This window comes from Vulpes vulpes, chromosome 13 (genome assembly GCF_048418805.1).
Source record: "Vulpes vulpes isolate BD-2025 chromosome 13, VulVul3, whole genome shotgun sequence".
NCBI lineage: Eukaryota > Metazoa > Chordata > Mammalia > Carnivora > Canidae > Vulpes > Vulpes vulpes.
In genome coordinates this window covers 119,559,739-119,629,746 of record NC_132792.1, presented here as the reverse complement: position 1 = coordinate 119,629,746, position 70,008 = coordinate 119,559,739, and the positions used below count along the sequence as shown (strand labels likewise).

Here is a 70,008-nt window from a genome sequence, read left to right as displayed (position 1 = left end):
TGCAGGTTCCCAGCTGGCACAGATCATAATCTAGGGGGGGGGGGGGCCTCGGCTGGTCATCAGGTTCAGGGCCTCTGGGACAGAAGTTCAGGTCCCAGGGGCTGGAGCTTCAGGGGACAGGGTCACCGGGAGGGTGTATCCAGGGTCCCTCGGGCACGGACTGATAGTGTGCACTTCCTATGACTGCTGAACAGAAGCCTCACCCCTGCCTACTGTTACCAGAGGCGACCCTCACACCTCCCCATGTGGGCCTCTCCCCAGGGCAGCCCCCAACACGGCAGAGGGTTTAAGCCCAGCAAGGACACAGGGTGACAGCAAGACAGAAGTCCCCTCTGTGTGACCCGCTGTTCCTGAGGGCCGTCCACCACCTGAGCTGCTCCCTGCTTCCCAGAGGGACTCCGTGATGCAGCCCCCACCCCAGGGGAGGGCTCCAGGGCCTGTGGAAAGGAAGGGTCTCTGCACCACCTAAAGCAGCTGCCTCCAGCAGAAATGCTCTCAGTAGGGACCGAAAATGTACCATATTTGTTGGTCTGATCCCATGTACTTCATCCTCTCCCTGTTGGGGGTCAGGACCCTGGAGGTGAGCGAGGTCACATGACCTGGTCAAGGGGACGCTGCCCTGGGACAGGAGTGATTCCAGCATCGCTTCACACTCATGCACTCTCCTGCCTTCCAGGAGTCATGGAGCACACGGGAGGGATTTCATGGCAAGATGGGTTCTGGGCTTTTCTCCTTCATTCCTCCTGGAAAACCACCCTCATTTCCTGTGCCCTCTGCCCTAGGCGTCTGCAGCACTGGCACCCAGGGTTCTGCAGCCCATGGTTCTGGAGTTGAGGATTTGGGAAACCCTGTTTCTCTGAAGGGGATGCAAGGAGCTTCTGTGTTGTTTCAAGTGCTCAGAAACCCAGACTTGCCTGCAGGAGTCGAGCTGGAGAAGATGACCTGGGGGATCCTCTCCGGGGGAAACTACACAATCCTGCTGCAGGTCTCCCCTGAGGCACACGATCCAGAATGGGTCAACTTCCAGGACAAGTCCCAGAAGAGGGTCCGTGTGCTCCCTGAGGATGAACAACCTGACCCTGGAGGACACTAGGCTGTACCGGGCTCGGGGCTTCTACACGAGAGGAAGACAATATGATCAGGATTTCCACCTGACTGTGTATGGTGTGTAGGCCCCTCCCCCAGCCCCAGAGCTCACCTCCTTCCTCTGTCCCTGGAGGGTCCCCGCGCCCTGCTCACAGGGCTCCCCCAGACCCCAGCCTTCAGACTCTCTCTTCTCCCCTGGAGTCAGATGCAGGGTGTTCACCACAAATGCAGGCAGAGCTGAGAGTCACCCCAGGGATGGAATCACTTTGGTGCTTCGGGAGGGGAACCCCTGTGGGGGGAAGTGGGGATTTTGCCTTAACTCTACTGTCCCCATAGGACTCGGGGTTCTCAGGCTGTCCCTGAGCTGTCTGTGCTGCTGGGACAGGTGAGGACACCTCAGGGGCTCACCACACCCCCACCTGAGGGTCCTACTGTGCTGTTGGGCAGGAGTCAGACCCCAGAGCCTGTGCCCTGAGGTCCGGGTGTGGGCAGGGCTGTGCTCCTCTCTGGAGGCTCCGGGGAGAATCCATTTCTTTTTTTTTTTTTTTAATTTTTATTTATTTATGATAGTCACACAGAGAGAGAGACAGAGACACAGGCATAGGGAGAAGCAGGCTCCATGCACCAGGAGCTCAACGTGGGATTCGATCCCGGGTCTCCAGGATCCCGCCCTGGGCCAAAGGCAGGCACTAAACTGCTGCACCACCCAGGGTTCCTGAGAATCCATTTCTTTTCCTGTCCCCCCTCCTGGTGGCACCTGCATCCCTTGAGTCGAGGCCCCTTCCTCCACCTTCACAGACAGCACTGCTGGGATGAATACCTCTGGCACTGGGTCCCTCAGACCTCCTCTTCTGCCTCCTTCCACTTGGGAGGACCCTATGATCACATGGGGCCCATTGAGGCATCCAAACCATCTCCGGTTTTGTTTTTAGCTGGTTAGCAGCCTCAGACCTCATTCATGAAATCTAAGACACCTGCAGGTTCTGAGGGTTAGCACATGGCCATGGTTAGGGGACATTCATCACCTACCAGGATCCGGAAACCCACAGGAGAACCACACATATGGTTCTCCCGCCCCTTCTCCCAGTCCTTCTCAGCACCAGCCAGAGGCAGCACACTCGAACTCCAGTGGTCCAGCTCTAAACATCCACAGATGTAGAAGTTCACACAACAGTTTCCTGCAAGGAGGGGCCCTAGGAGCAGCCCCCAACCCCTGGACCCTGGCTCTGAGCCTGCCCCTGAGCCTGCCCAGCACCAGCCTCATCTGTGTGCTCAGCAACCAGGGGGACCAGGAAACTGCCACCTGGGACCTTGGGGACATCTGTGGCCATGGTGAGTGCATCCTGCAGAGGGGAGGGGCTCCCGGGGCTCAGGCAGCCCTGGGTAAGGGTTCTCCTGTCTCTCCCCATGTTTATGGCACCACCTGCCACCTGGTCACCCCATCCAGAGTCTGGCAGGCACATCCACCTGCTTCTGCCCTTGGGTGCCATTCCCGGGCTCCTCTCCCCTCCACCCTCACCCCTGCTGGTCCAGGCAGCACCCAGCAGGGACCTCTGCCCACCCTCACCCATCATTCCCTGTGTGTCCACAGTGGTTTTCAGGAGGGGATTTGGGGGGTGTCAGGGGTCTGTGCCAGCTGAGGGGATGTGAGCCAGTGACTCCCTCAGGATTCAGGGCCGGGGGTTCCTCTGCCCAATTCTGGGCTCACAGACAACATCACCCCATCTGTTGGCCTGGGTCCCGGATGTGTCCTGCTGTCCTCAGCCCCCAGCCTCTGGTCAGGATCCTCCCTCTGCCCTCAGCCCTTCCAGGGCAGGATCCTCACTCCCCCTACTCCCATCCAGGGACCCCTTGGCTCCAGCTGGCTCTGGGCCCTGACACCCGAGCAGTCCCCGGGGCCGCCACTGGGGGCAAGTCCAGCATGAAGAGAGTTTGACCCGGGGTCTGGGCCTCAGGGGCTCAGGCCCCACAGGAGCTGCTGCCGTCCTGCCCTCATACCTGCCTCCTTTCAGGAGCTGCCAGGGGCCCCCACACTGAGAGTGAGGCTCTGGGCCAGGATGAGCCTCCTCTGCAGCCCCAAGCCCTGGATGGCAGCGGCCACATCTGCTTCTCCTGTCAATTCCTGTCCCTGCTCGGCCCCAGGCTGTTTGCTCACAGTCCGTGTTTCCCTGAGTGAATGAGAGACCCGGTGACCTGTGTGCCCCCTCGGCCCTTCCGCCTCCTCCACCAGCTGCTGGGGCCCTATTGCCTCAGTATCCCCGATCCCAGGGGAGGTCATCACTCAGGGACCCAGTGGACCTTCTGGAAAGAGGCCCCTGCCTCCCTCTCACCCTCCTACCTGGCTCCTCCCTGCTTGGTCCCCCTCTCACCTGCCCCAGTGGGTGCTGAAGCTCCAGGGCTGGCGAGGTGCCCCCCTCCCTGTTCATGGCCCTCCTTCCTGGAAGGTGGCACCCACCCTGCCTGTCTGCTCCCTGCACTCCTCCCTCAGGTCGAGGTTTCCTATTACCTCCTCCAGGAGGGCCTCTCTGACCACGTGTGTACAGGCTGGGAGCTCCTGTGCCCTGGGATGGCTCTGGCTGGCTCCCTCTGGCACCTTCTCACCCTCCTCCCACTGAGGTGTCCTCAGGAGTGGGCACCATGTCCTGTTCCTCTCAGCACCCGGGCCTCAAGCAGGAGCTCCGGAAGTGTTGAGTGAAAGCACCTGCCATGCTGCTCCCTCCTCAGCTTCTGAGCAGGTGCCTTCAGACGTGTCCACGTACGTGCTGGGCAATGGGCATCTGTCCTTCTCTCTGTCCTTAACTTTCTCCATCTCTCTGTGGAGGGAAGCAGATCCACAGGGACAGGCTGATGCCTCCCAACTACCCAGCATCCTGGGGACTGTTGTGGTCCTGCTGCTGATCCTGGGAGCTGGACTGTTCCTCTGGAGGACACGAGTGAAGAAGAGCCTGGAGCCTGGGAGAGGCAAGTTGCACTTCTCCTCCCCGGGCCCACACACCTCCCTCCCGTGGACCCTGGGCTCCCTTCCTCCTGCATCTACTGCTCAGGGGATGTCCCTGCAGGAGGCTGGTGGGGGCGGCCATGCCCTTGGGGTCATGGAGGGGAGGGTACAGGTTTCCAGGGCTCAGACTTCAGCTCCCTCTGTGTATGACCCAGGTGCAGGGTCGCAGGAGGAACACAGGGACCCAATGGGTGTCATCCACTCTGCAGAGCTGAGCCAGCAGGGGTCTGGAGACAGCAGGGACCAGGTGAGGCTACAAGTGGGGGCAGCCTGGGTCCTCCCTCATCCCTCTGTGCCTCGGTGTGTGCTTGTCAATCCCTGTCTTAGGCAGGGTGTGACTGCAGTGCGGGGGGATACCTTTCCTGGATATCCATTATTAGGTATGATCTCATTCTTCTGTATACTTTTCTATGCTTTCTAAATTTTATCTAATTTACATGGATTAATCTCATCAGAAACCCCCTTAGTTTTCAAATTGTGTGCCTGTTGCTGACAAGACCAGAGCTGGCTGAGAATAACAAGGATATAAAGCCTGAGCTTTGGGGCGGAGAGAGGGAGGGACCAAGCTCTTATGGGCAGGGGCGGAAGGAGGGCTAGGAGGGGCGGGGCAGAAAGGGAGAAGAGGGTGTTCTCTGCTTTCTACAGTATGGAGTCCCTGTGGGGCCGATGTTTCCCCTCCCAGGCTCTAATGCTCAGGATCCCCCTGCTCCTGGGTAAGTGACAGTTCAGAGAGGCAGCTCTGGGGAGGGTGTGGGGCTGCGGGGCCAAGAGGCAGGGGTGGGGGAGGAGGGTGAGCAGGGGAGGCTTGCTGCTGCCAACATCCTGATTTCTCCAGGACCTGGAAGTGTTGAGGGAGAAGAGGGGGACTAGAACCTTTTGGAGATGCCCTCAGATTCCGCAGGCTGGAGAATCCACTGTCAACCCTCTGTTAGGACAGCAGTTATTCGGCCTCCTCTGGAGGGGCGGGGGGCAGCTTAGATCATCAGTCTCACTGTCCAGAATCCTGTTCTGTCCTCGGGGCTGTGTCTACACACTCAGGCCCTGTGTGCACCCCCCACACGTCCGCAGCCTGCTTGTGTCCCGGCTCCCAGGCTGAGGGCACACGTGTGAGTGACGGACCAGGACAGCCTCCTGTTGCCCTGGCATCAGGGACAGCTGAGCTGTCATCTTCTGCAAATGTGGGGTGGGGCAGGGAAAGGGAAGTTCCCTTCTTAACTGCCTGTGACCTTTTCCTGGGTTACAAGCTATTTCCGGCTTTTGTGGGGGTAGGGGGTGCCCTGCAGGCAGCCTCATGTGAACCAGGCTCCAACTATGTGGCCTGGACCCACCCTTTCCCCACGGCACCTCACTGGCCCACAGGGGGCTGAGTCTGCGGTCAGACCCACTGGGTCCCTCGGTCTGGTTCTGCCCCATATTGGCCAGAAGATTTTTGTTGTGATAGCAAAGTTCCCAGGCTCTCCGTGCCCCCTACCCCTCTGCCCTTCACACAGAGGTGACACTGTGGGAACTTTTAAAAAAGCTCAGGTCCCCTTGCACATCAGTGAGAGAAGAGGCACCTCCATTGCCACTACAGGAGCAGAGGGCACAAGCACAGGGGGCAGAGAAAAGAGACAGATCAGGGGCAGGAGCACGACAGTCGTCCTCACAGGAAAACACACAGATGCAAATTGAAATTCCTGGTCACCCTTCTTGCCTGTGAGATGAACATGCTTGTGTCTCTCATGTTGAGATCCCGAGTGCAGTGACAGGGGTAGGACAGGCACTCTCATGTCTCCCCAGCACCTGTGTCATGCCGAAAAGCTACTGGCGGTCCCTGTGATGTGCCAGAGACTGGGGACCATTTCCCACGTTGACTCCGTGTCCCTGGTCATTCCCTGTCTGGGCTGGAAGCCCAGGGACGACCCCATCATGCAGAAGTTCCTGCGCAGACATTCCTTTTGTTCCACTTGCAGCAGTGAGACCGTGGAAGCGTCCAGAGGGCAGGTTCCCACAGACGTGGGTCAGCATGAAAGTGGGGACGATGCCGCGCTGGTGGGGAGGTGGGCTGGTGACAGGGAACAAGGACGTGCTCAGAAGGCTGGGAAGGAAGCAGGTGGGAAGCACCTCCAGAGCTCAGGTGCAGCAGGGCTGGAGGAGCCGAGGTCTGGTCCCCCTGCCCCACTGGTGTCTGCTGTTGGCAAGAGTGAACTGTGCTCTGTCACTGTCCCTCTGCTCCACCCCAGCCTCTGGGAACGTGATGACATTTGTGTTTCTCTGCCGGGAACAGCTGCCTTCACCCCAGTTTCCTTGCCCATCTGAGTCCACTTCCTCCTCTGCCCACAGATGCTGGGGTTTCCTGATCCGGGTCAGGGAGCCTGTGGTGAGCCATCAGGGAGCCCTGCTGGGGCTCTCTGGGAGATGCAGGTACATCCAGGCTCTACCCCCGTGTCCCCAGAGCACTGCCCATGTTGTGCCAGCACAGCATCTGTCCCCAGTGTCAGAGAGCCAGGAGCGGGCCAGCGAGAGGAGGGCCCCGGGAGCCCCCTGTCCTCCAGCAGCCCCACATGTGTGCTCTGGGCTGCCCTCCACCCCGGGGGCTGGCCGTGCCCGGACCAGGAGGGCCCAGTGTCCCTGCCTCAGCCATGGGGACGGCACCTCTCCTGCCACCACAGCCAGGCTGCTGGGAGTCCCCTGAGCTGGGAGAGGACAGAGGCGCAGCTGGGGCCAGGTGGGTGTCCCAGGGATGTCCTTGCTGTCCTTCAACACTGACAGATACAAGACTCTTTCCTGGGAACAAATCTTGTTGTCAAGCAGATTTGCGCAGTGCTGCTTTCATGATGAACTCATTTTTATTAAGAATTGAAGTTGATTGAACAAATTTACCCTTGTTCTTTCTCTCAAAGAATAATTTTTAGGGCTTCTGGGTGCTGTAGTGGGTAGAGCATCTGACTCTTGATCTCAGGTTTGTGAGTTACAGCCCCACGTTGTGTAGCGAGCCTATTTAAAACATAGGCTCTGCTCATTCTGCTCCAGCCTTGGCTCTTCATCTGTCCCCATGACGACCATGATCATTGCTGCATTGGGACCTTAGCACACGCTCTTCCTATGCCTGGAGTAATTAATTCTCTCCTGTCAGCATCCGGGACTCACCTTAATTGTCACCACTCTTAAAGGCCTTTCTTTATGACACCCACACCCCACACCTCTAACCAAACCACCTGCATGGTGTCGCATTATCCCAAGTGTCACTTTGGTTCCTGGTTACCAGCACAGAGAGGAACTGATTGAATGTAATATTAGTGAGTGCAGGTGGCCCTAGATGGCTCCAGGTGACCACCACCTGCCCCTCCATCATCCACACCGGAAGTGACACCACCAGAGCTGGTCGAGTCACAGGAGGTCTGTGACTCCTGACAGAGACATCACAGCTCTCATCCCAGCATCACTGAGTCTGGACACCTGCCTGGCTGCAGGACTGCTGCCACCACTGCCTCAGGTGACAGTCATTGTCAGCGGCACTGACCCTGTGTTCCTGGCTCCCATGGCACTAGCTCCAGGTAGAAAGTCTGGAGTGGGGGCATCTGACCCCAGAGCCCAGGTCCTGTGTCATCTCAGCTGCAAAGGATGCCGGGCAGTGGGTACCCGGCATTTCCAGCTTCTCTGGGGGGATGTTGGCTCTGGCTCATGAGGAGACAATTCCCCAAATGTGAGAAGTAAGTTCAGAGGCCGAGCAACAGGTAAGGAATCTGTGCCAGCCCCTTTCTGTGTTTTTTATGGAACTTAAAATGATCTGAAATCATGTGGTGTTGGTGCTTCCCTGCCCTGGCGCCCTGACTAGGATGGGAGCTCCATGAGAGCAGGCACTGGTCCCCACTGTGTCCTCGGTCACCACTGTATCCCCAGCACCCTCAGCCATGCCAAGCTGGCCCAGCATAGATTACCCAAGGCGGGCTAAGTGTCCAACAGAGTACAGATCTGTACCAGACAAGGAGCATGCAGGAAAAAGACGATGGTCACATGTCACCTGACTGGTACGTGAGACCAGCACTGACAGTAACCACTGGGTTGCCTAATGGTAGAGGGTCATGAGTGACCTAAGGAGGAACAGTGTCACAGGACTAGTGGGCCTGAGGCCCTGCTGCCATGTGCTGAGGAACACAGGGCAGTAGCAGACATGCTGAAATGGTTTTCTTGTGTCATAGACAACCAAAGGGAAAGTTGGTTCATAATTTATCAGCTTCCATATTGCCCAGTGTTTCCCCAGATTAGAGCAAAGAGCACGTTGGGTGTCAGGTGCAGGAAAGAGTGTGTCCGAGCTGGGAGGGTGACACACATGTGCCTGACCCAACGCTGTGTGCCATAGGCAAGGCCCATGCTGAGCAAGCACCTCTGTAGCTTTGCTTCCTGGGCTCTGAAACAGGAGAGGCTCCTCCTCCTTAAGCATGCCAGTGATGTGATGGGACAGCAGGTGCTACAGCAGCGTCACTCCTGTCCGCTTCTTTCTTCCCCATCCTAGCTATTCCCTCACCAAGCTTCCAGACTGCGGCCGACCCCAGCTCCTCCCACACCCTGGAAAGGACCGTTGGGGACTCTGTCCAGCTGCACCTGACTTCCTCCTTGTCCCCTAATGTCCGAGAGGTTGAGTGGAGTTGGCAATCTGAGTCCGAGAAACAACAGTTCCTGGTGTCCTGGAAGCCTGATGACTCTGGTCCTGACTGGTATGAGCTTGAAGGAAAATTCAGGAGCAGTCTCTCCCTGACAGAGATGGCAGTTTTGAGCATCAGGAATCTCAGTACGGAAATGAGTGGATGGTATACAGCAAATGTCAAATTCCGCACAGGAAAATCCCAGAAGGAGGTCTTTAGACTCTGTGTATATGGTAAGGTGAAGCCCAGTCAGGAATTCCAATAATCACTTGATTTAAAGTATATTGGCCTAAACAGGTTTAATAAAATCAAAACTTCCTTAGGAATATTTGCATCTCTTTTGATGCCTTAACCATAAAGGCTAAATTTTAAAGATTTCCTCTTAGGAAACAGTAGCTAAAATGTCTTGAAAAGTATAGGCAGCACATGAAATGGAGTAGGGAAAAGAAGCCATCCAAAAGGATTAAAAAAAAAAAAAAAAAAACACTATCTTCCATTGCAAAGTACTGCAAAATAGTTTATTCGCAATACAAAATTGTATCAGAATCTTCTTAACAGGTTGGTCAAAAACTAATTAAAAACTCTGAAGTGACCCAAAAGTTGGGCAGAAAGAAAAAAGGAAACCTGGACATCAGAACAGTGAGGAACAACCCTAGGAGGGAGATTGAGTGTTAGAACTCGATACTGGGGGCAGCCTGGGTGGCTCAGTGGTTTAGCGCCGCCTTCAGTCCAGGGTGTGATCCTGGAGACCTGGGACCAAGTCCCACGTCGGGCTCCCTGCATGGAGCCTGCTTCTCCCTCTGTCTGTGTCTCTGCCTCTCTCTCTCTCTCTCATGAATAAATAAATAAAACCTTAAAAAAAAAAACTCGACATTGGTAAAACACTCTCCACCACTTGCCCTGCGCCCACTTCCCCAGGAGGACTGTGGGACAAAGCCTGTCCTAGAGCAAGTGGAGGACACAAGGGGACCCAGGCCTGGCCCCTGGAGCCCCAGGACCAGTGAGTACCTCACCCCCAGGAGGGGAGACCCATCACTGCCCTCCTTGTGCCCCCCTCCACCTGTGCTTCCCTTCACCACACCTGGCTGGCCCTCTCTTTCCTCCTTCATGGATACTGGGGGGTCTTGGGGGGCTGCCCATCCCTCACCCCTCCCTGCATGTGGATAGATGTTCTTGTCTCCGGTCCTTTCCTGGACCATCTTTCTCCCCCTCTCACTGGAATTACTTGGATGTGGTGGCCTCTCCACCTGGCAGCCCCGTGGCCTGCCCTGCCCTCTGTGGCACCTGCCTGAGGCTTTCCACAGCTCCCAGCAGGCACTCAGCAGGTGTCCCTTCCCTGGGGAGATGTCAGCAATGTGTAAAGGAGACCTACAGAAATGCTCCTCAAGTTTCTCGGAATTTTGATTCCTCAAGCCTGATTCACATTCCCTCATCTGTTGAAAAGAGCATGTAACATTCATATAATCCAACTGCTGAGAAAATTCATACCTAAAAGCAAAAGCTTCTATATGTCTGTGTGTGCCCCCAGCACTTGGTAACAGACATTCTGTTTGTTTGTTTGCTTGTTTTTAGATTTTATTTTTTTCATGAGAGACACAGAGAGAGAGGCAGAGACATAGGCAGAGGGAGAAGCAGGCTCCCTGCAAGGAGCACAACGTGGGACACGATCCTGGACCCAGGATCACACCCTGAGCTGAAGGCAGACGCCCAACCACTGAACCATCCAGGAGTCCCCATTTGATTTTATATTTAAATTATTACCTGTTAATTCAGCTATTTTTAGAAACTACTTTAAAGGATTAAAGTAGTTTTTTGTTGTTGTTTGTTTGTTTGTTTGTTTGTTTGTTTGTTTTTGCGTTTGGTCCTTTACCCCAGGATTTCCAGCAGCGTCTGGTTGGATTTTCTGGTTCACTTTCTAACATCTCTCCATCTCCAGGCGCTGTTGTTAGGTCCACAGGAAGAAACTCTCCGTGTGGCCTGCTTCGTGTCAGCTACCTGAATCTGTATTCTGTCCACAGTGACCACTGTCACACCTGCCAGCATGTTGTTGACCTGTCCTTGTGGACAGATTTCCGTCTCTGTCTCTTCAATCTCTCTGTGTCATTAGGTGATGCGCCGAGCACATGGCTGCAGGATCGAGGCGGGGTCTGTGTGTAATCGGGGGGCGTCCTGCCCTCAGACACAGTTCAGGCCTACACGGTGGACCTGCTCCTGACCTTTCATGGCCTCTGTTCACCATTGGTCAGCATCCTTGGCTTGCCCTTACTCGGAAGGATAGCGTTCTCGTCAATCTAATCGTCTCTGGTGTGCTGGAAGTTATAGCACCTTGTACTTTAATCCTAGTGGACACGAATCTTAAATTTTTACTGCAACATTTAAAGATAATCAGTATTTCTTCTTTCTCTAAATAAAACACGAACTTCAGCATGTTTTTCCCCTGTATCCCCAACTCCTCTCATGTGGTGTTTGTTGCATATATGAGAATAGATACAATTATTATCACCTGTATAATCACCATGTATATATATTATTATAGAATTTGGGGGGCACCTGGGTGGCTCAGTGGGTTAAGCCTCCGACTCTTGATTTCTGCTCAGGTCATGATCTCAGGTGATGAGATCGAGCCCCATGTCAGTCTCTGCTCTCAGCACATAGTCTGCTTGAGATCCTCTCCTTCGGCCTTCTCCCTGCTCGCCTAGCTCTCTCTCCCCTTCTCCCTCCAATACATAAATACAATAAACCTTTTTTTAAAAAGAATTATCACACTCATCATGATCACTGAATTCTGTTGACACAACTGAGCATGGAAGGGCCTCAGCCCTCTGCCCTGGGCTGGGAGTCAGAGCCCCTGGGCAGTGGGTCCCTTCCCCAGGGCCATAGTCAGGAACGTCCCACCGCTGAGTCACTTGGTGGACCTGCGGGTCCCCTGCCATGTCCTCCAGTGCTGAACATCGCTTTCTCTTTTGTCTCCTTCTGCCCCAGAGCCCATCCCCCACCCCCAGATTGTGATTCATTCACCAATCAACCCAGCAGGCTGGTGCCAGGTCAGCCTGGAGTGTGAGACCCCAGGATCTACAGAGAACTGGACAGTGACCTGGCTGACTGAGGGCCTCCCCAGGGAGCTGGAGCAGAGCGGGGCTCTGAGGCCAGCCCCCAGCTCCAGGAATGTAAACCTGCGCCTGCCCCTGAGCCAGGTGAATGGCTACCTCACCTGTTTGGTCAGCAACCCTGTGGAGGAGAAGAATGCCACCTTGCCCCTGCAGAGCATCTGTCTGGTCAGGGGTGAGTGGGACCTGCTGGGAAGGGCTGGCAGGGGCGGGGCGTGACCAGGGGGGCTCAGGGAATCAGTGGGACAGAACAGCCGTGGGAGGGGCTCTCTGTGGAGAACCCCAGAGACAGGTGCATGGCCACAGGGTCTTGGTGGAACCTGGACCAGTGCCTGGAGATGCTGTGTCCCCAGGACCTGCCTGTGGGGCTGGCCCATGGGCACTCCCTTTTCAGCTTCAGGGAGGCTGGGAGGCTGACTCTGACAGAGGATGCAGGCAGGGGATGGGAGGACTTGGAGGGCACCTGCCCCCAGCCCTGGGATCTCAAGTCCCCAAATCCAGATGGTCTGGATGCTAAGGTCCTTTCAGGCTAATAAATGCATTTTTTACTCATTTTAGACATGACCTTTCTGAGGGTGGTTACCACCTCTGAGTGCATAAACCACAGTTCAACGCTCCTCGGAGCAGTGTGAGCACCTGCGGTCACCGCAGCCAGCTACCACACTTCCAGGTCTGCTTCAGGGGTCCCCTTGGCCTTATAGGAAGGGAGTATACACAGTAGTACATGATAGATAAGGGAGGAGCCCTGACTGATTTCTTAAAATGCCAAGAACTGCAGAACAGGAACAGTGTACTCAAAGAAGGAGGTTAATAATCAGTGTGGCTGCCCTGTCCCACCAGGGTCCTCCTGAGCTCTGACACCCCACCTCTGTGCAAGCTCCTCCTTGCCCTGTCCTTACTCAGCCCCCTAGCATGGATCCTCACACCAGGCCAAGAGGCACTATGTACTAGGTGGAGGGAAGCCTCAGTCCGCATGAGCCCGCACTAAAGGAACTTGCAGGGCAGTGGAGGCATCACCACATCCTAGCTGTGTAACTTGGACAAGTTACTGAATTTCTGGAGCCTTTGTTTGAGATGGGTGTTAATTATATCTACTTCTTAGGGTTGTTTAAGTTATCAGTACAGTATGTGACACACAGCATGTCAATAAACATCAGGTTCATGGACAAGGAGGAGTACGTGTATAAACATGAAGCTGCGTGACAGCTGCTGAATTTGAGGCAAATACAAACTATATGGTTCAAATACAAAAGGCAGAAAACTGAGTACTTGCTGCAGGACTTGGGAAAGCATCGCAGAGAAGGGAACACCTGAGCTGGGCTCTCCAGTATGAGAAGTTTTCTTGTGGCAGTGTGGGAAAGACATCCCAAACCATGAGCAGAACGTGCGCTGGCAGCCCCAGCCCCAGAGCCTTGCATCCTCTCCCCTTCCTAGACTGGTTCTCTCCCGGGAGTCTGCCAGGGGAGAACAGGGGCAGGCTGTGGGGATGAGGGGCACATATGGCTGCTGGGAACCTCTGAGGTCTCTGGGAAGAAGCGGCACAGAAAGCCTAGCAGAAGGACCAGTGGGGTGACCTGGTAGTGTGCAGGAACTTGCCAGGGCTGCAGCAAGCAAATGCACGTGGGACACAGCCTCAGAGCCAGAGGGTCCCCCCTTCTCCATGCCCAACAGGCCTGATAGGGGCACATTTGACACCAGCCTTTTTATTTTTTTTTTAAGATTTTATTTATTTATTCATGAGAGACACAGAGAGAGAGGCGGAGACATAGGCAGAGGGAGAAGCAGACTCCCTGCGGGGAGCCCAATGTGAACTCGATCCCAGGCCCCTGGGATCATGACCTGAGCCAAAGGCAGATGCTCAACCACTAAACCACCCAGGTGCCCCTTGACACCAGCCTTTGATGGCAGGTTCTCCTGACCACAAATGGCTTTGGATAGGCGTCCTGTCCACGCTTCTAATGATGAGCCTGGCTGGTGGAGTGTACGTCTGCATGAGGAAGAAGATGCAGTCCAGGAGGGGTAGGTGACAGGGAGAGCCTGAGGGGGAGGGCAGTGGGGGAGGGCAGTGGTTGGAGGGCCTCCCCGCTCCCTGGGAGGGGGCCAGGCTGGTAGATGGGGCTTATTGACCTCTCTTGTGAACTATCCAGGTGGAAAGCTGGGACCCAGCAGTACCGAGGGTAAGGACTGTGTGCATGCCCAGAAAGATGGTGGAGGCAGGGAGGGGCAGAGGCCTGGGACCTGACCTTTCAGCCCATGGAGCAATGGCTGCCTACTCTGGGGCTGATGAGCGGTCATCTCAATCCCATGTGCTCTCGCTGTGCATGTGCTGTGTGCAGGCCGGCCCACTCTGCTGCCCACAGAGCCAGGCTCAGCCGGTGTTCCCCAGGCCCTTCCCACAGAGGAACCTGCTGGCCTGCAGACTGGTAGGGCCAACAGCCACTGCCGTCCCGACGTGGAGATGAGCCTCCTGAGACACCACAAGGTGGGTCCAAAGGAATCAAAGCACGTCAGCCAACTTATGCTCCACGGGTGTGAGTGCCAGCCAATCCAGGGCACTCTGCTTCTCATCGGGCTCTGGTCCAATCCTTGCTTTGGACAATATGGGTATTGTGTCTGGAACTGAGAGTAAAAGTTGGAAGCCAGTGACAAGGATGATTCCTCACTCATACATGCACAATCTCATCAAGTCCTCACCACCACCCAGGGAGGAAGGATGGTGGAGCAGGAGAGGGAAGGAGACAGGCTCAGTGAGGTGAGTGACTGACCCCAGGGCATATGACTTGGCAGGGGAAGGAGCAGGAGAGAGCCCAGGCTGCCCTGGAGGGATTCACCACCACCCACAAACTCAAACTCAAGCCCTGGGGGGGAGGTAGGAATGTAAGGGACTGGCTGTCAGGTCCAACTGTCATCCATGGAAGACCCAAGGCAAGTAGGAATGGGGGACTCTGGCGGGGCCTGGGGACCAGGCAGACCCAAGGTCCCAGAGAGCATCAGGGAAGCCCGTCCCCCACCTCCCCACGGCACCCACCCCTGACCTGCCTCAGATTCTGTATTAAGGCTTCCCTTTGAGGTCCTTAGAGGACATCTCAGTGCTACTGGCCCTCGGTTGGAAATGGTCACAGATAGCATGATTCATCGAGGGGAAGGCCTGGAGGCAGTAGTAGCTGGAGGAGCAGGGGCCACGCACCAGTTCTCAGACAGAGCTCACGTCAAAAATACCTGGGGGGATTGCTTCCTGCCCCCCACCCCACCCCCTTGAGCTTGTTTCAGCGGCTCTAGGGCAGACCTGGGACCTTGAGTTTCTAACACATTCCCAAGTGATGGCTCCAGCTTTTGGGAACCACTGGACTAAAATCGAGCAGAGGGAAAGCCAATAGAGCCACTGTCTGGACTCCCAGGACAGCCGTGGCTGGGTCATCTCCTCTCCCATCCTTTGACTTTGCCAGAGGGAGACAGGTCTGCATCATTGACCCACAGACCACCAGGACCTTAGAAATCCCCTGGACAGATCCCAGCAGTTTATGGTAGGGGAAAGTGGGATCCAGAGGGAATGCTAAGGAGAGCAGGAGGGAAATCATGGTGGCACCAGGTAGAACCGGCTCTCCTTGCTCCCAGGTGAGTGCGCTGTACACAGTCCCCCAACTGTCTCAGCACCTGTCACTCTGTGACTTTCCATCTCAGCCCCTTTGAGTTATGTTCCCATCTGACCCATGCCACGGGGAGCTCAGGAAGTAGACCCTAATTCCAATACCCACACAGGAGGAGCACGGGAGGGAACAATATGGGGCTTCAGGTGACCTCTCACCCAGACCTTCAGCCCTGCCCCCTCCATCTCTCTGCCCCTGGGGAGCTTCCCAGCCTGATGAAGACAATTATTTCCCTCCCAGGACACAGGGAGACAAGCACAGAAGAGAGATGGGGGTGGCGTGAGGTGCGGAGTTGGGAGAAGTGGGTGTGAGGCTCTCATGCCGACTTCGCCTTTGACCTGACAAAACTAGTGCCTGGGGTTCAGTTTCTTCTTTTACAAAATGCAGATTATAGGAATAATACCTTGATCTGCCACTTTGTGGTCTTTCAAAGCACTCTCGCAATGAGAGTGGCCAAGGTGGGTTACGGATTTGTCCGTAATGAGTGTCTACTCTATCCCAGCACTGTTCTGATCTGGGACACAGAGGTCAACAAAACAACAAAAAATCATTGGCCTCTGAGAATATACATTCTAGGTAGGGTGAGGGGAGAATAGCAAATAAAATAAATGAGCAAAATGTGAAGTGTAAGGTGGTGATACGTGCTCAGGGGAAAATATGGCAGGAAGGGGTGGGGTGTGACGTCAGCTAGGGGAAGGGAGACACCAAGGGAGCAAGGTGGGGGTCTGGGGGGAGGGGGAGGAGAGGGGTAGCACCCAGGGGAAAGGACAGAGACTGCCATGTTCAAGAGGAAGGTCTGAGCTGAGCCATGTTTTGGGGTTACCGCAGTTGAGACAGGAAGTACCTGAAGAGGAATAGCTTGAGTGACCTCTGTGCTTGATTCTTTGAAGCTGACCACAAGCACCTCTGCTTGAGTCACAGAATGACATGGAGAGGAGTGGCGGCCATCCCCTCAGCTCTGAGTGCACCCCAACAGTCTACACTATCTACGAGAAGGTCCGGCTGAGCCGAGAGCCCCAGGAAGACACCTAGGTCGACGGAGATGTCAGAGCATGAGGGGCCTTGGCAAGATCTGCCCCACCCTACACTCCACCTAAGGCCCCCCAAATCCCTCCTTAGGTGGAGCGAAGACAAGCCCCCAGGTCTTCCTGCTGTACCCCCCAAGACAATAGAGCAGCACCACATGTCCCTGGGCTCCTCACAAAGTTCTTCTCACTTCACAGGTCGTGAACGTTGACCATGCTGCCTGAGCGTCCAGCACGAGAGACTGGTCCTCGGGCGGGCAGTTGGATTTCCGACCTTGACCCACTTATTCCAGTGAGGGAATACCCATAGTCAGGCAAGACCTGCGGAGGCATTTCTGGGAACAGAGATGTTTTCCTGGAATTGGGCGGGCCTTGGATGGAGGACCGCCAGATGTCACTGCCCAGCCCACCCCATGAACAGAGGAGGGATGGCCCTGGGAAGGTCAAGTCCAGGGTCAGCTTCAGCTCTGCCAGAGGAAGGAAACAGCTCCTGAGCTCCATCACCTGCAGGCTTACTGTAAACACCAGAAACGCACTATCCCAAGGTCTCTCTTCAAAGTTCAAGCAATTTCTCGACCCTTTTTTTATTACTTAATATATGTAAATTGCAAGAAAGTCAAAGGCATGTCTCCTTGAAATTATATTTCATCAGTTTTGTTGCAAATAGGATCCTGTTCCTGTTATATCTTCTAATTAGTTGTTAAAATAACACATATTAAACACATATTGTCACATCGCTGTTTCTCTACTGCTTGAAACAGCTTTTCAGTTGATCCCTTTGAATTTCTGGGCAAAGAACCATATTATCGACAAATAATTATAATTTTTCCTTCCTTCTTTCCAATTTTTATGCTTCATTCCTCTCCTGTTGTCTCACTATGCTGGCAAATACCTCCCAGACCATGTTTAAGAGGAGTGATTCTGAAGCACATCCTTGTTTTGTTCCTAATTTATTGTAAGTGCTCCGAGGGCATCCTTGTTATTAGTAGATTTCCTCCTATTGAACTATTCTTGTGGTATTGGAATAAATCCCAGTTGATGTATTATTCTCTTAATGTGCTACTGTTTGATAATATTTTTATTTGGGATTTTGCATCATTCATAAAAAAAATTCTCCTGTACTTTTTAATGCTTTACTTTGTTTGGTATTTGAATTATGCTTACTAAAGATTCCTTTTATCTCCACTTCTTGTAATAATTCAATAAAAATTTGCTTTCTAATCTAAAAAAAAAAGATTCCTTATTTAAAAAAGAAAAGAAAAGAAAAAAGGAATTCCCAGAGCAGCTGGCTGGCTCAGTTGGCTGGCTGAGTGTCTGCTTTCTGTTCAGGTCACAATTTCAGGGTCCTGGGATGGAGCCCTGCATCAGGCTCCCTGCTCAGTGGAGAGTCTGCTTCTCCTTCTCCCTCTGCCCCTCCCCCTGCTCATGCTCGCTCACTCTCTCTCTCTCTCTCTCTCTCAAATAAATAAATAAAATCTTTTTAAAAATAAAAAAAAGAATTCCCATCACCCAGTGTTCATTTAAATTATTTTTATTGTAAATTCTTAAAGATATAGAAACCTGGAACCATGTAAAAATGTCTTGTGCTTATTGCTTTTATACTAAATTAAATATATATAAATAGATAAAAAGAAAGCAACAAAACAACAAGCAATAGTTATTCAAACTAGTATTCAAACCGCAACTTTAACATAAGGCAATGGGGGGCAGCCCTGGGTGGCTCAGCGGTTTAGCGCTGCCTTCACCCCGGGGTAGGATCCTGGAGGCCCCGGCATCGAGTCCCACGTCAGGCTCCCCGCATGGAGCCTGCTTCTCCCTCTGCCTCTGCCTCTGTCTCTCTCTCTCTCTCTCTCTCTCTCTCATGAATGAATAAATAAAATCTTGAAAAAAAAAACATAAGGCAATGTGTGTTTTTGTTTCGCTAAAATGAAATCATTAGTGTTGGGATTATAGGAAAACACTGTAGCTTCACCGCTCTTTCTATATTTAATTTTTAAAGCCTTAATGCAAACAATGCTAGTTCATATACATTTGCTATATATCAACTATAACACTTGATTAAAGTCTTTGTTTACCATCCTTAACCATAACTCTGCCAGGTGACAATCGGTAGATCTGTAAAATTGTTTCACTTATCTTAAAAAAAAATTAGCACCACAGCATTATTAAAATCCCACTCCATACATACCTATCTACTTACTGCTGGAATCATAGAATAAAAAAGTTCTTCACTGGGTATTTGTTGCCATGGTGGGTGTTTATTATATTCCTGCTAATGAACGTTTGTAAGATGGTGCCACAAAGATAGATTCCCATCGGTCCACTGGCACATCAGATGAGCAAACCCCATCCGATGGGCTGCCCCTGATGGCCACAGAGCAGGAACTTTTGAACTTGACACACCTTTTTGAGAGGTGTGGGGGGCAGAAGTGGGTCAATTCTTCAGGTGCCTATTCAGTGAATGATCAAGTCGCCAAAATGATCAAATCTATCTTTTGACCAGAAACTTCTTTCTTTTAGCTATGTATGAAGCTTAACGCAATTTGTAGTGGGTAGAACAGTTTGAACAGCTTTCAAAGATTTCTGTAGTTCTAATTGACAGGTTTGCATTACTTCTCCCTAACAACAGCCTAGGCAAAGATGGATGTTTCCTTATCTGGCTCCCTGTGGGGTGCTCAAGACGGCCTGGATTGGTGTTCCTTGAACTGGGGGATTCCGGGGATGACAGGAGGACACTGAGGGCCAGAGCCCTGGAGTCTGGCCCTCGAAGTTCTCACTGCCTCTGTTAATCCATCAGTTCAAATTGTCATAGACTTTATCAGTAATTGATCGAAATAGATATTTTGTAAGTTTAGCAAATTCAGCGACTAGCTTGTCGAGTGATTTGCTCATTTAAGAGATGGGTTCTTCTGTCAATTGTCTTTTAGCAAACTGGTTTGAACCAGTAAGTTAAAGATGAAGTAAGCTTTGGGCAGTTGATGTAAACCTTATAACTTAACGGGGAAGACATGGTTTGGGGCCGAGCTGCCTGTGTGAAGCCCTCATGCACTTCCTGGCTGTCTACTCTTGAGTAGGCACTTGGCTTTGGCGTGCCTCAGTCTTCCCATGCATAAAAGTGGAGTCATCATAGGCCTTTCTGCATAGACCTGGGGCAAGAGTCACTTGTTAGCACCCTCAAGGTGCTCAGAGAGCACTGGCATCACAATCATTGCCCCTCCCTGCCCTGCCCCCACTCACCTGTCTAAGTGAACCAGCCAGTTCCCTTCAGGACCACACTCTACATCCTCATCCGGTCCTCCAGTGGGACCTTCACATTAAAGCAAACCGGGCCCTGAGAGCACACCTTTGTTGTAAGGTAGCTGCCTGCAGGATCCAGAATATGCACATATTCATGTGCAGATTATTATCTGAGTGAAAGCATGAAATACAAATGTTCTAACAGCACTTTTGAGCCCCTGACACTACAAAACAAACCAGTTTGAGATATATCCTCCTAGGAACAACAGAGCCAGACAAGTAAGGCAGCAGGACAACAGACCAAGGGGTAGGGGAAGGGAAAGCCCATCATGCCACGTGAGTGGCCCAGGATGATAGGGAGGAGGGAGAAGGATCAGAAGCCCAAGGAGCCCTCCTCCTGGGACCTCAGGGGCGGGAATGCTCTGCTCAGTGGAGACTGCTTCTCTGTGGCTTTCTGGACAGCTGAAGCACCAGGTTCTCTAACTGCTGCTGGCCAACACAGGCTCCCCTCCTACCCTACCAGGCAGCAGTGAGCTAAACACAAACCACAGACCATCCTATCTGGTTCTCCACACTAAGAGCTCCGTGTCTAGAAGGCAACATCACAAGGAATCCCAAACACACATGTGTGCTAAGCAAAGCGAACAGAAAGTTCCCCAAAGACAGGAAAGCAAAAAAAAAAAAAAAACGGAAACAATCTAACAGGAGAGCAACACATATACAGGGGTCTTCCCAAATACAGACACAACCGTGTGCAAAAGATTAAATGAGTCCAGAGATGAAGGGTGAACTAGGTCATCAGAATGTGATGGGGAGGGGGGGGTGCTAAAAAAATAACTGGGGAGAAAAGTGATTCTCTGGCAGACTTTAAGAATGCGAAGACCAGAATCCGCGAGACAGGGAAGCATATGGTGACGTTGAAGTCGGTTGAGAGAAAAGCACTTAAGAAAAAGAGCAATTGGGGTTTGAAGTGGAGATGAACAGAAACTTGGTCCCCAAAAAGAGAGAAGGCATGACCTTGACACCACCATCTCCTCCTCCAGAGCCACCATTGTCACTAACAGAGCCTTCCTGGTGCAGTGGCTCAGTGGTCACGGTCAAGGAGAGACAGGCAGCTTGACTCCAAGGTGGGCATGTGACACCCCTCCTGGCCAGAAATACTAAGAGAAGCTCACTGGGGGTTTCGGAGAATGACTTCCACCCCAACAGGAGGAAGGAGGGAGGGGAGAAAGGAGAGAAGCCCCTGCTCCTGCTGCCCACCGGCTCTCACCTCCAAAGGGCTGTATGGCCATGTGAGGCTGGAAACCCACAGAGGCCTGTCCCAGCGAAGGGGAGGTCAGGAGGGCCCCAACACTGAGGCCAGGCACCGCTGAGTGCCGATCCAAATCCAGGGCGGTTGATCTCCCGGCTTAGAAATTACCAGGGAGCAGCAAGGGCGGTGTTAGAGCCCTGGGAAGGAGCAGTGTGTCCGCAGGCGAAGCCATAGGGAGCGGTTGCAGAGTTGGTTCCCTGGCTTGTTTCTTTTTGCTGAATGACGGAGTGTGAAGCGTGGTTGGAAAGTAAGTCGCACGTGTGCAATGAGATTAGGGTTGAAACTTTTTGTTCAAGATGTTCATAAACCATGTAAATGCAGGCATCTCCTCCCCTTCCCCAGAACCTTAAAACTACAGTAAGTTTAAGCATCTAAATCATGACATCAAAGAGACAGAGTGGCAAGTGCCCAGCAGACCAGAGGTGCCTGGAATCTCAGAGAGAGAGGAGATGGCTGCCTAGGTGGGCAGAGCCTGAGCCCAGACCAGTTACACCAAAATCTCTGGGGTCATGCCCAGGGAACAGTTAATGGCCCATCCTGGGGAGTCCATCATGCAACCGAGTCCAAGAATACCCACCAGGAATACACACGTGGGTGCAGCAGAAGTCGGAGCTGTCTACCCACAGGAACAACAGGGACCCCGAGCTCAGAGGGGCCATAGAGGAGTAGGAGGGGCTCTTGGGGCTAATACAGAGGCAATGCTAGGAGATCTGTGCATGAAACAGCTCCCAACCCACCACTCAGCTCTAGGCATGGAGCATCCTGGAGCTGGGCATTGGCTTCTCAGACATCAACAAAGGAGCACTCTTCTAAAAAAAACAAAAACAAAAACAAAATAGCACTACAGAGAACTCGGGGCAGCTTGTGTGCACACTGGAACCTTGGGCAAGCCTCTTCATTCTGACACGAAGGAGTTCATGGCATAGTAGCCAGCTCCCACCCCACCCTAAGAAAGAGCCTGGTTGCCCACAGGGCGGCTGGGTTCTTTTTAAAATATAAGCGGAAAATCAAGGATCACCACACACGCAAGAAAAGCCAGCAGCATGAAGATCCATTGCAACCATGGGTGGTGGGCCAAGGGGGAAGCATCAAGGCGTTAAAGCCCCTTAGCCTAGCAGGGAGTCGTTCGGTTATGTCTCAGCTCGAATATGCCAGAAAATCACCTTAGAAACATTACCTAGATACAAAGAAGTAACCATAAGACAACTGAGACGGGAACCAGTAAATGCGGTTGCCTCTGGAAAGAGGAATTGGGGCCCGCAGGAGACTGAGGGCTCTTAGCACATGTGTACTGGCATGTGCACCTGTGATTTGACGCGCTGTGTATCTGTGCTATCATATAACATGCATATTTGATTGTGCACATACTAAAAAGAAAAAAAATCGGGCATAAAGCAGTACTGATGCACCTTGACTGTGCACGCAACTCACTCGGTAATCCGATTCAGAAGCAGATTCTGGTTCGGGAGTTCTGGGCGTCCGGGATCAGCAGACATGGGATAGAGAGACGTGGCTACAGCAGGATCCCGGGCAGAGGACAGGATGTAAGGGCTGACGGCCAGGACTCAGGCTGTGCATTGGAGAGAGGCTGGCCTTTGGAGATCTGGGCGGGACGGGGAACCCTAGCCTGGGCCTGAGCGTGACAGCCTGTGGCTGGTAATTGCAAGAACATATTTGTATCAGTCTCTGCTCAGCCTCTCAAGACAGAGCTCCTAAGTCTCTTGGAATTTCCTGGGTGACAGGAGCGTCTTTTGTTCTAATGAGGTGACTCCGAGTGGCCTCTTGGGTGGGGGCTGGTCACCAGAAAGGCAGAGCCCTGATGAGAAGCTCAGAATTTTCAGCCCTCCCCTCCTTATTTCTCCAGAGAGGGGAGGGGTCTGGAAATGGAGTTAATGAGCCATCACGCTTATCCAAGGAGGCCTCCATAAAATCCCAAAAGTACGGGGTTCCAGAGCTGCCAGGCTGGCGGACAGGTGGAGGCGGAGGAGAGAGGGGCACCCGCCCAGGGCACAGAAGCTCAGTGCCCCTTCCCACACACTCCCCCCTACTCATCTCTTCCAGCTGGATGCTCCTCCGTATACTTTACCATTTCCTTTAATGGGCTGGTGAATAGTAACTGGTTTCTCGGTCTTGTGAGCTGTTCTAGCAAATTAACTGAACCCAAGGAAGGGGTCCTGGAAACCTCTGATTTGCAGGTGATCGGACTTCTGCACAGGAAAAGCCCTAGACTCTGGGTGGCCAGTGGAATGTGGAGGCAGTCTGGTGGGATCAAGCCCCTACCCTGCAGGATCTGCCACCGTGTCCAGGCAGATAGCATCAAAACTGGCATGAATGGGGGGACACCCAGCTGGCATCACAGAGAGTGCTTGGTACGGGAGAGAACACCCCATACCTGGTGTCAGAGCGCCGAGTGGGGCAGCAGGGAGGTGAAGATAAGGTAGGACAGCAGGCCAGCAGGTCTGAGATGCAGAAGAAACAAGGAAGTGACTCAAAGCCGTGAACCATCCTCCTCTGACGAGCAGCACAGGATGTCCTGTGCAGGGGCACGGCCCAGGCCTGCATCTGACCCGGTCCGCCTGCTGGAATCACAGTGAAGCTACCGGGGCCGCCTCTGTCCTCTGTCCTCTGTCCCTCTGCATCCTCTGCCTCCATTCTGCGGTCCCAGCTGCACACATGAGAGCCCAGGGCCTGAGGCCGAGCATGACTCTGGCCTCTCCAGAAAGGCCCCGGAAACCCTGGACATGCCTCATTCTCAGGAGGTGTGGGCTCCATTGGAGCTCAGAGCTGCCTTCCTGCGGGGCCGGACTCTGGTGAGGTAGCCCAGCAGGGGGATGAGCACAGACCCTGGCACCTTCCATCCCCTGCTCCCCATACCTGGTTACTGAGCACACAGAAAATGCTGAATTCGAGCACAGTCCCAGAATAGTCACTGAGGAGCCGTTCATATATGCACTTTTGTGTGACTTTTTACATCTCTTCTTTATAGGGAACTTTTGAAAAAATCTGTAATATAATTTGCTGTGGGTTCACAAGGAAAATAAAACAGCTGCACATCTCTGTGTGAGACTATTGAGAACTGTGTCCACTCTGAGATGCTGAGCAGCCTGGGAAAAAAATATTCTGGTAGCTGAGGGCTCTGGGCAAGGGGAGGCCCCCACCCAAGGCAGGACACTGACTTCTAGAAATTACTGGAAGAAGGTGAGGAGTAATGGTGAACATCTGGGGAAATCACTTTCCTGGCACAGGTGACAGCCCCTGTCATGGCCCTCAGGTGAGACCGTGCCTGGACTGTTCCAGGAGTCACAGGTCATGTAGCCAGAGCATTGGTGAGCCCAGGAAAGGCAGGTAGGAGACTGAGGTCAGAGAGGTAACAGAGCCAGATCAGGTCCATCCTGACCTAGATCCCAGGATGCCAGAGCCAGAAGGGCCTCAGACTCTATCCCATAACCCACCCCCTGCTGGATAAGTGAGAAAACCAGGGGACAGGTGTGAGATATGCCCTGGGGCCCCGGGATGGAACCTGGCCCCTGAACAGCCTCTCTCAGCCCTGACGGTGGCCGCAGCAGAGCTGTCCCGGGCAGGCCCGGGGCCGGGCCGTGCTGTCCTCCCTCCAAGTGTCCAGGAAACACCTGCTCCCTGAGGTGCAGGAAGGCGGGGCTGGGACCCCTGGCTGCGGGCGGCTGCCACTGCTGCTCCGTCCACCAGGGGGCGCTGCCCGCACAGCCTCCCCCGCAGGCCCGGCCCCTGCCCGGGGCTGTGGCTCCTGGGAGCCCCGGACCCCGCGCCCTGCCTGCAGCCCCGCCCATGGGCGCGGCCCGTCCCAGCCTCGCTGCCGGGTCCGGGGTGTCCCTGTGGCCTGGGCCCCGGGAAGAGCCCTGAGGGCGGCCAGCCTGGTTTGCAGGGTCTGCAGGGAGGCGGGAGGAAGGCCCCCGAGGGCCGCCTGGGCAGGTGCAGTGTGCAGTCACCGTGTCTGCCTCCCTCCCTGGGGCTGGCCCCTGCCTGTCCCTCTTGTGTTTGCTGCTCTGGGTCCCCGGGGGCTCATTTGGAAGCGCGAACTGGGCAGGGAGGTGGGGTGAGGGCAGAGCACAAGCAGGGAGGAGAGGGGGTGACTGGCCGCCCTCTCCCCACCAGAGCCACTGGGAAAGGAGACCATGCCCCACCCCCACCCCAGGGTTTGTCCCTCTCCAACAGCAACGGCCCACGGAGGGGAAACTGAGGCAGCAGAGCTCAGGCCGGCTACCAGTCACCCTCCTTTCCTGCCCCTCATTCCGGGGTGTCTCAGGATGGGACCCGATGCAGAATGCCCACCTACCTGCTCTGCTCTAGGGACACATGGGGGTTCTCAGGAGGGTGGAGGGTGGGGCTGCCATACACCCCTTATCAGCTCCCTGGGCCCTGGCCACACCCGCCTGGCACCCGAGCCTGATGAGAGGGCAGAGGCAGCCAGGACAGGGTGAGCAGGGTGGGGTCAGCATGAGTTCTCTCCAGCCAGAGCCCCTGCACCTCATGTTAGCTCCTGCCCCACAGCAGACCTTGCTCCCTGGCCTCTGAGGCCTCACCCCCAGACCTGAGAGTAGAGGTCCGTGGGAGTCCCCTGCTGACCAGGGAAACAGGTCCTGGCCTGAGCTTTGGTCTGAGTCCCTGGCCTGAGGCCAAGAATAAGGAATTTATCAGCCTCCATGTGTTCTGTATGCAAACCATTCAGGTCTGGGGACTTGAGATCCCAGGGCTGGGGGCAGGTGCCCTCCAAGTCCTCCCATCCCCTGCCTGCATCCTCTGTCAGAGTCAGCCTCCCAGCCTCCCTGAAGCTGAAAAGGGAGTGCCCATGGGCCAGCCCCACAGGCAGGTCCTGGGGACACAGCATCTCCAGGCACTGGTCCAGGTTCCACCAAGACCCTGTGGCCATGCACCTGTCTCTGGGGTTCTCCACAGAGAGCCCCTCCCACGGCTGTTCTGTCCCACTGATTCCCTGAGCCCCCCTGGTCACGCCCCGCCCCTGCCAGCCCTTCCCAGCAGGTCCCACTCACCCCTGACCAGACAGATGCTCTGCAGGGGCAAGGTGGCATTCTTCTCCTCCACAGGGTTGCTGACCAAACAGGTGAGGTAGCCATTCACCTGGCTCAGGGGCAGGCGCAGGTTTACATTCCTGGAGCTGGGGGCTGGCCTCAGAGCCCCGCTCTGCTCCAGCTCCCTGGGGAGGCCCTCAGTCAGCCAGGTCACTGTCCAGTTCTCTGTAGATCCTGGGGTCTCACACTCCAGGCTGACCTGGCACCAGCCTGCTGGGTTGATTGGTGAATGAATCACAATCTGGGGGTGGGGGATGGGCTCTGGGGCAGAAGGAGACAAAAGAGAAAGCGATGTTCAGCACTGGAGGACATGGCAGGGGACCCGCAGGTCCACCAAGTGACTCAGCGGTGGGACGTTCCTGACTATGGCCCTGGGGAAGGGACCCACTGCCCAGGGGCTCTGACTCCCAGCCCAGGGCAGAGGGCTGAGGCCCTTCCATGCTCAGTTGTGTCAACAGAATTCAGTGATCATGATGAGTGTGATAATTCTTTTTAAAAAAAGGTTTATTGTATTTATGTATTGGAGGGAGAAGGGGAGAGAGAGCTAGGCGAGCAGGGAGAAGGCCGAAGGAGAGGATCTCAAGCAGACTATGTGCTGAGAGCAGAGACCGACGTGGGGCTCGATCTCATCACCTGAGATCATGACCTGAGCAGAAATCAAGAGTCGGAGGCTTAACCCACTGAGCCACCCAGGTGCCCCCCAAATTCTATAATAATATATATACATGGTGATTATACAGGTGATAATAATTGTATCTATTCTCATATATGCAACAAACACCACATGAGAGGAGTTGGGGATACAGGGGAAAAACATGCTGAAGTTCGTGTTTTATTTAGAGAAAGAAGAAATACTGATTATCTTTAAATGTTGCAGTAAAAATTTAAGATTCGTGTCCACTAGGATTAAAGTACAAGGTGCTATAACTTCCAGCACACCAGAGACGATTAGACTGACGAGAACGCTATCCTTCCGAGTAAGGGCAAGCCAAGGATGCTGACCAATGGTGAACAGAGGCCATGAAAGGTCAGGCGCAGGTCCACCGTGTAGGCCTGAACTGTGTCTGAGGGCAGGACGCCCCCCGATTACACACAGACCCCGCCTCGATCCTGCAGCCATGTGCTCGGCGCATCACCTAATGACACAGAGAGATTGAAGAGACAGAGACGGAAATCCGTCCACAAGGACAGGTCAACAACATGCTGGCAGGGGTGACAGTGGTCACTGTGGACAGAATACAGATTCAGGTAGCTGACACGAAGCAGGCCACACGGAGAGTTTCTTCCTGTGGACCTAACAACAGCGCCTGGAGATGGAGAGATGTTAGAAAGTGAACCAGAAAATCCAACCAGACGCTGCTGGAAACCCCCGGGTAAGTGACCTAATACACGCTTCCAGCACAGGAACCGTTCTCTCTGGGGGACAAGCCAACACAGAGGAGAGGGGAGGAAGGAGCCCAGGTCACCACTGATGGGGACAGCCACTGACCAGCCTGGCAGGCGGCTCCCTGCACCCTCAGCCCCATGGCCCTCTGTCCTGGCCTTACCTGCTCAGAGAGCTCGGGCGGGGGGGGGGGGTGGGGGGGAGCAGTCTTCTTTCCAGCTGCCTGGGGTTGACCCCTGAGCTGGGAGACATTGGCCCATAAGACATGAGAGTGCCTGTCCCACCCCTGTTATGCACTCAGGACTCTCAATACAAGAGATACAAGTGTGTTAATTTGACAGGCAAATAGGGTGACCAGAATTTTCCATTTGCATCTGTGTGTTTTCCTGTGAGGACAACCATCTGTCGTGCTCATGCACCTTATCTGTCTCTTCTCTGCCACTTGTGCTCACGCCCTCTGCTCATGTAGCAACGATGGGGGTGGGGGGCAGAGGAGAGGGTGCCATCTGTCTCCCACCAGGACCCCCTCTGGCCGCAAAGGAAATTCTGTTCTAATTTTAAACCATTGGATCGTGGGCAAACTGTCAATGATGAAACAAGGAAACCACCCCAGTTTCCTTCTTTTCCTGTGACTACTGGCAGGTTTTTCCTCAGTGAGACATGTGTCACATCACACCCATGAGCGATCTGTGTCCCCATGTCAGGCTCTGGCTGGAGGGGCACTCTTTCCTTCAATCTGCAAATAACGCCTTGAGTTTCAGATTATTCTACCCATTTCACAAGTGATGGAAACAAAGCTGAGAAAGGTAAAGCCAGTTTTCCAGAACATGCACAATTTGCCCAAAATCTTCCGGCCAATATGGGACAGAACCAGAATTAGTGACCCAGTGGGTCCGACCGCAGACTCAGCTCCCTCTCCCTCCCTTCCCCCCACCATGTGCCAGTAAGGTGCTGTGGGGACAAGGGCGGGTCCAGGCCACCAAGTTGGAGCCTGGTTCACATGAGGCTGCCTGCAGGACACGCCCTCCACCCACGAGAGCCTAGAAACAGCTTGTAACCCAAGGAAAAGTCGATAAGAAGGGAACTTCCCTTTCCCTGCCCCACCCCACATTTGCAGAGGGTGACACAGCTCAGCTGTCCCTGATGTCAGGGCAATGGAAGGCTGTCCTGGTCCGTCACTCACACGCGTGCCCTCAGCCTGGGAGCCGGGATACAAGCAGGCTGGGGACGTGTAGGGGGTGCACACAGGGCCTGAGTGTGTAGACACAGCTCCGAGGACAGAACAGGACTCTGGGCAATGAGACTGTGAGCGACTGATGACTCAGCCTGGGGCCCCAGAACACATAAATAACTGCCTTTCCTGAGGGTGTTGATGGTGGTTTCCCCAGCCTGGGGAATTTGAAGGCATCCCAGAAAGGCTCTGGCCCCCTTCCTTTCTTCAACCCTTGAAGGGTCTGGAGAAATCAGGATGTTGACACCAGCAAGCCCCCGGCTACCCACCCTCCTCCCTCATACCTGCCTCCTGAGCACCCCCGCTCTGGTCACATCTACCCCAGAGCCACCCCTCTGATCTGCCCCCCACGAAGGGGGAGGCTGTCCTGGAGCGTCTGGGTCTGAAAAGGAAACACTTTGCCCCACAAGGAGTCCACAGTGTGGAACCTTGAGTTTCTCTTCCCCGTTTCATCCCTGTCGTGGGCTGGGACAAGTCTCTCCCTCTGCCTCGCCTCACCCTGCACCCCCCACAAGCCCTCCCTCCGCCCTGCACATCCCCCTCCCTCAACAGGTGGAGGTTTTGATTTACATTTCCCTGATCATCAGTGAAACTGAGCATCTTTCATGCACCTATCGGCCATCTGCGTGTCTTTAGAAAAATGTCTATTCAGGTCTCCCGCCCATGCTTTAGGCACTCACAAGCATTCACATATGGTTCCTCTGTGTATGTTTTTCTGTACATTTTAAAATAAAATGAAAACGTTATCTTTATCTTTATCTTTGTAGATAAAGTACTGGTCTCCAAAGTGTGTCAATGTGAGATGATCCACTGCGGTATACAAAGAAAATATGAATATACATCTATTTATATTTTTATTTTGATCAGGGAAAAAGCCCTCTTTGAACATGTAATAGAATTTGCCTGGCACCCTGGTTTGATCTGTTGGTCAGAGTCATGTGTGAGTGAACTACCCCTTGAGTGGCCCTGCTTTCACTGAGTCAATTCCAGATTCCTGCCGTCTAGGGAGTGTGGATGTTTCTTAACTGACCAGGTTGATTTGTTTCTCAACAAATAGTCCCAAACATTCATAGATTGAAGATAACACACATGAGACAAGAACCAAAAAAAAGATGGAGCAGGCCCTTCTTTGGCGCCTGGCAGAGTTCTTTGTCTGCTAATTATGAGGCAGAACAGATGACCTAATTAAATTAGACAAGAAGCTCACCACAGATTCCCATCTGTTGAAGTCACCAGGATGAGATCTCTCTGACTAGCCCCCACATGTATTTCTAACAGACATGGATGTTTGTGTAACATGGCTTTATATAGAGGAATGATGTAAACATTCTAAATTCCCCTAGCTTTTAGATGTCCCTGCCCTGGATTTTTTTTTAAGATTTTATTTATTTATTCATGAGAGACACAGAGAGAGAGGCAGAGAGATACAGGCAGAGGGAGAAGCAGGCTCCACGCAGGGAGCCCGATGTGGGACTCGATCCCGGGTCTCCAGGATCAGGCCCTGGGCTGAAGGCAGGCGCTAAAACGCTAAGCCACCCAGGGATCCCCCTGCCCTGGATTTTTTTATTCAAAAATTTAAACTTGTCAACTAGTCAAGAAGACTGTATGAAATACAGCTTTGCCTCTACTGCTGTGATAGAGCTCTTACTCCAAACACATTCTGAGCCTTGGAGGATGAGCTAATGTTGTATGAAGCCATCACAAACTGCCAGATATTAAAATATTGTTTGTTTCTTGGATATGGATATCTCCTATTTTTACCAGGTTTAATTTGTGGCATCTGCTTTAAAATGTGCAATTCACAAATTAATAAATATGTTATTATGTGTGAGATTGCCCACTGAAAGTATTTTAACTTATCTTTTGCCATTTTGCCATACAATTGATGGACCACTTACACAGACTTTCTTTGCCTCTCTGCCTCCCAATGATTCTGAAGGTAAACATCCTTTTTCAATTTTACTAGCAGTTTCCTGTAAATAATGAGTTTAAGCCTACTTTGTCCCTACTCAATGCTAGGACCAGATGGCTATTTCTGCTCCTAGTTCAGTGAAAATGGAGCATGTTTGCTCTCTCTCTGACTTCTCAGTTTTTGTTTATATAATTTTGGGTTTTATACACAGCTTATAATTCTTGATTCTGGTTGACTCTATGTCTTCTTTACCAAGAATTTAGAAATATTTGAATTACACATCTGATTCTCTGGCACTGTGGGAGGAATGTGTGCAAGCAGAGCTAAGCTCAAGTTTCGCTATGAGAAAGAGGTTGAGGGTCAGGGTGTTGCCTACTGAGACCAGAGCTGGGAAACCTCAAGAAAGGGGAAGCCAGGGATATTTAGACTGCTTATATTATTCTTCTATTTTAAAGCAATGTTCCAACCAGCGTTGTTAAGAATTCAGTAAGGGTCCCTTCCCTGGGAGATACATTCTTAGACCCCCGATGATGCCTGAAAGCACAGAGTACTGAACCCTATATATACTGTTTTTTCCTATACACACATATATCTGTGATAAATTTTAATCTACAAATTAAGCACAGCTACGGATTAACAGTGGTAACTAATAAAAACAGAACAATCATAACAATATGCTGTAATAAAAGCAATGTGAATGTGGTCTCTCAAAATTTTGTACTGTCCTACACTCACCCTTCTTCATATGATGTTGTGAGATGATAAAATGCCCATGTGATGAGAGGAAGAGAGAGGAATGACATAGGCACTGTGACACATCATGGGGCCACCTCCTACTGAGCTTCTGAGCATGCATCAGAATGCATGCATCATCTACTTCCTGACTGCGGTTGGCAGCCAACTGTGAAACCCTGAAGAAGAGGGGGCTCCTGCACACTTGGCTGCCCTTGAAAGAGATCTAATCATGCTGACCTAAACAAGCCATAGTTTTTCTCTGGTGTTCAGAAAAAATCTCTAGGCAAGCAATTCAGGGCAGAAATGGGGTATCGAGGTCCTACACTTCTTGCATTTTTCTGTTCCTTAGTGTGTGGCTTCCTGCCTCAAGGTCACAAAATGGCTGCTATGGCTCTAGCCATCATGTACAAGGTCTAGACACCACAAAAAAGAAAAGAGGGGAAGGGTGAGAGGGCTTTTCCTCAAGTTCCACGCAATGAATTCTTCCTTGCATTTTGTTAGCCCTCTGTCTTGCAAAGGTCTGGGAAATGTCTGTTTCATAACTGACCTAATTACCACCAAATATACAGTTAGAAAGGGAAAGAATAGACACTGGGTAGGCAACTAGTGGTTCCAGCAATAGCATCCTTAAACATGTTTCTTTGAGCATTGATAAGGCTTTGCTCCTGTTGCAATGTGTTCCTGTAAGTAGAATTTCAATGTCAAAATGGTGGCACCTGGGTGGCTCAGTTGGTGAAGCATTTGTCTTCGGCTCAGGTCATGATTTCAGGGTCCTGGGATTGAGTCCCACATCGGGCTCCCCGCTCAGTGGGGACCCTGCTTCTCCCTCTGCTCCTTACCTTGCTCATCTCTTTCACTTCCTCTCTCTCAAATAAATAAATAAATAAAATCTTTTTTTTTTAAATGTCGAGGTCAAAGTGCATCCTACATTTACAACATACTGTCAGCTCACTCCCCAGAAAGACTGTGAGTGTTTATATTCCCACCGCCATGTACACAAGTTCCCATTCTCCCAGAGCCTCGCCAATGCTGGACATTATTCTCCTGATTGTCAGTTTGATATATGAAGATGTCATCCTGTTTCGTTTACTGCCCTGATGACTACCCAGTGCATTCGAGTCCACTTGTTGGCTTTGACGAAAAGGAATTTGTCCAGGGGAAAGACTTTCCCTCTCTCCTGTCCCAATCATCCACCCTAGACTTGGCTTGTAGAGAATATTCAGAAGCAGAGATGTGTGAAACATGGCGCAAGCGGTTGCAGACAGCTTCTGTGACACAGCATCGAGGGAGAGACTGAGTTTTCTTCTGGACAGAGTACAAGTCAAACTAAAAAGAAAAGTCCAAGGGAAATGCTCGCTAGTCACGTGGGCTGGGCGAGGTGAGAGAGAGAGAAGTGGTTGTTCAGAATATTCTGGGAAGTTGTTGATTCATTTCCTTTGTAGGGTTCACAGTGAAGGGCTCTGTCTGGGGTCACGGCCGTGGTGGGGGGGGGTGGCCCTGGCTCAGAGGAGGAGGAACACCAGCTCAGTTCCTGCGAGAGGCATGACCGATTCGTGTTGCTGCGGGCTCCCTGAAAACCCAATGGCCAGGAGTTCATCTGCTCCTGCAGCTCTTGGAATGTCATCTTTATGTAACTCAGATGGGAACTTCATTAAACTTAGCCTGAACCTCACTTTTGCAGCCCATGATGAACAACCTGACCTCAGGCTTCGGTAACGTTTGAGATCTGCAGCCTCGTGGCCCCCTTTCTGCTTTCTCCATTAGGAACCCAGACGGGCTTCAGATCTGCCACTTTTGCATCCCACCTAAATGCTCCACTTGAGCGAATTGCCTGGCCAGCTTGGTGACTCCATCTGGCATCCGGAGGTGGCCCTAAGGGGGCTGATGCATGGCCTGACCGCCTTGCCGGCACCCCTCACGGTGCACCTCCTCACCAAGACAGCCTCCCCTAACAAGTAGACTTCCTTCAAAGGGGAGTACAGTCTCTCCGCTCTGAATACTTGTCCTGTGTCCTCCTTGGACCGGTCTGCCTCCCGAACTTCTGGAATCTTGGTGAATAAAGCTTTCTGTGTCTTATCACATCTTCTTGGAGGAGTACTTGTAGCTCCCTGCACATTCTGTCCCCCAGGGTGGGAAATGAGGAGACAAACCACAATAGTTAGCTGTGACACAGGGCTGTCCTGTCCTGTGGGATCTCACACATTGTCCTTTTCCTAACGAGGGGGGGAGGAATAGGTAGAACTTGGGCACTGGCTCACCAAACATGGCTTCACCTGTCCAACCCAGTCAGGCAGGGTCCCCCCTCTACCAGCAGGAGGTGCTGGGATTTCCAGCAGGACATGTGCCACCGTTATTGGATCAAAACCAGCCACATTTGGGCTTTAGAGCAGGTCTGCTCATCCAGCCTGCCCGCTGCAGGTCAGGGCCGACGCTGGAAGACTGCATCCTTCTGCCAAGGGGAGCAGAAACGTTTATCTACTCAGGTCTTTTACCTCTCCGTCTCAAACTTCCTATCACCCTGACACCTCTTCATTTCCTGGCTTTAATTCCTGGACTCCCAGGGTAGGATTTGCTTCTGGTGCTTGTGCTGATATTATACTTTCTTGCCTCAACTTGAAACAAGCCACTAGGACTTTCTGCCTTCCAGGATCCAGGCAGCACTTTGATTTGCCTGAATCTACACGACATGCATGAGGACTGCTAGGTACTAAGGGCAGGTGCTCATACCTGTGGCAACTCCTTGCTCCATCCCACGTGCACAAAGATTAATTAGTGGCCTTTGCATCTGACAGTGCTCCCTACATATCTGGGCTGAGGCTGCTTCTGAGGCTAGAGGTGGACACTCCTTGTCTCCCCAGAAGAAATCAACCAGAAGGCTGATTTGCACAAATCTAACTTTAGGGGCTTAGCATACCTGCATTTGCCTCCCAATCCCTGATCCTGACTGATGTGCCCCACCCAACAAGTTGCTGGTGAACTGCCAGCATCTCAACTTCATCCTCAAATCTGCTGTACTGTAATTTGCAGGCTGGACTACTGAAGCCCAGGCCTCACCTGTAAGACTTGCTTAAAGATTCTCCCATAATGCTCTGCAACTTTTTGTCACTCTCTAGTAAATCCCCATACATCTGCAGAGGCCTCTCCTTCCCTATGGTTGATATGTACTCACAAGCCTCACGTGCAAGTCTCACTTTTCCAAACGCTCGTGGGAATCCCACCAGGCATTGACTTCACAGAGAAAGAGCACTTGTAGCTTTAAACTCATACATGGTCTCTGATAGCAGACCTTGCAGACTTTCTCTACCTGTCACTTCCCCACCTGCTAACCACACTGTGGCCTGTCTTTCATTGTTGGCACTGTGCTTCTGCAAATGTCTGCTGCTCCTGGGACCAGGTGTCCTCCAGGAGCAGAGCCAGAACAGCCTGGTGGAAGTTCCTCTGTCAGCACCAGGCAAGCTTCAGAAGACTCTGGGCAGCCAGTGGAGCAGGGAGGAGGCCCCCATCAGCCCAGAGTTGGCCACAGGCCTCCTTCCCCACCCAGCAAAGTTTCTGAATTCTTAAGGACAGGTGGTTCCATTGGGTGAACACCAATGTCTAGCTCATAGCTTCATGAGTGACTTTTTGGAATGTACTCACTCAGTATGCTACCAGGACAAGATTTCAAGTTAGGACAATTGATTATGTTTTACTTAGGATTTAACCACGTGCAGATATAGGCTCTGTGGATCTCCATATGTCCTCTCACCCTGTCTCCACCAGCATTAGAGATGGTCTTGGCAGCAAGAGCAGACGCATCGGGATTGTAAGGGGCCCATTTGTGCAACTTCGTAGTGTCACCAGGTCCTGCTGGGGCCTAGGCTTGTATGTAACTTCCTTGTGATAATGGAAGAGAACAAGACATGATTGATTGTATGATTTTGTGGATCAGGAAATGTGCAGCTGAGGACAATTGGCAGGGGAACACAGTCATTTGGTGTGTCCCAAGGTGCACGGCTGAGTGTCTCCTAGAGCCCAACATCAAGCCTAAAACTATATGAGATAAAAATTACTTTCCAAAGAAGATGTGGTTCTGCTTAATATCAGAGGCTTCTATCAGGCCCCAAGGAGCAATTAAATAGCTCAATATCACTTCAAACACCTGTGGGGCTCCAGGACCATAAGAGTCAAAAGCAGAGCTACTTACCTTATAGCCCGCACCAGGTAGCAATCTTCTCTTACTCTTCCAAGTTGGCTGTTGTGTTGATTACTGGTAAATACAGTGACATAGCACACCCAGTTGTGATAAATGTGACTCCAGATACACAAACATGCTTAGAAAACACCATATCTCTTTCCTCATGACAGGGCATATGTGGAAGACTAATTTGTTTTTCAATTTGGAGGGATATCCTGCTATTCCCTCAAATGCTTGGACCCCTAAAAACTTCACTATGATGTCAAGACCCTTGATTTTCATGGGATTTATAATCCATTTCTGGTACCTTTCTTGGTGCCAGGACAACTAGTGTGCTGCCTACTTCTTTCTCACTTGGCCAGACTGATGTGATGGAGTCCCTTTGGAATAGCAGCATGAGGGCAGATGGAGTGAAACATGATCCTAGCAGCATATAGTGAGTCACACACTGCTGGGTTCCCCTAGCTGGATGCACACTGTGCAGATCCGTTCATGGGAGGCCCTGGAACTTCTCCAGGCAGAAACTGGTGGGCACCTCTGAGTAGGGGGTCAGCAGGGACAGTGACACTCAACTTTGTGGATCTGATATGCAGGCTTGGTTGGTCTCCCCTAGCAGTCCAGAGAGGGACAATTTATGTCTAAGCAAATGTTTCACATCTTCCAAACCACAATTGTTAACAGCTACCAGGAAGCAACTCTGTAGAAGTCATAGGTAATATGACAGAGAACAAGATGAGGCTTCTAACCTCAGGCTGCCCACAGGCTCCTGAGGGAGAAACAGCACTGAGACTAAGGCCGCCCCTGAGCGCGAGCAGCATTGGTGAGCAGCACCGGCAGCAGCTGAGAAGGGGAAGCAAGCAGAGGACAGATCCATCCTCACACACGCTCCATCTGTTCACTTTTGCAAAAGAAGTCAGGAAGCAGGAACTTTACAAGCTGGAAGAGAGTCGATTGACGAGGACCCAGCATCTGGTCCATACCACCGATGCCCACAAATGTGGAGGTTCAGAAGGGAGCGACAAGGCAGAGGGACTAGAGGTGCCCGAGGCTCCTGGGTCCCCCCACTGCACCTGGATGGGGGCGCAGTGGAAGGACTGATCCACTGAGAGATTTATGGAGCCTCAGGTCTCATCCCCTGGATTTGTCTGCATCGTGGAGCCATTGAGGTTCCCTTCCTGCAGCCCTCTAAGGTGGACGGTCAGGGCCGCAGCTCTTGGGGACCACGGGTCCTGGCCTTCCCGGGGACTCGGCTCCTCTCGTGTCCTCAAGCCTCCCTCCCCTCCCCCCAGGTGTGGGGCAAGTGAAGAGCCAGGCTGTGGCTGGACTCTGCTACAGGGCACAATTTTGTCCATGTTTGTCACCCTTTCTCTCCTTCTAGCTGGTCCTTTACTGTTGTAAACAGAATTTACTCAAACTCTTAAAGAAACTCTGCCTTTAACTGGGTGTTACACTATATATTGCCAAATTGAATTTGAATAAAATATTTAAAAAAAGAAAGAAATTCTGCTCTAGTGAGCAGCACTGATAACATGCGTTACCTTCTTCTTATCCCAAGAACCTCAGGAGCTGGAAGGACAACCATGTCCAGGCATCTCTGCCCAGTTCCTCCTTCTCACCTGTTCTTCCTCTGCATCCAGTTCTGGGGAGTGATGTTCATGCCCCGGCTGTGGTCTCATTGGACAGAACGTCTCCTGGGATCCCCATCAGGCTGGCCGGTCCCCTGTGACCACAAGGGAGCAGGACACTCACTGGGACAGTTAGTAAGAGTGGGAGAGAAGGTAGGATGAGAAGAGGGTGAGAGAGAATCTCAGGAAAATCACCCGAGGGAAAACCACTGCCCTGCACGGAGAGCAGGGTGATGTGGTTTTTGTGGGGCCATTCATTGTGGGCGCTGGGATGGGGCAGGAGCAGGACCAGGAGAGGATGGCCAGGCAGCACCTTAGGTGGAGGAGCACCCAGACAACAGGATACAGAAGGGCCCATGTCACCCTGTAACCACAGCTCCCAGTGTGGCCTGATAGCACTGGGTTAGCAGAGAAACAATGGGAAAGCTGGGCTGTGGATAGGAGTCAGGATTCTCCAGGGAAACAGAGTCATAGGATCTTGATAAGCATGGAGACATTTACTGTCAGGAGGGTCTCACATGACTAGAGAGGCTGACGGGTCTAGAGCCTGCACCAGGTGAGCCAGGCTGAGACCCAGGGAAGATCCGCTGCTGGGGTTCAAGTCCAAGGTGGTCAGGCTGGAGACAGAAGGAAGAGCCTGTGCTGCAGTGCCTGTCCCATGGCCACCTGCTGTCGAATTCTTTCTTGCTCAGGGGGGTCAGTCTTTCCTCCTGCTCAGGCCTTCCACTGATTGGATGAGGCCCACCCACACTGTGGAGGGCAGTCTGCTTTACTCAACGTTCATCCCTGTAAGTGTATTTCATCCACAATCTCCTCATATAAACATCCAGAATAATGCTTGACCGTGACTCTTAGCACTGGAATCTAGCCAAGTTGATACACATAATAAATTATCACACTACAAAATCACTAATCCAAAGAATTCTAGAAGGGCCAATTAACATTAGAGAGAGAAGACTTCAGAGCAAGGAACATTTCTGGGGATGAAGAAGAAAAGTACATAATAAGGAAAGGTCAAGTATGCAACAAGGGAGAAGAAGCCGACGTGTGAGTGCCTAACAGCAAAGCACCGAACACATGAAGCAAAGCTGACAGATCTGAAGGAGAAGCACATGGATCCACTGCCACAGTCAGAGAGCAGAGCATCCTCCCCCGAGAGTGGCCCAAGGGAATGGAAAATCACCAAGAACACACATGATAAATACGACCATGACTCAACTCAAACTCATTGATATTTAGAGAATATTCAACCCTAACACCAGACAACACATTCCTTTCAAGTGCACCTGGAGAACTCCCCAAAGTATTGTCTTATCCTGGGTACTAACACAAACCGTGAGTATTTTTAAATATTTGAAATAACATATTTCTCTGACCATAATAGAAATAGAGTAGAAATTTTTGTAAATATTTTAGTCATTAGAGAAAGAGAGCATGAGCAAGGGGAAGGGAGAAGCAGACACCTGCCAAGCAGGGATTCTGATGCAAGGCTTAATTCCAGGACCCTAGGATCATGACCTTGGTCAAGGGCAGGCATTGAACCCACTAAGCTATGCAGGTGCCTCTTGAGTAGAATTTAATAACAGGAAAATTTGAAAACATGCAGAAATTAAACAAATCACTTCTTAATAACTCATGACTCAAAGAGGAAGTCTCGAGGGAAATTTTATATATTTGAAGTGAATGGATATAAAAATACAAGTATTCAAAATGAGTGAAAACAAGCTAACCCAATGCTTTAGGGAAATATATATGATGACAGGTGGATGTTGCAAAAGAAGAAATGCTTGAAGTTAATAATTTAAGCATTTACCTTATGAATCTACAAAGATAAGAGCAAATTAAACCCAGAGCAAGTGGAAGAAAGGAAATAAGAAAGAAAAGAGCAGAGAGAGTAAAACTGATAAATCTAATAAAGCTATTGACAAAAATCCCTGAAGTTAATATCACTAATAGTGGTGAAAAACTGAAAGCTTTTCCCTTAAGATTAGGAAGGAGGCAAGGCTGTTTGCTCTCCCCACTGCTTTTCAGCATTCACCTGCAAGTCTGAGCAGTACAATAACAAGAAAAAGAAATAAAATAAAATATAGATTAAAATGGTAAAGAGAAAACTTGTGTTTATCATAGACACTATTTATATGTTTGTCTGCACAGAAAGTCCCGTGGACTCTACAGAAAAATCCCTGGACTAATACGTGAGTTCAGCAAGGCAGCAGGACAGAAGGCCCACAGGGAGAGAAGGGACCCACCCTCACACTAGTCAGGAATGGAACACAGATTTAGAAGTGTGTACTCCCAGTCGAGGGGAGTGCACCGGGGTCTTGAGTGTTCTGCAGAGATGGGGAGGCATCTAGTGGAGCTCAACAGAATGGGTGACAGGGGCAGGGCCCGGGTGCTGGGGGGGCCCCTGAGGCTCTGTGGGAGGTGCTGTGGCTTCGAGCCCTCACCTCCATCCTCACACCCTTACTGTCTGGTCTAAACTGAACACAGGAACCATGCAAACATGAAGTTGGGACACTTCTGTCACAGACTGTGTGCGGTGTGGCTACTGAGGCAGTGAGCACCCGCTGTGGTTACTACTCCCACGGACCAGAAATGGTGTTTACTGCTCCCCGCCAGCACCAAGGGGGAGCCCTAGGGATCCTGCAGGGAAGGGAGCTGAGCTCAGAAGTGTATGCAGATTCAGACACCGACCTGCTCTGCCACCTTCCAGATGTTGACAATGTCCTCAGATACTCAGAGTCCTGCTGACACTGTGATCTAGGTGTCTGTGGGACAGCCCTCGTCCTGAGGCACATGCAGCTGTGTGGCTGGAAGGTGGTGTGTGTGTGTGTGTATGTGTGTGTGTGTGTGTGTGTGTGTGTGCATGCCTGCGGGCTCCTGTGCAGAAGAGGAGGTTTGGGGATGACAAGCCTCTCTGCTTTCCTCTGTTCTCAGGGGATCTACCTGCTTCCAGTGCAATCTGAGGCTCAGCTGGGAGATGGAGAGGAAGGGACATTTGAGACTCAGTTTGTCCTGCTTGAATTACTAATTCGGGTGAATAGCAGGGAGCTGTGTCACCTGGGGGAATGGTGGAAGAGCACATAAGGAGAGAAAAGTCGTCCCATACCAAGAGGTGACTTTACCATATTTTTCTTGGGTTCAGGTGAACTGCTCCCACCTCTCCCATGAACAAAACAGGCACATTTACTGTGCGATTGTAATTACTTCTGCATTCCTTCCTGTGGGAGGGGAGCTCCTGCTCTTTCTCACCAGATCCCAGGTGTTACAGAAAGGGCAGCTGGGCTGTGACCCTGGGGGAGAGGCTGGGGGAGGACACAAGGGCAGGGATGAGGACAAGGGGCTGCAGTGCAGGGCCTGGGACTTAGCAGACGGCATCGGGTGGGGAGGCAGGCCTAGGCATCTCTGCTGGGATGGGACACTGAGCCCTGGGAGCAGGGGTCCCAGAAGTAAAGGACACAGGAGATGGGAAGGAGGCTGTCTCAAATCCTGAGGAGCACCACCAGTGAGGGAAGAGGGGCCCTGGAGGGGCAGCTGAGGAGCCTGGGAGGGTGGCAGGTGGGTGTGGGGGGGGGGGATCCAGGAGAGTGGCTAGTAGGGACCCGAGGGCACAGGGTGTGGAACATGAAAGGGTACCACCAGGGTCACCTCCTGGTGATCTAGGGGCCCTGTGAGGTGAGGCCTAGGAGCGGGCTCAGATGTTGAACCGGGGGGCAGGGAGATGGGGTGAGGGCAGGGAAGGGGCACAGGTCAGAGAGACAACCAGGGAGAGTAATGCACACAGGACACGTCCCCAGAGAAGGTCCCTACAGTGGGGGGGAAATCCTCACTGAGACCCCAGAACCTCAGCATCCTCCCGGGGCAGGAGAAGGAGGGAGGCGGGTGTCAATCCACACAGCCTGTTAAAAGCTAACTGGTAGGACCCAGAAACTTCCATTTCTTCCTGAACAGTAGGGGGCTCTGCCATTTGCAGCAGGACAGGACAGAAGGGAGCTTTGCCAGGACTTGGGACAGACAGCCAAGGGCTGGGGAGCCGCGCCCTGGAGCCCCGATCCCCGGGCTGGGTCCCGGCCCAGCGCTCCCAGCTGCGCGGCCTCCAGAGTCAGCCTCCAAGGCCTCCTTCTACTGACCCGACCCTGCGCACAAGACCCCCACGTCACGGCGTGTGCACGAGGCCCGGGAGGTCCCAGCCTGCACGAGGTCAGAGCAGTGCGGGCCACAGAGCAGCACTCGGCCGGCGCTGACCACCACGGAGGCATCGCGTCTCTGAATAGCTCTCGGCCCAGCCTGACCGCGGGCTGCTGTTCAGACTGTCCAGGTGGGAGGCTGTGAGTCACAGTGGTGCGTCCAGGGGGCGAGGGTCTGAAGGTAGTTTGCTGTCCTATAGATGAGGAGGAGAGCAGAGTCCATCCAGGGGTGTCCAGGCTGAGGCTGAGCCGACCTGGAACATGTTGGTACCAATACATTGACTCAGTTTCCCTCTTGTTATACCACTGTGTGTGTCTCATGGTGAAAGTGTGCAGAACCACTTAGCATAGACACTAACTGATGCTTGGACCATCCAGTCCCTCACCAGAGGAATCAGAGCAGGAAGAGGTGAGACCAGAGCTGCAAGCATCATGCCCATGACACAAGTGTCCCCAGAGGGCCGGATTCTCCTGCTTCTTCCAATTAAATCCACATAAGGGCCCTGCCTGGCCTGCGGACCTCACTGTAAACAGTGAGAAGCTTCTCCCCTTCTAGATGTGCTGCACCCCTACCCTAGAATGCAGACAGAGGTTCCCACAGCAGCAGATGGACAGAGAGGCCCCAGAGGGACCCCCCAGACCCAATGCTGCTGACATGACCTCCACTAATCACCCAGCACTACATGGGCCCCAAAGTGAATTTTGTAGATAATACTGTATGTCTGGGAAGGATTCCAGGGGCATCAGGGTCAGACCCTGTGGATGATGGGGATTGACAAGCACATACCCAGGCACACAGGGATGTGGGAGGACCCAGGATGCCCCCTCTCCCAGCCTCACCTGGTCCCTGCTGTCTCCAGACCCCTGCTGGCTCAGCTCTGCAGAGTGGATGCCATCATTGGGTCCCTATGCTCTTCCTGGGACCCTGCACCTGAAACATAAACAGAGGGAGCTAAAGTCTGAGCCCTGGACCTGTACCCTCCCCTCTATGACCCCAAGGACATGGCTGCCCCCACCAGCCTCCTGCAGTGACATCCCTGAGCAGTAAATGCAGGAGGAAGGGAGCCCAGGGTCCAAGGCCCGGGGAGGAGAAGTGCAACCTGCCTCTCCCAGGCTCCAGGCTCTTCTTCACTCGTGTCCTCCAGAGGAACAGTCCAACTCCCAGGATCAGCAGCAGGACCACAACAGTCCCCAGGATGCCAGGTAGATGGTCAGCATCACTCTGTCCCTGTAGATCTGCTTCCCTCGCACAGAGGGATGGAGAAGGTTAAGGACCGAGAGGAGGACAGATGCCCATTGCCCGGCATGTGGACACATCTGGAGACACCTGCTCAGAAGCTGAGGAGGGAGCAGCATGGCAGGTGCTTTCACTCAACACTTCCTGAGCTCCTGCTTGAAGCCCGGGTGCTGAGAGGAACAGGACACGGTGCCCAATCCCTTAGGACACCTCTGTGGGAGGACGGTGAGAAGGTGCCACAGGGAGCTAGCCAGAGCCATCCCAGGGCACAGGAGCTCCCAGCCTGTACTCAGGTGGTCAGGGAGGGCCTCCGGGAGGAGGTGATGGGAAACCTCATCCTGAGGGAGGAGTGCAGGGAGCAGACAGGCAGGGTGGGTGCAGCCTTCCAGGAAGGAGGGCCATGAACAGGGAGGGGGGCACCTCGCCAATCCTGGAACCAGCACCCACTGGGGCAGGTGGGAAGGGGACCAAGCAGGGAGGAGCCAGGTAGGAGGATGAGAGGGAGGCAAGGGCCTCTTTCCAGAGGGTCCAGTGGGTCCCTGAGCAATGAGCTCCCCTGGGATCAGGGATACTGAGGCAGCAGGGCCCCAGCAGCTGGTGGAGGAGGGGGAGGGCCGAGGGAGCACACGGGGCACCGGGTCACTCATTCACTCAGGGAAACACGGACTCTGAGCAAACAGCCCGGGGCCGAGCAGAGACAAGAATTCACAGGAGAAGCAGATGTGGCCGCTGCCATCCAGGGCTTGGGGCTGCAGAGGAGGCTCATCCTGGCCCAGAGCCTCACTCTCAGTGTGGGGGCCCCTGGGGGCTCCTGAGAGGAGGCAGGTGTGAGGGCAGGACTCCGCAGGTCCTGCGGGGCCTGAGCCCCGAGGCCCAGACCCCAGGGTCAAACTCTCCTCATGCTCCACCTGCCCCCAGTGGCCCCAGGGACTGCTCGGGTGTCAGGGCCGAGAGCCAGCTGGAGCCAAGGGGTCCCTGGATGGGAGTAGGGGGAGTGAGGATCCTGCCCTGGAAGGGCTGAGGGCAGAGGGAGGAGCCTGACCAGAGGCTGGAGGCTGAGGACAGCAGGGCACATCCGGGACCCAGGCCAGCAGGTGGGGCGACCTGTATCCGTGAGCCCACAATTGGGCAGAGGAGCCCCCGCCCTCAATCCTGAAGGTGTCGCTGGCTCACACCCCCTGTGGTGGCACAGACCCCTGACATCCCCCAACTCCCCTCCTGAAAACCACCCTGGACACAGGGAATGATGGGTGAGGGTGGGCAGAGGTCCCTGCTGGGTGCTTCCTGGACCAGCAGGGGTGAGGGTGGGGGTAGAGAGCCCAGGAGCAACACCCAAGAGCAAAAGAAGGTGGATGTCCCTGCCAGACTCTGGATGGGGTGCCCAGCTGGCAGGTGGTGCCATAAACAAAGGGACAGACCCGAAAACCCTCACCCAGGGCTGCCTGAGCATCAGGAGCCCCTCCCCTCTGCAGGATGCACTTACTGTGGCCACAGATGTCCCCAAGATCCAAGGTAGCAGTTTTATGTTCCACCTGGTTCCTGAACACACAGGTGAGGCTGGCGTTGGTCTGGCTCAGGGGCAGGCTCAGAGCCAGGGTCCAGGGGTTGTGGGCTGGTCCTGTGGCCTCTCGTTGTTCCAGCTCCCTGGGGAGTCCCCTGCTCTCCCAGGACAGAATCAGGTCCTCCCTGGTTCCCACGGTGTCACACTGCACAGTGACGTTGCACCAGCCTGCGGTGATGGACAGATTCGTGGTCCTGATCTGGGGAAGGGGCAGGGGCTCTGCGGCAGGAAGGACAAGAGGACGGAGGGTCATGTGAGTGGAAAATATCACACCTCAGGCTTTGTCCTGTGGAATCTCCCTGAAGCTCTGGCCTCCTCCCCCTCAGGATGGTGAAAGCATTTTATAGATGACACAGAAGTGACCAATTATACAGCAGGTGCATAAGGATGGAGCCAGTGAGTTCAGCTCTATGTGACTTCTGTAGATTGAGAAAGACTAAAACTATCACGTGAAGAAATAAATGCTGGAGCCCACTGACCCACAACTAATTAGTTAAAGAAAGTGAGGTGTCCCCTAGAAGAAAGAGAAGTCTAGGGCCTGATTTATCAGGATCTAGAGCCTGCCTGTGCTTATGCTCAGATGATGCCCAAGCCCTGAAATTGGCCCCATGTACCCACCAGGAAAGACTGTTATGGGGGGCACCTTGGTGCCCCCTAGGAAAGACCACCCTCTGTGTGGTTGGAAGATGCACTGAACTTTGGTTCCACCCATGAAGACAAGGGACAGGCTAACAGGCTAACACAGATGCTTAGAATCTGTCGGACCTGAGGCTGCCAAGGCCACTCTCTCTGGAGCAGACAGCTCCCTGGGCAGAGGGGGGTGCAGGGAGAGAGCAGGATGCTCCCTGAGATCCTGAGCAAGGACTGCCATGTGAACTCCTATATCTGTGGAGGGTTAGAGCTGGGCCAGTGGAGTCTGTGAGTGAGCTGCTCGGGCTGAGGCTGAAAGGGGATCGGGGGAAAGGGTGGAGAACCACACGTGGGCGTCTGGATCCGACTTTGCAATGAGTGACCCCAGCTATGCTGAAGTGCTGACCCTCAGAACCTGAAGGTGTCTGAGATTCCAAGTCAATGGTGGGCTGAGGCTGCTAACCAGCTGAGCCTAAACCAGAGATGGTCTGGATGTCTTGATGGGCCCCATGTGATCACAGGGTCCTCCCAAGTAGAAGGAGGCAGGAGAGGAGGTCTGAGGGACCCAGTGCCAGAGGCACTCATCCCAGCAGTGCTGGCTGTGAAGGTGGAGGAAAGGGTCACGACCCAGGGAATGCAGGTGCCACCAGGAGGGGGGACAGGAAAAGAAATGGATTCTCCCAGGAGCCTCCAGAGACCAGCACAGCCCTGCCCACACCCGGACCTCAAGGCACAGGCTCTGGGGTCTGACTCCTGCCCGACAGCACAGTAGGACCCTCAGGTGGGGTGTGGTGAGCCCCTGAGGTATCCTTGCCTGTCCCAGCAGCACAGACAGCTAAGGGACAGCCTGAGAACCCTGAGTCCTGTGGGGACAGTAGTGTTGAGGCAAAATCCCCACTTCCCCCCACAGGGGTTCCCCCCCGAAGCACCAAAGTGATTCCATCCCTGGGGTGACTGTCAGCTCTGCCTGCATTTGTGGTGAACACCCTGCATCTGATTCCAGGGGAGAAGAGAGAGTCTGAAGGCTGGGGTCTCGGGGGAGCCCTGTGAGCGGGCCGCGGGGACCCTCCAGGGACAGAGGAAGGAGGTGAGCTCTGGGGCTGGGGGAGGGGCCTACACACCATACACAGTCAGGTGGAAATCCTGGTCGTATTGTCTTCCTCTGGTGTAGGAGTCTCGAGCCCGGTATAGCCCAGTGTCTTCCAAGGTCAGGTTGTCAATCCTCAGGGTGGTTATGTTGAGTACATGGACCCTCTTCTGGAACTTGTCCTGCCAGTTGATCCATTCTGGAACATCTGCCCCAGGAAAGACCTGCAGCATGACTATGTAGTTCGATCTGAATACAATGCCCCATGATATCTTCTCCAGCTCATCTACTGGAGGCAACTCTGGATTTCTGATCACATGAAACGACACAGAAGCTCCTTGCGTCCCCTTCAGGGAAACAGCATTTCCAGAAGTCTGGGTCCCAGCGCTGCCGACACCTAGGGCATAGGACACAGAAAATGTGAATGGTTTTCCAGTAGGAATAAAGGAGAAAACCATAGAATACATCTTTAAAAAAAAAAAAAGATTTTATTTATTTATTCATGAGAGACACAAGGAAGGAGGCAGATACATAGGCAGAGGGAGAAGCAGGATCCCCGCAAGGAGACTGATGCGGGACCCAGTCCTAACCCCCGGGATCACAACCTAACCCAAAGGCAGATGCTCAACTGCTGAGCTACCCAGGTGTCCCCCCTAGAACCCATCTTGTCATGAAATCCCTCCCGTGTGCTCCCTGACTCCTGGAAGGCAGGGATGCATGAATGTGAAGTGATGCTGGAATCACTCCTGTCCCAGGGGAGTGTCCCCTTGACCAGGTCACACGAACTCGCTCACCTGCAGGGTCTTGACCCCTAAAAGCGAGAGGATGAAGTGCATGGGACTTGGACCAACAACAGCTCTAGCACATTTTCGGTCCCTACCAAGAGCATTTCTGCTGGAGGCAGCTGCTCACTGGGCTGCAGAGACCCCTCCTGCTCACAGGCCCTGGCGCCCTCCCCTGGGGTGGAGGCTGCAGCCAGGGAGTCCCCTCTGGGGAGCAGGGAGCAGCTAAGGTGGTAGACGGCCCTCAGGGACAGCGGGTCACACAGAGGGGGACTCCGTCTTGCAGTCACCCTGTATCCTGCTCTCTGGGATAAAGCCCGCTGCCATGTTGGGGGCTGACCTGGGGAGAGGCCTACATGGGGAGGGGTGAGGGCCACCTCTGTCCAACAGTCTGTGTGCTCAGCACATGTGGAAGTCTCTTACTTAACACATGTACATGGCCCCTTTTGCAGGTCTGCTTCCCTCTCATGTCCCTGAAGTTTCTCCCCGCCCCCCCCCCCCCACCCTGCAAACACTGTCACACTGAGCTGCTTTGGATGGACTCTCTGCTCAGGGACATAGATCATCCAATGGGGGAGCATCTGACCCCCATGGGTGCATATAAAGCACATGGGGCACACATGTCACATATGAGTGCATGTTTGCTAGACGTGTGGGTAAATACGTCACACACGGTTGTGTACATGTCACACATAGGTGTGGAGGTGCAGGGATAACTGACTGGGGAGTCTAATCGATCAAAGCAGGTCATGTCCCCTCCTGCCGGCCTCCGCTCATTGCCCTCCTGAGAGACCCCAGCGAACTCTTCTTGATAAATCTTAGGTTTGCCATCAACACACAGTGACCACATCTCTTCTTAAAGATTTATTGATATTAGAGAAAGAGCGTCAGAGAGCAAGTGGTGGAGAGGCAGGGGAGAGAGACTCAAGCATACGTCCTGCTGACCACGGAGCCTGACCCGGGGCACAATTAACAACCCTGAGATCCTGAACCGAGGCCAAATCAAGAGTCTGCCGCTTACCCCCTGGCCACTCGGGCCCTCCAATACCATATTAATTTTAATGAGAATCTCTCCTGTAAATGAACCTGGTGGCTCCCCCATGAATTCACTGACAGAACAGTGTCCTGTAGACCTGCGTCCCCACCCCAGTCAGCTCCCGGGCCTCATTTAATGGTGAAATGTGCACAATGTGGCACACACAGGACACTAAGCATAAATCAGAGATACAGCCCTTGTTCCCCAAGGAGCAGCAGGTCAGTCTCCGGGACGGCACCTGCCCCAGGGCGGCTCCCTGAGTCTCCTGAGCACACAGTGTCCCTCTCTGAGCCCCAGCCGGAGGGGTCAGCCCAACGGGGCAGGGAGAAAGAAGCTGGGGTACTCTGGCCAGGCTTTTAATTGGGAGCTTCTCATCGGCTCCCCTGCAGTTCCTGTCCTGAGGGTGCCCTGCACCTCCGCGTCCCCACACCAGGGAGCAGCTGGGCTCCTTCAGACAGTACTGGCACCCCCTGCTCAGGAGCAGAGGCAGGGAGGGGAGAGGGCCAGGGGATCGCCAGGGGGCCTGGAGAGAGCACCCCTCCCTTCTTGGAAGGATGAGGACATGAGACGAAAAGCCTGGCTCCTGGCTCTGAAGGTCCCCAAACAGGCTCCCTGGCTATCGGCACTTGTCAGGATCAGGACTAGGACAGGACAGGAGGTTCCACATAGAGCAGAGGCTCGGAGAAGCCCCAGGAGAGTCCAGACCAGGGGGACACACCCTGTACCAGGATGTCACAGCTGGGGGGACTTCCAGGGGACCTTTCCCAGAGGAGGGGCTCCATCGGGTGAATCTGTGCAGGTCACACAGGGCAGAGCAGACCTGGAGCTGGATTCCCTGTCCCCAGTCCCTTGCTTCCCCCACAGGGAATCCTAAACTCTCCCTCTGGCCCCTCCCCTCCCTGCCCTGCACCCCCCTCCCCTGCTCTGTCCAGGGGCTCCTCCCTCCCAGCACTGCTGTCTGGTCAGCAGGGTCTGAGGTGTTCTGTGGTTCTTTCTTTCTTTCTTTCTTTCTTTCTTTCTTTCTTTCTTTCTTTCTTTCTTTCTTTCTTCTTTCACTTCCTACCCAGAGCTTATGGAGGAAATTATAATTTACTCTATGTGTCAGATTAAAAAAATTGAAAAGTGAAAGTCCACATATTGTTGACATGAGGTTACTCCTTAAAAGGGTCTCACTGTTCTGCAAAGCTCAGTTCTTAACGTGTAAACACCCTTTTTACTGAAGCCCAGTGATGCCAGAAATTTCGTAGAATGGGAGTCGCCCTCAGAGAGTATGCTCAAATCAAACACCACAGACAATAAAAAGCTATCGCAAGTTCTTATTTACTTGTTACACAAAAGCAGATGGTCTGATGAGGTAAGACACAGAAAATAGCGCTGTTAGCACAGACCTTCTTTCAGTTCCCTTTCCGGGAACCCCTCTGCTTCCCTCCTGACCCCCCAGGGCACCCCCACCCGGAGCTGTCCTCAGTCTCCTGTTCCAGGCACAGTCTCACATGCAGCAGGGGCACAGACCCCTTGAATTCTGGAGGCCGCCTTTCCTTCCTTTGCCAACAGAATGTCACCATAATCAGGCCTCATGTCGCCCCAGGAGCCAGAGGACACCTGCTTTCTTCTCCAGCTCAGCCCTGGGCTCTGAGTCAGCCCCACCCGGGCACAGCAGCTGCAGGGGCTGCCCGGTCCCTTGAGCATCGCAGGCCAGGGGGTGTCTGTCCCTACCCTGGGTCCCCATAGCCCCTGCGTGGTCTCCCCCATCCCTCTCCCCAGGGGGCTGCGGGCTCCCCTGGCCTCACCCCTGCTGGGGGTTCCATCCTGCAGCCAGGCAGCCAGGGTCAGGGCTCCCAGCCTGGCCTCCGCCAGAAGCTCCTGTGTTCATTCCCCTCCCCCCGCCGCCGGGGCTGGAAACCAGACGCACCGCGTGTGCTCCATATCTCAGGGCTGCTTCCTCTGCTCCTCCCCAGAGACACCAGACAGCCCCGCAGCTCCTGCCTCCCTGCCCGCCCGGTGGTCCTCCCTCCCCAGGAGCCCGGGCCACTCACTGAGGAGGAGGCTGGTGAGTCCTAGGAGCCAGGAGGCCCCGCCCAGGTGGGGGTCCCCTGAGCAGGGGCCCATGGCAGGCGGCCTCCCTGCTGGGCCTCCGCTGCTGTGGGAGCGGGGGAAGGGGAAGCATCTAGAACACAGAGGAAGAGAGGAAGGCGTCACTCAAAGAGCCCTGAGCTCTAGTCCCACCCTCTAAGGGCAGGGCCTACTGCCCTAGGACCTCTCTGTCCATTGGAGATTAGCACATTCAGGTGTCTCCTGTTATCTCAGCTCCTGCAGTGGGATCAGGAGATCATTGCAGAGCAAATGTAGGAACAGCCCCCCTCTAGGAGCCCCAGTGCAGGGGAGGCCCCAACCCTGTGCTCACAAGCAGCCTGGTGGTCTCACCTCCCCAGTCTGCACCCCTAGGGCCCCTGACCTGTGTCCCTGGGCTCCCCAACAGCCCCGGACCTTGCTCGCAAGCACCAGCCGATGGCCAGGCACAGAGGCACATCCTAGAGCCAAGGACAGGGCACCTCTCCTGCTTTGGGCCTGTCCTGTCTTTACACCATTTAACCAGTCAGATTTCCTTTCTGAGTTTCTATGAGCATCACTGCCGGGTGTCTAAGGAAGAAGCTGTGAGCACGAGAACCAAGCTCTCCTGAGAAGTGTCCACCACCCTCCACCCGCAGCCCCTATGGGCGTGTCCCTCCTGTCTAGGGCCCGCCCTGTCCCCATGCATAGGGCACAGCCCCCCCAGGAGCAGCACCCCAGCCAGCACTTCCCTGGGAGGCTCTGCTCACTATGGACCTGCGCTCCGACACAGGCAGGGGTGCAGAGGGACAGGCTCCTCTGGCAACAGGAGGACAGCCTGTCCTGTCCCACCATGTGGCTGCAAGTCCCCACATCCAGTCTGGGCTCCCCCGACCCACTCTGAGCCCCGTCAGACCAGAGAGCCCTCAGCCCTGTCCTGTCCCAGCTCCCACCCACTGTTGGGAGATCCCTTCCCAGGGCGTCCCTGAGCCTTGTGGGTAAAAACCCCTGGGATGGAGTCCAGACCTAGGCAGTTCAATCCCTGGTCACTTCAGGCGGAGGGGCAGCAAGTGGCTCTGCCCCCGTCCCCATCCCCATTCCCACAGCCCTGGGTGAGCCCTCCTGGGTGAGGACTATTTTCTTGTGGAAACCACAGCTTAGGGTGGGGAGGGGGGCCCTGAGGGAGCCCCGAGGACCTGCTGGGCAAGGACCCTGGAAGGTCAGCCAGCACGCCCTCCATGCTGGCCCAGCACCAGGGACTTTTTACAGCTCTAGGCCACTGGTCTTTCCTGACCCAAGTCCCTGGCATACTGAGGGGGAGGGAGGCCAGGCCTGACCCAGGGCAGCCTCTCTCATTCTCACACCCACCAGTAGAGGATACAAGCCTGTGGTTGCAATCTCGAAGTTTCTGACGTCCAGCCCTTTGCAGATCACAGCTCCCCGCCACACTGGCTGAATCACCCACAGCTCAGTGTCTCCAGCCCCAGGCAGGCAGTCAGACCTGCAAGGCTGCTGACTGGAGCAGCTCATGTGGGCACTCCCTGCTCCCCCACTGTCTCCCCGACAAGACACCTGGGCTCAGGTTCAGGGGGGCTCCCTTCTCCCTCCCACTGGCCCCGGGCGTGTGATGGGCACAGGATAGACCAGTGTGCTGGCGGCAGAGCTTCAGGAAGGCAGGTGGGAGATGCCACTCCCACTTCCACCAGGAAGCTGAGCTACTGTGGGCAAAGCCTACCTGCCTCGTGTGTCAACAGATTGGGCCCGCCTGGCAGCTGTGCTGGGAGGAGGGTATAAATGTAGTACAACAACCCCCACCACCACCACCCAGTAGCACCAGCAGCCACAGCCCTGCTTCCCCCTCTGCGTCCTCGGGGAGCAGGGCTGAGTCCGAGGCAGAGGAGGTGGCCGTGGGACCCCCAGGCTGCAGGGGTGCTGGGTGTGAGGAGAGGGAGACTCCAGGAGGAGAGCAGGGTCCTGTGTGTGTGAGATCCCGACCCGGGGACTGTGAAGCCTCCTGTTGTTCTGAATGGACACTGGGCTCAGGCCTCAGGCCCTGGGAATCAAAATGAGCTGTGGGACCTTGGGCGAGTCACTCATCCTTCAGAAACCAGCGCCTTCATCCATCACCTGGCGACCGTGATGCCTGGGCCCTCAGATTGAACTCAATACCTGCGGGTTCCCTCCTCCTGTGTCTTCTCCCCTCTACCTTGCCCATTCCCACACCCCAAACCCCCTCCTACCTGCCTTAACCCATGGGTCCTCCGTGGCCTCACCCTCTCCTCTTCAGTTCAGGGACGTCGCCCAGGTCTTCGAAAGGCCCTGCGGCCCTGGGGGAGACTCTCAAAGTTCTGTCTTGGTCCTCAGGACACCATATCCCCATGAAGGAAATTCTACAATAGTCACTAACCTGCAGCCACTTGGGGACCTCCTGCTGACAAAATGATGTCAGAAAAAAATAAAAATAAAAAATAAATTTAAAAAAATAAAAATGATGTCAGGATTGACACACAAAGAAAAATGCTGGTTATTTGACTACAATAAAGAGGCCCCCCTGGGACATCTGGGTGGCTCAATGGTTTAGCTCCTGCCGTTAGCCCAGAACATGCTCCTGGAGTCCCGGGATCCAGTCCCACATCAGGATCCCTGTATGGAGCCTGCTTCTCCCTCTGCCTATGTCTCTGCCTCTCTCTCTCTCTCTCTCTCTCTCTCTCTGTCTGTCTGTCTCTATCTCTATCTCTATCTATCTCTTTCTTTCTCCGGGGAATAAATAAATAAAATCTTTAAAAAAAAAACAGGCCCCGTCTGGGGTCTAGTGTCAAATCAAGAGCCAAGGATCCCCCCTTGCAAATCACAGTCTCCCCACCACCACAATGAGCTGCTGGGCAGATCCTGAGAGCTCAGGATGGGGGTTTTCTCTTGACATTCAGGCTCTTCCAGACACTTCTTAACCCACCCAGAAACAGCTCCCTGGTGGGCAAAGAGCTCAGGACCCTGAATCCGAGGACAAAGACAGGGCAGCATGATTTCTGTGCTGACAGTGGCTTCAGACTAGAAACCCTCCTGGAGGAGCAGGTGCCACAGTCCGCCCCCAGGGGAGCCCGGGCTCTAGGACCAGACACAGTGAGGTTGCGTCTCACCCTCCCACCCCTTCCCTGCATGTCCCCTGGACACATGGCTGCACGGCCCTGAGCCCCCGAGCTCTCCACACAGTGGGAACGTGGAGCTGCTTCAGGACTCGCTGGGGGAGTCACGGGGCCTGTGTGGGGCCAGCGCATCCCAGGGCCCAGGAGACTCCTATTTGACCCACAGTGCCCTTGGGGAGAGCCCTCCCACCTCAGGAACCTGCTGGCTTCACTACTAGACCAGGATCCCAGGAGCCCCCTCCTGCCTCTCCATTTCCTACTGTCCCCTCAGAGAAACAGGCCTGACCTGGGGACAGGCAGCCCCAAGGGTAGAAACTCCCTCCCTCAGCCAGCTCCCCTCTGCTTTTCCCCACAGGAGCCTGAAGCCCTCGTCCAGGGAGGAGACGTCAGGGTGAATCAGAACATCCTCCCCCACAGGGGCCTTAGGTCTTCTCCCACCAGAGAGAAAGGACATGAAACCCTAGAGTGAATGATCCCTGTGAGGCCATCGGATAAGATGGGGCTGGTGGGCAGAGGCCTGCAGACTGGGGGCCCTGGGAGGTCACACAGCGGCTGCCCCTTGTCCCCACTGACTGCACCCTCCACAGCCTGTGGCACACTTCAAGGGACCCCGGTCAGGGGCTCCCAGGCCTCCAGCATTCCTGACCCTCCTGCCCTTCTGGCTGCTCCTCCTCGGGCTCCCCATCCTGACTCTGTCCATTCCTGGGCCTGGCTCCTGGGCCCCTTCCTGTCTACACTCACCTTCCCTTGAACCCCAGACTCAACCCTGCAATTGCCTGCTCAACAGGCCCATGTGGAGGCCCAGGAGTCTCCAGCCTGCCCTCAGCCCTGATCCCACCCTGCTCCTCCCCCTGAACTCCCCCTCTGAGGAGTGCACCAGCACTCTCCATGGAGCCCAGGCCCAGGTCCTGGGGACACCTCGAACCTTTCCTCCCTCCAAACCCCACCTTGACCCATCAGCAACTCCTGTGGGCTCCAATGTAGTTCACAAAGGACGAGGAGTTCCCAGCACCTCCAGCGGGTCTCCATTCTACCCAGAGCACCTGGAGCACCTCTTGCTAACTGTCCAGGGCACTGAAGCCAGGAGGTGTCAGAGCCGCATCCAAGCCCAGTGGTTCAATTCCAGAACCCCCGCTTCTAAGTCGAGGCCAAGCCCCCCGCAGCCCTGTGCCGGGTCCTCTCCCAGGCCCACCCTGGCCGCGCGGCCCTGCAGGGTGTCCTCCACACACAGCCCCGTGGCCTCCCCGCCGGCCTCACGCTCCGCCCCTGCCCCCCTCAGATGTTCTGCTTACCCCCATCCCACCTAGATAGGTCCCAGCACCCTCGGGGCTCGGGCCCTCCCCCACCCCTCTCCCGGGTCCCCCATCACCCCCTCCAGCCCAGCCTGTGGCCGCTCATCCAGCAGCCAGGCTCCCAGCTCCGCACCGTGGCTCCCGTCACCTCTGCCTGCAGCATCCTTCCTGGACCTACACGGTTCCTGCTCGCACCTGCTAAGCCTCTGCCACCAACCCCGTGCCAAGGAAGGCCCATCTAGAACAGCAGCTTCCCTGCCTGACGCTCCTTCTCTTGGGTCACCCACTGGCACCACCTGACCTTATACATCTACTTGGTCCCTAGTTTATTTCCAGTGTCTCCCCCTAAATACAAGTACCTGGGGCTGGGAATTAATTTTGTTCACCTGTGGGCCCAGCACTGAGTACCACAGTGAGCACTCCACAAACAGGCTGTGGAGGTGGGATCGCCAGAGGGGAAAGCCGGGATTCCAGAGGGAGACCACCTATCTGGCCTCAAGTCCCAGCTCTGCCCCTTACCGGCTTCAGGAACTTGCAGATCTCAGAACAGTGTCGAGCCTGTAATAAATGCTATAGAGTTTAACTCTTTTAAAATTATAGATTAAAAAAATAAATAAATAAAATAAAATAAAATTATAGATTAAGATGCTATTCTTGATCAACAAACAGGCTGTATATCTGTTAGTTGGCGGGAGGAGGGTGAGAGAGAGGCATGGAAGAGAGGAAATCCTCATTTCTCTGATGGAAAGTACAGAGTGCCTGCAACTGATCTGAAAATACTATGTGAGATCATTATTTTTTAACATCAATTTTTTTAGAAACATAAAGGTAAATGTCCTAAGAAATAGCTAATATTGCAAGTGATTAGCTAATATTGCAAGTGATTGTCCTCGGGGAGGCGTGCAGGCTCCTGCTCCACGGGAACCCTCGGGCACAGGTCCCCCCCCCCCCCCCCCACGCCCACATCTCTGAGATCAGGACCCTCGTTTGCATTGATGTTACCTAGTGGTACAGACAGTCCTGAGGCAGCAGGTCATCCACGCGGTGTAGCTGTGATAAAACACAGCGGCCCCTGGGAACTGGGAGCACATAGGACGGGCTCCCCTGGAGCAGGGGGCTGCGGACACGGGGGGATGGAGGCTCCGTGCTGGAAACACTTGCCCCCACTTTCAATCATGTAACATGAGCTTCATCGTCAGGAGCTCCTGCCAGAGGGAACACAGGACACGTTATTTTCTCAGTGGCAATGATTTTTTAAAATTTAAGTTTGCCAGCTTCAGACTCCTTTTATTGAAGGAGGCCCTACATCCAGTGTGGGCTCGAACCCACCACCCAGATCTAGAATCACCCCCTCTCCTGACGGAGCCACCCAGGCCCCTGGACCCCCTCTATAAATTAGGTATGACTTGTAAGGACATAAAGCAGGCACCGATTCCTGTGGATTTGCATTTAATCCTGCGAACAGCTTGATGAGGTCAGTCCCATCAGCGACCACACTGGACTCAGCAGAAGGAAGCACAGAGAGGCGGCTGACTTGCTCAGGGTCCCAGAGCCCTGAGGGGAGGTCAGGAGGGGTCACAGCTGAGAGCGCTCATGTGGGGACCAGGCAGGGGGGAATTCTTCTGGGTCCTCAGGTCGTGGTCCCTCCTCCCAGAGTGTCTCCACCTGCCTGACCTGGTGACCGCCCACTCCTCAGAACAGAAAGCCAGCCCAGAGAGCTGAATCCGCAGGGAGGGACAGGGTGACAGGCAGCTCACTGGGGACTGTGCTGTGCTGCTGACTTGGGCAGTGTTCTCGGTACCTCAAGGACTGCTCAAAGCCCAGGGTCCAGAATTCTCTCAGGGCCACATGTGTCTCTGAATGCCTGCCACCCCAGGAAAGCCTGTCCCACCCCACTCCCCAGGTGCTCTGTCCACTGGTCTCTAGGTCAGTGTCAAGGACTGAGGGGGCTCCTCTGTCCTCCTGAGGCTGTTTCAACCCAGACACCTGCATCCAGAGCTTGGTCTCAGACTTAGGAATCTCAAGGGTTCCCCCATTCCCAATGGTACCCCAGCCCACTCCCAGCCCCAAACATCCCGGACCCAGCCCATACAGGCAGGCCCCCAAACCCCGCCCTAACTGTGAGCCAACAGCCCTCCTACATCAGAACCTCCACCTGGATGGCTCCCTTGGGCTCCTACCCTCCAGGTGGGCTCCTCATCCTGAGCTCCTGACTGGACCTTTATGTCTGTACTGCCGCCCCCTTGTCCACCTGTGACCCCTCCCAGTTTCCCTGGCACTCACCACCCTGACCCACTCTTTGGTGATGGTTTTAGCCAGCTGGTGTCTGCAGCCAGAGCCGACTTGGACCACGAGGAACAAGCTATAGGACAAGCCCCTGTGCCCAGGATGGTGGAGCAGAAATGTGGGGAGCCTGGGAGCCCCGGGACCATGCTGAGCCCTCTTCCAGAATCCAGCCACCACCATCACCTGACTTCCTTTTAGAGGATAAACCCACTTGATTCAGCCTCTAGAAACAAGCTTTTTTTTTTTGCTGCTCTCAGACTTCCTAACTTCTATGCATGTACAACAAGAAAGAAGATTAAATCATAAAATCAAACTTTGATTTAAAGAGGACCCCTATCCAAAGCAAAAGTGTGATGTCTGGCCAAAGTTGACCTTCTACATAATTGTCATTAGGAATGAGGATCAAGGAATAAATACAGATAAGAAAGAACATTAAAAATTACGGGGAAAGGGCAACGCCTGGTGGCTCAGCGCTTTAGCGCCACCTTCAGCCCAGGGCATGATCCTGGAGACCGGGGATCGAGTCCCATGTCAGGCTCCCTGCATGGAGCCTGGTCTCCCTCTGCCTCTCTCTCTTTCTCTATGTAATAAATAAATAAATAATCTTTTTAAAAAATTATGGGAAGTTCAAGATATTGGAGGAATAGGACACCTTAGTTTCCTCTGGTCCCAGGAATCCAGCGAGATCACCATGAAATCATTCTGTACACTTGCAAAGTCAAATGGAGATCCAAGAAGAGAATAGCTGCAACTCTGCAAATAGAAAAGTGACCACGTGCTGCAAGGTAGGAGGCTCAGGGAAGGGAATCCGAGGTGCTACATGGGAAGCTAGACGTGAAGGGAGGGAGCCTCCTGCAGGGGCCCCAGGAGTGATGGAGCAGCAGAGGGAACATTGGAACATTTAGAATTCTGCTCAGGTGAGGGACGTCCCTGCCTGAAAGGTGTTCAGGTGGCAAGTGGGGGCAGGATCCTGGGTGGGACATGTGCTCTCAGGATCCCCGGGGTCACAGGAAGATAGGGGTGCCTGAGTGCAGCAGAGTTCCCAGGCATCAGAGCGAGGAAGCCGGCTGCAATCACTGAGCCCAGGACTGGGCTTTCAGCTTGGGGTGGTCATGAACCCTGAACTGGGGCACAGTCAGCATGACCTTGCTCTGAGCAGGGGTCCAGGATGCAGCAAACCTGCAAGAGCCTCCTTCCTTCCCTAGAAGAATAGCACAGGCCGCCCGCCTCAGGGTTCTGCAGGGTTTGGGGCTCCAAATGGGGTCACATTCATGACATAGAAATGCTAGGGGAGCATGTGGTGCTGAGGGGGACCAGGCAGACAGGAGTGATGGACTGCTTTTCCCTGAGGAAGCACACAGGGGGCAAGATGGCAGAAGAGTAGGGTCCCCAAGTCACCTGTCCCCACCAACTTACCTAGATAACCTTCAAATCATCCTGAAAACCTACGAATTCGGCCTGAGATTTAAAAAGAGAACAGCTGGAATGCTACAGTGAGAAGAGTTGTGCATCAAGGTAGGAAGACGGAAAAAAAAATAAAGAAATAAAAAGGCATCCAAGGGGGAGGGGCCCCACGAGGAGCCGGGCTAAGGCCCTGCAGCGAGTGCCCCCAGGACACGAAAGCCCTGTCCGGGAGAAGCAGGAGCTTCACCAATCTTCCTGGATGGAAAGGCACTCGCAGGGACTTGGAGCAGGATCCCAGGAGGGGCGGGGATGCCCTCAGGCTCCCTGGGACACTAACAGAGGACCAGTGCCCCGGGGAGAGCACGCCATACCCCGCAGCCGAGCTCCCTAAAGGGCTGCACGGCGCTGGCAGGGCCAGGAACAGCTCGGAGGGGCTCAGGCGGCTGCTCCGCGCGGAGGGGGCTGCGCAGCCAGGAGCGCGATTCCACTGGTGCAGGCCCGGGAGCCCAGGGCACCCCGGAGACACAGCCCAAGATCCTGCGCTCCCCCCAGACAGGCAGAGGCCGGGAGGGCCCAGGACAGCGAGGACGCTCCTGCCGCCGGGTGGCCCCGAGCCGTGCAGATTGGCAGCTCCGCCCCCGGAGCATCCAGGCCCCTGCGGACTGAGAGCTACGGTAGTTACTGCGGGAGCTGACTCCAGGGCTGGGGAGCTGGCCGCTGCCACTGTGGTTGTTCCTCCTGGGGCCCCACAGGATAAACAACCCCCACTGAACCTCACAGTGGGCTCACCAGATAAACAACTCCCACTGAGCCCCGCACCAGGCAGGGGGCTGAGCAGCTCCCCCAGGTGCTCATACCTGAGAATCAGCACAGCAGGCTCCTCCCCCAGAAGACTAGCTAGAAGGACAGGGGAAAAGCAAGTTATTGACCAAGCAGCACTGGAAAGTTCCAGGGGAAGTCGGGATTTACAGTTATATAGAATCAGAGAATACACCCCCTTGTTTTTTGTTTTCTATTTGCTTCCCCCACCCCCGCTTTTTTTCTTTTTTTTTTTCTTCTTTTTTTCTTTTTTCTTTTTTCTTTTTTCTCTTCTTTTTCTCCTTTTTCCAGTACAACTTGTTTTTGGCCACTCTGCACTAAGCAAAATGACTAGAAGGAAAAACTCACCTCAAAAGAAAGAATCAGAAACAGTCCTCTCTCCCACAGAGTTACAAAATTTGGATTACAATTCAATGTCAAAAAGCCAATTCCGAAGCACAATTATAAAGCTACTGGTGGCTCTAGAAAAAATCATAAAGGATTCAAGAGACTTCATGACTGCAGAATTTAGATCTAATCAGGCAGAAATTAAAAATTAATTAAATGAGATGCAATCCAAACTAGAGGTCCTAACGATGAGGGTTAACAAGGTAGAAGAACAAGTGAGTGGCATAGAAGACAAGTTGATGGCATGGAGGGAAACTGAGGAAAAAAGAGAAAAACAATTAAAAGATCATGAGGAAAGGTTAAGGGAAATAAATAACAGCCTCAGAAGGAAAAATTACATTTAATTGGAGTTCCAGAGGGCTCCAAGAGGGACAGAGGTCCAGAATATGTATTTTAACAAATCATAGCTGAGAACTTTCCTAACCTGGGGAGGGAAACAGGCATTCAGATCCAGGAAATAGAAAGATCCCCCCCTAAAATCAATAAAAACCGCTCAACACCTCGACATTTTTTTTTTACACCTCGACATTTAATAGTGAAACTTGCAAATTCCGAAGATAAAGAGAAGATCCTTAAAGCAGCAAGAGACAAGAAATCTCTAATTTCTATGGGGAGAACTATTAGATTAACAGCAGACCTCTCCATAGAGACCTGGCAGGCCAGAAAGGGCTGGCAGGATATATTCAGGGTCCTAAATGAGAAGAACATGCAGCCAAGAATACTCTATCCAGCAAGGCTCTCCTTCAGAATAGAAGGAGAGATAAAGAGCTTCCAAGATAGGCAGAAACTGAAAGAATATGTGACCTCCAAACCAGCTCTGCAAGAAATACTAAGGGAGATTCTGTAATAGAAAGAGGAAGTCCAAGGGAACAATCTCTGAGGATGCACTGAGGAATGGGGATCTGAGCTTTCGGCTCTGGGGCTGAAGACAGGGAGGCCACCATTTTCACTTTCCTCCTCGAAAGTGACCTGGAAAGCCTCCAGAGAACAAAAGCCACCCAGAGCATTCCAGATCAGATTAGTTAGCTTGGCCCCCTGGCAAAGGTGGTGGGAGTCCACTCGGGCAAAGACATGTGAGGATCAGTTCAACAGGCCCTTCCCCCAGAAGATCACCAAGAGCTTCCAGCCAAGACCAAGTTCACCTCTCCTTGAAACTGCAAAACTCCAGAACTAGGAGAATATGGCTTAGAGAATTCATGGGTTTCCCTCACAATTCTTTAGTCTTTCAATTTTAATGTTTTTTTTCCATTTTCAACCAATCTCTTATTTTATCAACTCTTTTTAAAAATTTTTACATGTTCACGCTCACTTCAGCAGCATATATACTACAATTTTTACATTTTCCTTTTTACAGTTACATTCTATCCTTTCATTGTATTTAATTTTACTTTTGGATATATATAGGGTTTTTTTCTTTAGAATTTTGGGATGCAGTTCTTTCTAACAGACCAAAACACACCCAAAATGTAGCTTATGGTACTTTCCTTTCACCTGTATGATTATATATGCTTATTCTTCTTCTTTTTCTGGTTTGTTAAAGACCTTTAAAATTTTATCTTTACACTTACATTCTATCTTTTCAATGTATTTAATCTTATTTTTCTTTATATATGTTTTTCTTTCTTTATAATTTCATGATGTAGTCTTTTCTAACTTGCCAACCAAAAATGTTCAGGATATTGTGTATTGCTCTATTCTGTTCACCTGTCTGTTCACATTCTATTTTTTATCTTCTAATATTCATTTTTATAATTAACTTCTATCCTTTCATTGTATTTTTAAAAATCTTTTGTCCATATATTAGTTTTTCCTTTGTTACAATTTTGGTATCTAGTTTTAAAACAGACAAAAATACATGCAGAAATCCAGTGTATCGCTCTATTCTGTTCACTTCTCTAATTATATTCTCTCTCTCTCTTTTTTTTTTTTCAATTTTTTTTCTTTTCATTTTCCATTCTCTCCCGATTTGTTTAGTGACTATTCTCTGGGGATGTTGTTGCCATTTTAGTATTTTGTTCTTTCATTCACTTATTCTTCTCTGGACAGAAAGACAAGATGGAAAAACTCACTGCACACAGGAGAACAAGAGGCAGTACTGACTGCTAGGGACCTAATCAGTATGGACATAAATGAGATGTCAGAACCAGAGATCAGAATAAAGATTATAAAGTTACTACCTGAGCTTGAGATAAGCGTAGAAGACACTAGAGAATCCCTTTTAGGGGAAAGAAGAGAACTAATATCTAATCAGGTTGAAGTCAAAAAGGCTATTACTGAGATGCAATAAAAAAATGGAGTCTCTAACTGCTGGATAAATGTGATAGAAGAGAGAAATAGTGATCTAGAAGACAAAATGATGGAGAATAAAGAAGCTGAGAAAAAGAGATAAACAAGCAATGGCTCATGAGGGGAGATTCAAGAGATTAGGGAGACCATAAAGAAAACAATATTAGGATAATTGGGATCCCAGAAGAAGAAGAATGAAAGACAGAAAGGTAGAAGGTACATTGGAGCATATTATAGTGGAGAATTTCCCTAATCTGAAGCCCATGAGGCACAGAGGATGCTTCTCAAAATCAATAGTAATAGGTCAACACCTCGACATATTTTAGTGAAACTTACAAATCTCAGAGAAAAAGAAAAAAGTCCTGAAAGCAGTTTGGAATAGGAGGTCCATTACCTACAAGGGTAGAAACATTTGACTGGCAGCACATCTATCCACAGAAGGACTGGCCGAATATATTCAGGGTGCTAAATGAGAAAAGCATGCAGCCAAGAATACTTTATCCAGCTAGTATGTCATTCAAAATAGGAGAGATAAAGAGTTTCCAGGACAAACAGAAACCAAAAAGAATTTGTGATCACCAAACCAGTCCTATAAGAAATATGGAAATGGATCCTTTAAGCAAAGAGACAATGCAAAAGTAACATAGACCAGAAAGGAACAGAGATGATATACAGAAACAGTGACTTTACAGGTAATACAATGGCACTAAATTCCTGTCTATCAATAGTTCCTCTGAATGTAAATGGACTAAATGCCCTAATGAAAAGACACAGGGGGGAAGCCTAGGTAGCTCAGCAGTTGAGCAACTGCCTTCGGCTCAGGGCATGATCCCAGGGTCAAGTCCCACTTCGGGCTCCCTGCATGGAGTCTGCTTCTCTCTCTGCCTGTGTCTCTCTGCCTCTTTCTCTGTGTCTCTCATGAATAAATAACTGGAAAAAAATCTTTTAAAAAAGAAAAATAAAAGACACATGGTATCAGATTGGATAAAAAAGCAAGATCCACCCATATGCTGTCCACAAGAGGCTCATTTTAGACCCAAAGACATCTACAGATTGATAGTGAGGGGGTGGAAAACCATTTATCATGTAACGGATATCAGAAGAAAGCTGGGGTGGTGATCCTTATGTCAGATAAATTATATTTTAAATCAAAGACTTTAAAAAGAGATGAGGAAGGACTATATCATAATTAAAGGATCTATCCTACAAGAGGATCTAAACTTTGTAAATATTTATACCCCTTACATGACAGCAGCCAATTATATAAGCCAATTAAAAACAAAATTAAAGAAACACATCCATAATAATTCAATAATAGTATGATACTGTAACACTCCACTCATTACAATGGATAGAGTATCTAAGCAGAAGATCAACAAGGAAATGGGGCTTTGAATGAAACACTGGGCCAGATGGACTTCACAAATATATTAAGAACATTTCATCCTAACGCAAAAAAATACACATTCTTCTCTGATGCACATGGAACATTCTCCAGAATAGATCAAAATCAAGTCTCAATCAGTACCAAAAGTGTGGGATCATTCCCAGCATATTTTTAGAACACAGTGCTTTGAAACTGGAACTCAATCACAAGAGGAAATTTGGAAAGAACTCGAATATGTAGAGGCTAAAGAGCATTCTTCTAAAGAGTGAATGGGACAACCACGGAATTAAGGAAGAATTACAAAATTCAAAGAAACAAATGAAAATGAAAACACAACTGTTCAAAACCTGTGAGATGCAGCAAAGGAGGTCTGAAGAGGGCAGTGTGTAGCACCGAAGAAATAGAAACACTTTTAAGAACATATTGTGAGCAACTATATGCCAACACATCAGGCAATCTGGAAGAAACGGGTGCATTCCTAGAGATGTATAAACTACTGAACTGAAACAGGAAGAGAAAAAGAACCTGAAAAGACCCATCACCAGCAAGGAAATTGAAGCAGTCATAAAAAATCTCCCAACAAAAGAGTCCAGGGCTGGATGACTTCCCAGGGGAATTCTACCAAACATTGGAAGAAGTATTAATACCTATTATCCTGAAGCTGTCTCAAAAAATAGAAATGGAAGGAAAGCTTCCAAACTCTTTCTATGAGGCCAGCATCACCTTGATCCCAAATCCAGACAAAGACCTCACCAAAAAGGAGCATTGAAGACCAATATCCCTGATGAACACAGATACAGAAATTCACACCAAAATATTAGTCCATAGGATCCAACAGTACATTAAAAGGATTATTCACCACAAGTTAGTGGGACTTATTTCTGGGCAGGAAGGGTGGTTCAACATCTGCAAGACAAACAATATGATACACTACATTAATAAAAGAAAGGACAAGAACCATATGATCCTCTTGATAGGTGTGGAAAAAACTTTTGACAAAGTACAGTATCCTATTGTTTAACTCTCCACAGTGCAGGGATAGAGGGAGCATACCTCAAATCATAAAATCCACATATGAATGTACACATTGAATATCATTCTCAACTGAAAAAACAGAAAGCTTTCCTCCTACAGCCACCCACGCTGCAGGTATTTCCACTGTCAACACTGCTGTTCAACATAGTACTAGAAGTCCTAGCCTCAGCAATCAGACAACGCAAAGAAATAAAGGCAGGGCAGCCCGGGTAGCTCCGCGGTTTAGTGCGAACTTCAGCCCAGAGCATGATCCTGGAGACCCGGGACCGAGTCTCATGGCCGGCTTACTGCGTGGAGCCTGCTTCTCCCTCCGCCTGTGTCTCTGCCTCTCTCTCTCTCTCTCTCTCTCTCTCTCTCTCTCTCTCTCTCTCTCTCTCTGTGTGTGTGTGTGTGTGTGTGTGTGTGTCATGAATAAATAAATTTAAAAATATTTTTTTTAAAAAGGCATTTGAATTGGCAAAGAAATTGTATTCTCTGGCTTCACACATGATATGATATTCTATATGGAAAACCCAAAAGACTCCACCACAAAATTGCTAAAACTCATACAAGAATTCAGCAAAGTGGCAGGATATAAAAGCAATGCAAGACATCCATTGCATTGCTCTACACTAACCAGTAGACAGAAGAAAGGGAAATTAAGGACTCCTTCCCATTTACAATTGTGCCCAAAACCATAAGATACCTAGGAATAAACCTAACCAAAGAGGCAAAGAATCTGCACTCAGGACACTAGAACATTCATGAAAGAAATTAAGGAAGACACAAAGAAATGGAAAAGCATTTCATGCTCATGAATTAGAGAAACAAATATTGTTCAAATGTCTATGCTACCCAAAGCAATCTACGCCTTCAATACAAACCCTATCAAAATGCCATCAACTTATTATTCTGAGTTGGAACAAATAATTGTAAAATATGTATGGAACCAGAAAAGACCCACAATAGTCAAAGGAATGCTGAAAAAGTAAACCAAATCTGGTGTCATCAAATTCCAGACTTCAAGCTCTATTAAAAAATTGTAATCACCAAGAGAGTATGATACTGGTACAAAATAGACATGTAGATCAATGGAACAGAATAGAGAACCCAGAAATGGACTCCTAACTCTATAGTCAACTAAATCCTCAACAAAGCAAGAAGGATTACACAATGGATAAAAGACAGTCTCTTCAACAATAGTGCTGAAAATTGGACGGCCACATGCAGAAGAATGACACTGGACCATTTCTCCTACCATACACAAAAATAGATCAGGATGGATGAAAGACCTAAATGTCAGAACGGAATCCATCAAAACCCTAGGGAAGAATACAGGCAGCAACCTCTGTAATCTGGCTGCAGCAACTTCTTGCTAGACACGTCTCGAATGACAAAGAAACTAAGGCAAAAATGAAGTATTGGGACTTCATCAAGATAAACTGCTCTTGAACAGCAGAGGAAAGAGTCTGCAGAACCAAAAGACAACCAATAGAAAGTAGAAGATATTTGCAAATGATATATGATATAAAGACAAGAGTCCGGGACACCTGGGTGGCTCAGCGGTTGAGCGTCTGCCTTTGGCTCAGGGTGTGATCCCGGAGACCTGGGATCGAATCCCACATTGGGCTTCGTGAATGGAGTCTGCTTCTCCCTCTGCCTGTATCTCTGTTTTCTCTTTCTGTGTGTCTTTCATGAATAAATAAATAAAATCTTTAAAGAAAAAGACAAGTATCCAAAATCTATAAAGAACTTATTAAACTCAACCCCTAAAAAACAAAAAATCCAATCAAGAAATGGGCAGAACATGTGAATAGACATTTCTACAAAGAAGACAATTGCCAACACACATGGAAAAAATGCTCAACATCACCCTATGACCCAGCAATTGCACAGCTAGGTATTTATTCAAAGGAAACAAAGATAGTGACTTGAAGGGGCACCTGTACCCCAATGTTTATAGCAGCAATGTTCACAGTAGTCAAGTGAATGAAAGAGCCCAGATGTCCATGGAAGATGAATGGATAAAGAAGAAGTGGTGTATATATACAATGGAATATGACTCTGCCATAAAAAAATGAAATCTTGCCATTTGCAATGATGTGGATGGAACTAGAGGATATTATGCTAAGCAAAATAAGTCAATCAGAAAAAGACAATTATCACAGGATCTCACTTATATGTAGAATTTAAGGGGGATCCCTGGGTGGCGCAGCAGTTTGGCGCCTGCCTTTGGCCCAGGGCACGATCCTGGAGACCCGGGAACGAATCCCACGTCAGGCTCCCGGTGCATGGAGCCTGCTTCTCCCTCTGCCTGTGTCTCTGCCTCTCTCTCTCTCTCTGTGACTATCATAAATAAATAAAAATTAAAAAAAAATAAAAAAATAAAACATTTTAAAAAAAAAGAATTTAAGGAACAAAACAGATTATAGATAAAGGGAGGAAAAAATAAAACAAGTTGAAAACAGAGAGATAAACCATAAGACACTCTTAATCAGAGGAACAATCTAAGGCTCTCTGGAGGGGAGGGCTATTGGGGGTGGGGTAACTGGATGATGACCATTAGGGAGGACATATGAACTAATGATCACCAGGTGTTCTATAAGACTGATGCATCACTGACCTCTATCTCTGAAACCAATAATACATTATATGTTAATTAATTGAATTTTATTTAAAAATTATGTGAAAACAAATTATAGGGAATACTTTATACAACTACATATTAATAAATTTTAAAAATATGGGTGAAATAATGCCTTTCTAAGAATGTGGTCAACATTCAATTAAGAGGCAGAAAACCTGGATATACTTAGAAGACATTAGGAAGGTGGCCAAAGATCTGTCCTCATCAAAGCTGTGAGGGGCACACAGTTGTGGTGGTGAGCACGGCCAAATGGCCAAGGAAAATAACATTCCTGTGTTACAGACAGTGTTCCAGCTTAGAAAAAGGCAGAAAATTTCTCAGGTCATGAAAATATTGTTCAGCTTTAACACTGACGTCAGACAAGGAGATCCCAAAAACAAAACGGGACAAACACACCTGGAATACTGCTGCTGGAATACTGCTAATCGATGGGTTACAGTCAGTCATAAACAAGAAACTTAAAATTCTTAAATACTAGCAAATGAAATCATGCAACATATATGATAGCTTTGCACTTATCATAGGAATACTAGGACAGGATAATGAGAACATTTATTAGTGGACTTTACCCAATTTGCAAAATAAAGGAAAAAATAGCATTTACAGATCAGGTGTATATTCCCAGGTATGGCTCCAAGGGCTTTCCATTAACTTCCTTAATCTCCAGGATGACCTACAGAGTTACAGGCATCCGCTGTGCCAGCAGCACCATCCAGGGAGGGCGAGGCAAGCTTTACTATGAAGGATCAGACAATACAGACAGTTACTGGCCACAAGGTCTTGGTCACAAGTATATAACTTGGCCCATATAAGGACCAGTAGTAAAATACAGCATACAATGTAAAGATGTGTCTGTGCTCCAGTAAAACGTTATTGCTAAAACCAAACATGTGCTAGATTTGAACAATGGCTACAGTGTGCCAACCCCTGATCAGGGGATTATTAAAAATATAAATTAATGACCCTTCCCAAAACTCACTGCACATGTGACTAGGGAAATAATCCTTTTAAATAGCTTCTTTAGAGGTGGGGCAAGGTGGTGGAAGAGTAGAGTCCTCAACTCACCTGGTCCCACCAACGTACCTAGAAAATTTCAAAACATCCTGAACACCTACAAATTTGACCTGAGATTTAATGAGAGAATGCCCAGAATGCTACAGAGAGAAAAGTTTTCACTTCTAGCAAGGTAGGAATGCAGACAATAATAAATAAAAAATAATAAAATGAGGGAGGACCCCCATGAAGAGCCGGACTAAAGCAAAGCAGCGAAAGCCTCAGGGACAGGAAAGCTTAGCCCAGGAGAAATGGGAACTTTAAAACTCCACGCCAGATATTTCCTGGACAGAAAAGTACCTAGGGGGATTCCTGAGTGGCTCAGCAGTTTGTCGCCTGCCTTCAGCCCAGGGCATAATCCTGGAGCCTTGGTTTCAAGTCCTGCAACGGGCTCCCTGCATGGAGCCTGCTTCCCCTCTGCCTGTGTCTCTGCTTCTCTCTCTCTCTCTCTCTCTCTCTCTCTCTCTCTCTCTCGTGAATAAATAAAATCTTAAAAAGAAAAGAAAAGTACTTGGCAGGGAAATTGGGCAGAATCACAGGAAGGGCAGTGAAGCCTCCAGTTTCCCGGAGTTACTAATAGAGGAAGTGCACCCAGGAGAGAGCGCCCCACAAACCGAGGACCTATCTCGGTAAAGGGCTGGAGTGGGCACCCGGCGGGGCATCTGGGAGAAGCCAGTCGGTCAGGCGGGCCAGCCCCAGACGGAGGTGTCTGTGCCCCATGCCTTTGGGAGCCACGGCCCTAGGAGCGCAGTTCCAGCAGCACAGGGCCCCAGATCCCGGGGCACCTAGCGGACACAGCCCACGATCCTGCACTCCCCCCAGAACAGGCAGAGGCAGGGAAGGCACAGGATAACGAGAACTCTCCTGCCTCTGGGCGCCCCAAGCTGTGTGGATCAGCGCACCCACACTGGCCCCAGAGCACCTAGGCCAGTGCGGACTGGGAAACTGCGGTAGTTACTGCAGGGAGCTGACTCCAGAGCTGGAGACCCGGCTGCCGCCAGTGTTGTTGTTCCTCCTTGTTTCACCCTGTGCCTGGGAGAGGCGGGGCCACCAGGGAACAGGGGCCTCACAGAGTCAACAGCTCCCACTGAGCCCGGCATCTAGGGGGAGCGGGGTAGCAACCCCAGGCACACACACCTGAGAGTCAACATAACAGGCCCTTCCCTGGAAGACCAGCTGGAAGAACAAGGGCAGAGCAAATTCTGGACCAAGCAGCGCTGGAAAGCTCCAGGACCAAGGGGAAATCAAGGGAATATAGTATATAGAACTAGAGGGTCCCCTGCTTTTTTCCCCTTTTTTAAATTTTTTTTTCCTTTTTCCATTACAACTCATTTTTATATCAGACTAAAAATTTCCAATATTTTTTCTCTTTTCCCACCTTCACTACAATATTTTAACAGCTCTTCATTTTTAAGTATCTTCCTTTTTGACTTTCATATTTCTACAATTATGTCTCTTAGGTATATTTTTCACTTCTGGATTCCCTTCAACATACTCAGTTTTGGGGTATATACGAGATATGGGTTTTTGTTTTGTGTTTTTGGTTTTCTCTGCCTCATTTTGTTCTACAACAGTGGAAGTTAATACCTTCTAAAACATGGGCAGCATGCACCCAAAACCAAGTGGAATACTGTGCTGGTTCATTCTGTGAGATTATATTCTCTCTTCATTCCCATTCTACCCCCCTCTTTGATCTTGTTTATGTTTTGGTGGTCAGTATTGGGGCTTTCTACAAGAATTACTGGTTTATATAAGTTGAGGATTGAGCATCTTCTAACATACAGAACTTAATACATTCAGAACCAAGAGGATCACCTCCTAGGATCCCTCAGGTAGACTACATTCTCCCTCCATTACAACATCTTCACCACCACCATCCCCCAGTCCCCCACCCTCTTTTTTCTTGTTTTTTCTCTTTTTCTTCTTTACCTTTTTTTCTTTTTGGGGATTTTTGGCCTTTATTTTTTACTACTTTGTTTTAAAATTTGTTTTTCACCTTAGTGGTCATTTTGTTTTATTTTGTTCTGATCTTCGTTTTCATTTTCTGGTCTCTGACCTCATCAGAATCATCTAGGCTGAAATTTACTTAGGTCATGGTTGATATTCTTGACTCAGCCTGCTCATACAACCACTCTGCACTGAACAAAATGACTGGAAGGAAGAATTCACCACAAAAGAAAGAATCAGAAACAGTACTCTCTGCCACAGAGTTACAGAATATGGATTACAATTCGATGTCAGAAAGCCAATTCAGAAGCACAATTATAAAGCTACTGGTGGCTCTGGAAAAAAGTATAAAGGACTCCACAGACTACATTACTGCAGAATTTAGATCTAATCAGGCCAAAAGTAAAAATAAATCAAGTGAGATGCAATCCAAACTGGATGTCCTAATGGCTAGGGTTAATGAGGTGGAAGAAAGAGTGAGCAACATAGAAGACAAGTTGATGGTAAGGAAGGACGCTGAGGAAAAAGAGAAAAACAATTAAGAGACCATGAGGGAAGGCTAAGGGAAATAAATGATAGCCTGAGAAGGAAGAATCTATATATAATTGGG

At 51.7% G+C, this 70,008-nt stretch overlaps 2 protein-coding genes across 35 annotated transcripts; one reads left to right on the top strand and one right to left on the bottom strand.

The window, feature by feature from the left end:
* The first annotated feature begins 4,635 nt into the window (after positions 1-4,635).
* LOC112912590 (CD48 antigen-like) lies at positions 4,636-17,722 on the top strand. Of its 20 annotated transcripts, none has more exons than XM_072732587.1 (8): positions 4,636-4,797; positions 6,407-6,791; positions 8,580-8,942; positions 11,692-11,991; positions 13,725-13,835; positions 13,964-13,993; positions 14,153-14,298; positions 16,354-17,722. In XM_072732587.1, the coding sequence occupies exons 2-8, from the start codon at positions 6,407-6,409 to the stop codon at positions 16,375-16,377; spliced, it is 1,359 nt and encodes a 452-aa protein (XP_072588688.1). In that variant the 5' UTR covers positions 4,636-4,797; the 3' UTR covers positions 16,378-17,722. The 20 variants fall into 20 exon arrangements, with proteins under 20 accessions (XP_072588688.1, XP_025845043.2, XP_072588686.1 ...); XM_025989258.2 differs by having other exon boundaries at positions 4,656-4,797; positions 16,385-17,722; XM_072732599.1 differs by having other exon boundaries at positions 4,672-4,797; positions 6,407-7,800.
* Positions 17,723-29,547: 11,825 nt separating this feature from the next.
* LOC112912589 (SLAM family member 9-like) lies at positions 29,548-49,915 on the bottom strand. 15 transcript variants are annotated; one of them, XR_011996286.1, is made up of 8 exons: positions 49,721-49,902; positions 45,901-46,263; positions 44,072-44,368; positions 42,456-42,595; positions 42,192-42,282; positions 37,156-37,259; positions 35,111-35,238; positions 31,050-33,482 (listed from the first exon to the last, which is right to left on the bottom strand). XR_011996286.1 is itself a non-coding variant. In XM_072732570.1 (6 exons), the coding sequence occupies exons 1-5, from the start codon at positions 49,791-49,793 to the stop codon at positions 42,224-42,226; spliced, it is 924 nt and encodes a 307-aa protein (XP_072588671.1). In that variant the 5' UTR covers positions 49,794-49,902; the 3' UTR covers positions 29,548-37,259; positions 42,192-42,223. The 15 variants fall into 15 exon arrangements, 10 of the variants coding, with proteins under 10 accessions (XP_072588671.1, XP_072588668.1, XP_072588670.1 ...); XR_011996282.1 differs by having other exon boundaries at positions 29,548-33,482; positions 35,111-37,259; positions 42,456-42,587; XM_072732570.1 differs by having other exon boundaries at positions 29,548-37,259; positions 42,456-42,587.
* Positions 49,916-70,008: the final 20,093 nt, after the last annotated feature.

Excerpts from the sequence above, each read along its gene's own strand:
- LOC112912590 (XM_025989258.2), top strand. The coding sequence starts at position 6,407 with ATGCTGGGGTTTCCTGATCCGGGTCAGGGAGCCTGTGGTGAGCCATCA. Across the intron at positions 13,836-13,963 it reads GAAGATGCAGTCCAGGAGGG|GTGGAAAGCTGGGACCCAGC; the intron begins GTAGGTGACAGG and ends TGAACTATCCAG. Across the intron at positions 14,299-16,384 it reads GCCTCCTGAGACACCACAAG|AATGACATGGAGAGGAGTGG; the intron begins GTGGGTCCAAAG and ends CTTGAGTCACAG.
- LOC112912589 (XM_072732567.1), bottom strand. The coding sequence starts at position 49,793 with ATGGGCCCCTGCTCAGGGGACCCCCACCTGGGCGGGGCCTCCTGGCTC. Across the intron at positions 46,264-49,720 it reads ACTCACCAGCCTCCTCCTCA|GTGTCGGCAGCGCTGGGACC; the intron begins GTGAGTGGCCCG and ends CCTATGCCCTAG. Across the intron at positions 44,369-45,900 it reads TTTCCACCTGACTGTGTATG|AGCCCCTGCCCCTTCCCCAG; the intron begins GTGTGTAGGCCC and ends TTCCTGCCGCAG.